At 42.9% G+C, this 71,603-nt stretch overlaps 4 protein-coding genes across 4 annotated transcripts; 3 read left to right on the top strand and 1 right to left on the bottom strand.

The window, feature by feature from the left end:
• Positions 1-342: 342 nt before the first annotated feature.
• On the bottom strand, positions 343-15,243 carry LOC6546611 (polycomb group protein Psc). Its single transcript, XM_001975791.3, has 5 exons — positions 14,289-15,243; positions 11,482-12,403; positions 8,676-8,766; positions 4,531-4,734; positions 343-4,390 (listed from the first exon to the last, which is right to left on the bottom strand). Exons 2-5 carry the CDS (start codon positions 12,341-12,343, stop codon positions 733-735), a joined length of 4,815 nt encoding a protein of 1,604 aa, XP_001975827.2. The 5' UTR covers positions 12,344-12,403; positions 14,289-15,243; the 3' UTR covers positions 343-732.
• Positions 15,244-28,214: 12,971 nt separating this feature from the next.
• Positions 28,215-28,910, top strand: LOC6546610. Its single transcript, XM_001975790.1, has 4 exons — positions 28,215-28,262; positions 28,316-28,471; positions 28,527-28,694; positions 28,755-28,910. The coding sequence occupies exons 1-4, from the start codon at positions 28,215-28,217 to the stop codon at positions 28,908-28,910; spliced, it is 528 nt and encodes a 175-aa protein (XP_001975826.1).
• A 2,152-nt stretch (positions 28,911-31,062) lies between these two features.
• On the top strand, positions 31,063-31,756 carry LOC26527016. The gene is made up of 4 exons (XM_015157412.1): positions 31,063-31,110; positions 31,164-31,326; positions 31,375-31,541; positions 31,601-31,756. The coding sequence occupies exons 1-4, from the start codon at positions 31,063-31,065 to the stop codon at positions 31,754-31,756; spliced, it is 534 nt and encodes a 177-aa protein (XP_015012898.1).
• Positions 31,757-33,289: 1,533 nt separating this feature from the next.
• LOC6549591 (protein suppressor 2 of zeste) lies at positions 33,290-44,013 on the top strand. Its single transcript, XM_026980554.1, has 6 exons — positions 33,290-33,602; positions 36,171-36,391; positions 36,689-36,944; positions 37,029-37,269; positions 37,847-41,348; positions 42,663-44,013. Exons 2-5 carry the CDS (start codon positions 36,220-36,222, stop codon positions 41,339-41,341), a joined length of 4,164 nt encoding a protein of 1,387 aa, XP_026836355.1. The 5' UTR covers positions 33,290-33,602; positions 36,171-36,219; the 3' UTR covers positions 41,342-41,348; positions 42,663-44,013.
• The last annotated feature ends 27,590 nt before the right edge of the window (positions 44,014-71,603 follow it).

Genomic DNA, 71,603 nt, shown 5'->3' on the forward strand with positions numbered 1-71,603 from the left:
ATTTTTCATTTTAAAGACATTTCGACATTTTTTTTGCTTTTCCCCGTCGCCAGACATTCAGTGGGAATTGGCAGATTAGAAACGCTCGAAACGCAGCGGTCGGTCTGCGGGGAAGGTCGACCTCTGACCTTGGCCAGTTGATTAACATTGGGATTGGACCAGTCCATTGTCCGACCCCGTATCTCCATCTCCCTGTATGTGTGTGTGTGTGTGTGTGTGTGTGTGAGCCAAAGTCATTGGGACTTAGGAAGCGGCAGCAAAAGACGTCAACGTTTTTGACATAAATTAGATTTCTATTTTTCCGCATGATTTTACATAGAAAAGATTATATGAATGCTATCTTACGGCTGCTATTTACACTTAGGATTAGCTTCGCTTACGGCAATGAATAAATATAATAATTCGTGTATCTGCATATATATCGATTCTGAATCGCTGTCTTATTCTCCGTTTATCTTAATACAACTCCCTTAGGTCTAGAAATATATATACTTTTTATATTTACAGAGCGGCTGGATTGTGTAACATATATATATTATTTTGGGTGAGAAGAATCCACCCCCAGGTGCAGGGGTTGGATTCCGTGCCACCGTAATTAGGGCGAGGAATTGGTTCTGGTCGTGGACTCGGCCAAAGCGCCAACGAACGAACGGGTAACGTAAATGAATAACTAAAACAAGGTCTTTAAAAATTAATTAGAGCTACAAGCTGGGTCGGGACGACTCCTTCCCTTCACTTGCTTTTGGTGGCAGGTGGCAAGGAGGCGGCGGAGACTGTTGCTCCATTGTTGCCGGTGGCCGCCGTCTGTTGCCGTGCATTTGCTCCTCCGCTGCTGTTGTTTGCCTTGGTTTGGGGTGCCGTGGCCGCTGCCGTAAGCTTTCCGGCGGGCAGCGGTGAGGTTTTGGGGCTGGCTGCCGGCGGAGTGGCTCCTGGACTGGGCAATGTGACGGTGGGCAGCATGGGTTTAAGCTCTCCTTCGGCCGGACCACCTCCACCTGCAGCAGTGGCGGTCTTTAACTTTTGCAGGTAATCGTTGAAAACCTCGTTTCCGGCGCGCTGCATCCGCGTCAACTGCTCCATGAAATACGCCTGCTGGTAGTTGTACATCGCTGGTGTCATGTGACCCATTTGGGCCAGGTTGTACATCATACTCGACTGGTTGGCGGCGGCCGCCGCCTGGGCAGCCTGCGCCGCTTGCGCCGCATGCACCCGCCGCAGGTTCTCCTTGAGGAAGTGGTTCAGGTCCAATTGTCCCGAGGCGACTGCCGCAGCACTGGCGCTGGAGGCGATGCTCAGCGGCGCATTCTGGCTGTGCATGACGGGATGGGGCATCATTTTACCGACTGCCGACAAGGATGGAGGCGGTGGCGTCGGATTCTTGGACACCTTCTTGACCTGCTGTTGGTTCTTCTGTGGTGGACTGGGTTTCTGCTGCGCCTGCTGCTGCTGTCCACCATTGGCCAGCTTTTGTTGGCCGGTCTGATGGGCAGTAGCGCCGCCGGCATTAGGTGACTTCTTGCTGGGCGGCACCTTCTTGCCAGCGGCTGGATTTAGCAGTGGGTTGAAACCGACGAAGGGCGTCAGAGTGGGCAGCTTCGGTGCCAACTCAGGCATGCCGTTCTGGCGGGGCAGAATGGGTCGGAACTTCTTGGCCGCTGGATCTCCATTCTGGACGCCCGCCACCGAATTCGCAACTCCGGCAGCGCTGCCCTTGGGCGATTTGTTTTCACTGGCAGTTGGCGAATGACTGCCCATCTGGGCGGCGGTTCGCTTCTCCGGACTGGGTGTCTTCTTATCCGCCTGCGTGGGCGTGAGTACGGGCTTCAAAGGAGTTACCTTGGCGGCATTGGCAGGAGGTGATGTTTTTGGTGGCGTAATTACACGAGGAGCACTTGGAGGCGGCGGAGTGGCCACTTTGGGTAATTGTGGCGGCGTCATACGCGACACCAAATGCTGCGGCGAAGGAATAGCTTTCGATGGTGGCGGTGGTGGCAACTTTGCGGCCAGAGGTCCCGGGCCGGCAGCAGGTGGTGATTGCCGTTTTTGAGCCTCCTTGGCAGCCTGGACCTGATCCTGTGGCTGATCGGGCAGCTTAACAATCTCAATGTAATTGTTGACCGGACTTTTGTGCTTGGGATGCTGGCCATTGCTGGGTGACGACGAGTCGCCGTTGTCCCGCGAGATGGTGATCGAAAGCGAGGAGGGGATGTTGATGTTGCACGAGTTCAGCAGGGACTTGACCTTCACCTGCTGCTTTTCGGGTGCATCTTCATTGGGCATATAGATATTGTTGTTCGCCATTCCATTGCTCCCGGATTGCGAAGCTGGAGATGAGCCGCCATGAGCTGGGTTCGTATTCTGATCCGACTTGGTGGGCGGTGATGGAAACAGTCCGCCAAGAGATCCACCATTTCCGCCACCCAACATATTCTGCAGGTAGCTCCCCCCAGAGCCTCCGTTTCCACTCCCAGCATTTGCCGCTGGCTTGGGCGTGTACTTATAGGTGGGCATTGTTGGTATATTGTAGCTGGGCACATACTGCGGCGAGCTGGGCGAGTAAATGGGCGAATTGGGCGTGTACATGGGCGTGCGGCAGCCAGGTGGCGCCTCCTTGCCCTTGCACTTGCTGGAATTGAACAGCGCCAGATTGAGATAGTTGTTAGAGCTGTTACCCTTGTTGGGCGCTGACATGGGCATGTTGCCTCCCTGCTTTCCAAGGTTTTTGTTAGCCTGGGATGGGGTGGTTGCAGGCAACGGTGGTGGACCCATCTTGGTGTCTCCCTTGGGGCCATACAGATGCGGCTTTTGGGCAGAGTTACTGCTGTTCTCCACCGATCCGCCACCAATCGACTTGATTTCGGTACCAGCGTCTTTGAGCAATCGATTGACATCGTTTGGAATATTGGCAAAGGGATTTGGACGCGATGCTTTGGGTAAAATAGGCTGGTAGCGTTTGGCGATGGGTGTTCGGTTACCAGGAGCTGACATCTGCACGCCGGCATGTTGATGCATTGGCGATGGAGGCGGCGCAAGTTGGGCGGAGGACTGGAGTTTTCGGGGTGCCAACATTGGCGGCTTGGCCGGAGGTGGCATCAGCGGTTTTTCTATCTTGGGAGACGCTGAGCCTGGAGAATTGCCATTGGTGGCGGGCAGGCGTATCTTAAAGTCCACCGTTGGAAGGGGCGGCGATAGTTTCGGCTTCTTGGACACCGCCTTAACTGGTTCCTTGCTCTTCCTCTTCGAAGACGCAATGGATTTGGGGGGCATGCAGCTGGGCGGCTTCATAAGCATGCTGTCGTCCAAGTTAACCTTCGATTTGGGCGAAGGCGACTGTTGCACTGACGGCGAAGGCGGGGTGATGGCTCTCTTGTTCAGCGTCCTCTCCGGTGATTCCACTTTCACCTTGATGGGCTTCAGAGCAAACGACTTGAGGAACTCCGACTTGGGATCCTCCGAGAAGGCTCCGCTGGTTACTCTTGGACTCAGGGTGCTCACCCCACTGGGACTCATGATGCGTTCTGTGCGAATGGTCAACGGAGGCACCGTCAGCGGACTGGGACTCTTGCGCTTGCGCTCTCCACTGGAAGAGGAACTGGCGCTGCTTGACGATTTGGGACTTCCGTCCTTGTCCTTCTTCTTCGATCTTGACTCCTTTTCGGGCTTGAGGGGTTTCACAATCTCTCTGCGCTCAGGATCGGACATATTGATAATCGTGACACTGTTCTGCTTGGAGAGATCGATCTTCAGCTTGATATTGGGCTCCGAGGGAGACGAAACGGGAGTGGAGGGAGAACTCTTTGAGGACGATTTGGAGCTCATTTGTGGAGAGTGACTCTTTTCCCGCTTGTCCAGCATATTTCGATTGATCACCAGCTTCAGTGTTTCCGTCGTGGGTGCGCTTGCCACATCGTTGACCACCTCTTTTACGACTTCTCCATTGCTCTCCTGCTCCTCCACTTTAATGGAGGCTTTAACTGCTTGGTCCACTGGCAGGGCCACAGATTCCACCGGCGTAGAAGAGGCTTCCACAGCCAGCTTTTGCTCGAGATGCTCCTGCTTTTGCTCCTGCTTGTCCAGTGTCAGTGGCAGCACTCGACGAGGAGCCGGCTTCACCAGCGGCTGTGGCGACTCATAAACACGGTAGTAAAACCGCATGGGTGCATCCCGCTTCCACGTGTAGATATAGGCAATGTCCATTAGCGTGTAGTAGTCCAGCAGCACGATTGTCTTGACTTTGTACATAATATCGATACTAAAACGCTGGGCATCAATCTCAAATTTGTCGTAGACGAACTTCTTCAAGTGGCTAACGCGGCACATGGCCGGGCACTGAAGGTACCGCGGACGCAATGTGTCCACCAACTCAGACTCGGACTCGGTCTTCAGTTCCCTAGGGAAGCAAGTAAAGGGCAGAAAGAGAAGAGTATCGGATTAATATAGTGCCAAGCTATGCAGACTTAGTTAGTTAGTTGGTGCAGAGTTAGTTTTCAAACATTTAAAGTGCGTTTTATATAACCATATGGTACATACCCCAATTCGGCGTACTCAAGCGACAGCGACATGTCATCCGAGGGACTGAAGATCAGATGCTCGGTGTCATCGCCGCGCTGCTCCGGCGTGGCCAAGGCTGCCTCCTCGGGACGATCCTTGTAGAAGGCCCTTTTGCGCATCAGCTCCCGCTCGTAAAGGCCCGGCACGAGCTTGTACACTATCGCCTGGAGCGTGGTGTCCGATCTGGAAGAGAAGCAGACGAGCGGCGGATTAGGTTTTGCTATAAACGAGTACAACTAAGGGTTGGGGTTGGGGTTGGGTAGCTGCGTGCATGCCCAGTGAAATGGAACGCAGACAAAGGCGAGCGGGAAATGGGAAAAGTCACCGTGGCTGAGGACACACAGAAGCCAAAGAGTCGGGACAGGACTTGCAACTTCCTTGGCGCGGAAATGAGGCACACAAAGCGCACGAGGGAAAGAGACGGGGAGCAGAGCAGTCTGTACAAATTAGGCGGCAGATGCAATTTTCTATTGCTTCAATGGCACGCAACAAACACAAAAAGCGAACAAAAAAAAAAAATAATAAATAAGGGAAGTGAAGTGAAGGGACGGGACTATGTATTCCTTGGCATGCGCTGGTGACGACGGTAGATGGTCGATGTAGTGATAGTGGTGGTGCTGTGGTGGTGGTTTCCCCCAGATACTCACACCACTTACACACACACACACACACACACACACTGAGCAACTGAGACAGGAACCGAGCAACTCTGGCCCTAAGACGTCTTTAAAAACATCTACGGCCCCGGGCAGCCAGGCGCTCACTTCAATCATTTCAACCAAAATAACGCAAGACGCAGACCGAAAAAGGTCTTGAATAGAACCGAGGAAGATGAAAGAATATAGGCACTGGCGGGGGATGGCGAGGGGAAGTTGGATGAAGACCAAAGCATCGGAGACTCGGGATCTGGAAATGGCACGACGGCTCCCATTTACATAACCCAGGGCCATAAATTTATCGATCATTGCCGAGTGGCAAGGGTTTATCTCTAATCGATCTATTCAAGCGTATTCTCTCACAAGCATATTAATTTAACTATCAAATGGGAGATGCGCGATAAGGAGGGGATCCTAATTCAAGTAACTTTTTGTTTCGAAAACGTAATTATCTAGTTATGTGCCCACATGTATTGTGTGCTAGTTATATATACATAACATTATTTATGATTTAATATCATTTAATGATACTATTTGATCTCAAAACATGTTACACTAATGCTCATATCCATTTCAGGTATTAAATGAATTTATTTCTAATCAGGAACGTTTCTATGAGTAAAGATAAAGATTCTCTATGAAGATCTTCAGACCACGCTTCCGTTTATTGTTTAAAAACACTGTTTATAACAATCCGATTATTCTAAGTAGACGTTCGTTGCTTCTCTCGTGGCTGCCACTTTTGGATGCCAGTTGCAAGGATGGCAGGAGGAAAAGGAGTACTGTATAAGAAAACGAATCCAACAGGAGCCAGACTGTTTGGCATTCGCTCTTTCTCCCTCGCGCGCCTGTCACTCTGCGCAGTTGTTGTTGTAGCTGCTATTATCATGGTAGTTCCTGTTTTTTTTTCTCTTTTTTTTGCCTTTTGTTGTTGTCAGCTGCTGGCTGCCAGTCGTCGTCGTTGCTTTTGGCCGACGGCAAATTCGAGCCATCGCCAGGCAAGACACGCCCGTTAATTATCTCGGCCGCACTTGGATTTGTTTTCGGTTTTCTTGGAACTGCGTGTCGCTGCAGTTTCGTGTTGTTCCTTTCTCCTGCCTTTTCCAGGGTATTTATCAGTTGATTTGGGGGCCGTAGAGCAATAAGAACATGGCCGGCCGGCCCCTGGCACACATACAAAAGAGCTGTTGAAACTTTCAGCTTCTTCAGCTTTTCGCTCAGTTTAGTGGACTTCATTTCATTCCATTTCATTTCATTTTGTTTTCCTTTTATTTAGTTTCTCTTTTTTTCGCAGCGCTTTTATTTTGTGTTTACCTTTGTAAAGACAAACTGAGCCCAGTTTTCTTTTGTGATCCCGCTGCTGTGCCCTCATCTCCTTCTACATCTCCTTGCCATTCGGCGGGTTAAACAATAAACTTTTGCAATAAATTTAATTGGAGACTCGAGACTTCCACTACAATACTACTACAAATTCATGGAAAACATGGCCAGCGGCGCACAAAGGGCACTTGTTTATAGAACTCACCGAAATCCCCGCTATATCTTCACAACTATATCTACACGGTGAGAAAGGGGGGCCACCACTGGGCAGATCGTTTGAAAAGGCCAACAGGTAATCGAACTTTGTTGATTCTTACAATTCTCGGCATGCGATTGTTTATCTAACTTCTATTTAAAGAGCTCCGAACATTAAAGGCCACTTTGGCAGCAGAAATATACATCAAATTGAATGCAACTTAAAAAAAAAAACAGTACAATATATTGATTTAGCCAGGACACAAGGCGTAATAAAATAAAACGCTTTCATTCAAAATGTTTCGCTTTGGGAAAGTTGTTCCTCAACTTTACCTGAGTTATTATGCAAGTTCGTGGCTATATACAAGGCTCATTATTTTATCTCCGTGTAACCGGCTCCAATCCATAGGGCACCACTTCACACCATTTGGCCAGCAGTGGCAGCAATGCCAGAAGTGGCAGCAGTGGCAGCAGCAGCCGAAAAAGGTTCATTCATTCATTCACCTGCTCTTCATTTACTCAGCCCTCTGCCCACGATATCGCCGCTCTTTGAATTTGTATTCATTATCTCTTTGTGTGTGCCAGCGATTACAACGTGCCACTTGAACTGTGGATGGGGCAGAGTGGGGCAAAGGGGGCACAGGGGGGCGAGGGGAACGCCAGCGGGTGGTTTTCTATACAGACTCCCATTAAAGTTGTCCGTGGGCCCAAGGCTTAAATAGTAGATATATTCGCTGGTTCAGCTTTCGGGTCGGAACATGAAACGTGTTTTTCATTACGCCCAGCGAAATGGAATGGAATGAATTGAAACGTGCCAGACGAGACAGTTGGAGAGATTCCCGAAAATGCTTGGGCTGCGTCAAATAAAGTTAACCACAGGCGAAAAGTTTACTGCAAAAAGGTGGAAAAGCAGCGCACGGGCAGGCATTTTCTTGGCCCAATCAGCCACCAGCATACAGCATCGTGTGGCACTTGGGCCAAAGGTTTTTGATCAAGTTTTCCCTCGCTCGCAATTTGGCAGAGGGGAAAACCACTGATACCCACCAAAAATGCCAAAAGTTAGGCGGTCCAAGAAGAAACATTTAAGAAGAAACTACTTTGGTCCAGGAGTTCCTTTCCCCCTGGGGAAAATCAATCTCACAGCGAACTAAAGCAAAATTGCTATAAGCTACTGCGAATTTCCACAGGCCGTGACGCTTGTGGGCGGGAAAGTCGGCGGAAAAGCGGGTAAAATGAAAGGAGCTAATCTTGTACTGATTTTCTGATTATATTAGTCCGCAGACATCATCTCACACACAATGCTTTTGGCAGCGACGAGACACCTTCTCAATAAAGACGTCATTCACAATTGGCCCTTTGACACCGCACAAAAGTGGGATTAAGTGGAATTTAGGACCAGCTTAATTCCTCTTTTATTTGCCAAGGAAGTGAAATTACATCGAAGTGTAGCTGCATATTATGCGCAGCTAACTGAGTACTTTCAGGTATAATTTATCACCATTTTTGTCAACTGCTTATGAAAAGCAGTTATAAAGCAGGCAAACTGATTAATGAAAGCAGCAAACACCCATTTCGTCCTTTGACATCATCTATGCAACGCATAAAATATTGAGCAGACCCATTTCGCTGAGAACTTGAATAATTTACTTATCCCGCTTTTATCAGCCATCGCTGCTGTCCCCATTAAAGATCCATCTGGGCCTGTCAGAATGGTTGGCTGGAGCAGCTACCACTTACTTTCAGCCAGACAGCGACGAATCGCAATCTCAAGCACCTTTCCCCCCTGCAGCCCACGACCTTGCATTATGTATCTATCATCTAATCGCCTGTTGTCAAAGACAGACGATTGCGAGGAGCATCCATTCAGATACAGCTATGTACCAACAGCTACAGCCACATAGCTACATCCAAATACAACTTAGATACTTCTCTAAAGAGCCCTTGCATACTCACTTGATGTTCGGCTTGGCGTTGTTGATGACCATCTCGCAGCGCGGGCAGAATCGCTCCTTTCGCAGGTGATTAATGAGGCAACTGTGGCAGACTGAAAAGAGTGCGGAAAAGACGAGTATAAATTAGAGGGCTTTGGAACGCGAAATAGGCAAATAACGATGCACACGGCATGCGAAATAAGTAAACTCAACAGATTTCGATGATTCGATTGATGTAAAACCATTCCTGTTATCCACACACCCACCCAGCCAGCCAGCCACCCCACAAGATGGAACGGAAACGCAATCAAACCCAAAAGAAGGGGCGAAAAAAAAGCAGAGACCGTCGAAAGACTAAGGACGAAGCACGAAGGACGAAGCAAGGGGCAGAGCATTAAACATGGAAACACAACCTTCGAGGCAAAGTGAGTGCCGTGCTGCAAAAAAGTTGTTTTGACTTTAATGTCAATGGCAGTGTCTGCGTAGCACCCCCGCCACATCCCTGGCCACTTTTCCTCACTTTTCCCCCGCATATCCTGCCCGCTCCAACTGTCACCCAGCAGCAGACCATGGCGATGCCCGGTGGGTGGGGTCTGCATGCAGCAGCAGGCGAAGGACGACTGTCCACTGGGGGTCGCAGCACCGTCAGTCAGTCCAAGCTGGCCCGCCGCCGCCGCCTGTTACGCTTGTCCGTCAGTTTTGGTCCAATGCCGAAATAATAATAATGAAAAAACACGCACACACCGAGCGAAATACAAGGAAAAATTCGCACTGAGCACGAAGAAACAAAAAAAACAAAAGCAGGCGGTTTAGTGGGGCGGCTGTTGGGCGCTTTTGGGGCGGTGGCGTGTGCAGGCCAGGAAAAAAAAAAAAAAAAATGGTTTTACTGCCCGCCAAATGGCCTCGAATGGGGAGAGCAACAGCAGCCAGCATTCTGCAAGAGTTGCAGCAGCATCGGCGCACTGAGAGAAATGCCAAGGCCTAACCAACTGCAAACACACTTCGAGATACAACTTTGTCTCGTTAAAAATTCTTTTTATACAGTTTGCAATGATTTGATGAACTATATATTTAGCTAAATATATCAAACTTGTGTACAAGTTACTGTTTACGATAATTAGTTTCATTTTCTGAGTCTAGTATCTGTTTTATAAACTATCGTTTTGAACACTATCTTCCCTTTCATATATTATAAGTAAGTTTGCTTTTCGCTGCCAATTTCTCGCAGTGCCTGCTGCGCAGGCAGCTGTTGCTACTACAGTCCGGTTTTCGGTTTGGTTTGCTCTGCTTGCTCTGCGTTGCCTTTGCTTTTGGTTTCGGCGATGGTTTGCTGTTGCTCTGGCCTGGGTCCCAGTGCCCAGTCCGGTCAGCAGTAAACAGTCCACTCTGTCCAGTGTCCACTGTCCACCGTCCGCCGTCCGGCATTCCCACTCCACCTCGGTTTGTTTTGGTTCGGTTCGGTTCGTTTGACAGTTAGATGGGACTCCCGGGTGCTCTACATACGTAAGCATGTATATCTGTGCGTCCCTGCCGGCCAACAGATTTAAATGAGCCTGACCAAATGTATCCCGTGTCCATTATCAACACATTGGTTGCCAGATTTACGGACGGCCAACAGAGTTCGGCAGCAAAAAAAAATAGTAGAGAGCAGAAAGAAGCGGCTGAATGGAAAATTAACCTTACGCTGCAAAAAGGGGAAACTTTTAATATCTAAACGAACAGCAAAACCGAATGGCCGTTGATGTATGGCCGCATTCGCTAGTTGTATGCCGTTTAGACCCCCGCCTGAATGCTAATGTTGTGTTAATATCTGTGTCGCTGATAACGCATCCGGGATTTTTATAGCAGCGGAGCTAGGGATCATCTCTCGCCCACCGCCTCAACAGTTTCTCAATCAATCGAGCTAAGTACTTTCGAGGCCGGGACCATTAATGTGCCCACAAAACTTATCGCCCGGCAACATCTGCGTGTCGTCTGTGTCCGCCCCACCTCCTCCTCCTACTTTCCCCTCTGCTGCCACACCATCCAGCTCCTGGTGAAATGCTCCGCGCCCTGGCGAAATCCTCCGCCCCCCGAAGCGAACATAACTCATCGCGTCTAGGCAATTTCGCAGAACATCTAGACATTTGAGTATGGGTATTGGAAATGGAATTTGGCGGGGATGGTGGCCTAGTCGGCAGTTGGCATTATAATTAAGGCACAGCGATTACTAGCTGCAACTTTTACCTATCCCTGGACATCGGGCGATGGTTTTGTGGGATAACATCTAAATGCCCCAAAAATTCTAATTACCCTGAGCCACCGAATAAACCGCACAAAATCGCTTTACATATTCCTGTAGCACTCGTTTTCAATATCTTGATGAAAAAAGTTGTGTTTTAATTTATGTAAACTTGTTGTAGGGTACTTTGTAAAATTTCTTTCAACAGAAAGCAATTATTTTCGTATTAGATGGTGACCATTTAAAGTGAGTCCAAACGCATTTAACCATTTATAAATTGCATTTAACTTATTCATTCATTCATTTGCAATAGTTTACATCGAGCAGAATTGTAAAAGTTCCTAAAAATTAATCTGTACAAGTTCGTAAAGTTTCCGTTTGAAACTGCCCTCTAGTGAAATGAATTCGAGGCTAAGAATAACGAACGCATTCCTTCCATTAACGGGGTAGTTTGAATTAGAATCATTAGGAGTTCAAAATAAAGTGCAAAACATCTGTATCTGTATCTGTAGCTCGTGGCCACTCAAAGGTTATTGACTTGTGCAAGTCCGCAATACAATTTGATAGAACACAATTTGATGAACTTCATTGGCGGAAGGATACTTACAGGAGTGCAGACACTCGACGATGGTGGTGGCATTGATCAGATATCCCTGGCACAGGTGACAGATGATGTGCGGATTGACGGCCGTTAGGAGGACGGGGTGTGGCCTTGAAGTTGTGGCCAAATCGGAAGTCGTTGTCGCCGTTGAAGACGCCCCCGTTTGGTCATCCTCCGTCTTCTCCTCCTCGACGGAGGCGCCACCATTGCTGCTGGCGTCCTCTGAAGTGGCTCTCCTTGTCGTCGACCACGAGGATGATGATGAAGAGGAGGAGGACGAGGATGAGGACGAGGATGAGGAGGATGACGATGAGGAGGAGGCCTCAATGGATTCGACAGCTGGAGGCGTAGTTTCCTTCTTGATGCCGTTCTCTAATATTGTTTTTGCCACTTTGCCGGTGGCAAGTGGTGTTGCTGCCGCTGTTGCTGCATTTGCAGTAGTTGCTAATGTGTTTTCACTTTTTACTTTAATGCTGCAGGCAGCAAAAAGTTGCTGCTTCAGTTGCTGTTGCTTTTGCATTTTATCAGCATTAGTTGTTGCCTCTGCTGCTGCGGCTGCTGCTGCTGCTGCTGCTACTGGTGTTGTTGTTGTTGTCGTCGCTGCTGTTGCTGTTGTTGTTTTCTGGGACTGATACAAAGCCAGCTTTTTGCTTGAATTGTTGCCACTGCTATTTGCATTGCTGACAACGCTTTTGGCCGCCTTACTCGTTGTCGTTGTTGTTGCTGTTGTTTTCGCCAACGTTGACAACTGCGACTTTTGTTGTGTGTGAGCCATTGTTGTTGTTGCTGTTGCTTCTGGTGTTGCCTCTGCTGTTTGTTTTGTTGTTGCTGCTGCCGGCTGTATTGCTTTCGACTCTGGCGTCATCATAGTAATAATACACTCTCGCCGCTAAAAAAAATCGCTTTTGTTTTTCGCACAAGCGTCAATCTGCAATATAGATAATGCCAGAAGTTGGATTAAATGCGAGTTAAGGAGCGCATGGAAAATGGAAAATGGAAAATTCAAAATCGACTTGAGACGAGAGCGTGCTGAAGATTATAAATAAATCAGCGGCTGAGCCGCAGAAAGCAATAAGCTGAAGCTATATCTGTAGCTTCGTTGGTGGGGCAAAGCTTAAAGCTCCACTCGCCCCACGCTGTTTACGAAAGAATAATGGAGCAAGGGAAATATACATTTTCTGGGAAAACTCGCAGAGTTAATGAACTCGGTGGGATCGTATTTTTCCTCACAGCAATCTACTCTTTTGCATCATTCTTCGTGAATCAGCTTTAATATAGTTGGAATGGTGATAAAGTTTCTACAATCATCGCTATAAGAAACAAATCTGTTTAGAAAATATTATATATTATTTTTTTTGTATATTTTTTTAATACGCTAACTCAATATAAACGATGAAAACTAAAGAACTTTTGCGTTCGCATATTTTCCTTAAAGTAAATCAACATATTAATTGAACTTAGAGATCATTCAACTTGTGGAGTATAGTGAATGCTTTGACAGATTTTTGTCTTTTAATTAAGTACGTATAGAAGGTTTCATGCGCTAGATGACGCTTAAGCCCAAAGAAATCAAAATGCATTTAACTCAGACATGATGTCCCGAATTAAAGCTTGTGGGACTTGAGCAGTAGACAGAAAGGAGTCGCAATCTGGCAGCTATTATTTGCAATCAGTCGATGGATGTGGGGCCCTCGATAATGGATGTTGTAGTTGCCATGGGAATGCCTACGTCGAATATATTGAAATGCACTGCACTCGGGGGAGCAAAAGGGGGGTGGTGAACTGAGTTGCAAGGGGGTGCTTTGTTTTATTACGGATGGCAGAGTGGAGGGTGGAGGGGGGTAGGAGGGTGAAGAGTGCCGAGTGGAGTTTTAACCAGATGCCAAGTACATCGAAAGTGGGGGCGTCGAACAAAATGTGTATTTCAAACAACTTCAAGTTGTTTTTGCATCAACGCGCCAGTAAAAAGTCAAGGTACATACGGTAAACTTTTCGGAACAACTTTTTCAACTCCGGGGGCAGCACACAGAATATGGTAAAGTATATTTTGTGTACTGAATATGGCAATGGAATATGAATGACTGTATATGCGAGAGGGCGAAGAGAAATTGCCAGCAGGCCTCTTTAAATCCTTTTTACATCACTTTTAAGTGCTATGCGAAAAGAGAGAACCCTTCTGTTCACCCTTTCCCTTCTTATTTTTTTCGAACCCATTCCATTGCCGTGTTTAAAGTCTCAGGGATTCTCGCGCGCGCAAAAAATGTGAGTGAGTACCAACATGAAAAGGATAATAAAAAAAAAGTAGCGGAATTTCTCATTTGTGTGTGGTGTGCGTGTGTTGATGTGCTCGCATATGTTTGTATGGATGTGTGTGTGGGGGTAGGGATGCGAAGGGAAGTTGAAAGAAGGGAAACGCGAGACTGTGACAGTGAACAAATGCAAAAACAACAAGCCAGCGAAAATTCGGAGAATGCAGAACCGAGACTGCGGCTTTATCTCCGATTTCACAAGCACGCACACACATACACTCGCATATTACTTTCATTCAAAGAAATAAGTACATAAGCATAAAACAAAAACGTTGCTAAATGAAATAGCAGTAAAAAAAAAATCAGTCACACACACTCGAATTCTCATGCTCCCCTTTTTCAATTGCCGTGTGTCCAATCGAAATTCTCACACAAAGAGAAAGGGAGTGGGGGTCATAAAGGAGAAGAGAAAACAGAAAGAGGGACTGCGTGGGGGGTGGGGGGTTTGGGGAGAGCGCAACAGCTGCCGGTCGAGAGCAGTGTTGTTTAACGCCAATCATTTACCTTTGTATCCAATCTTTAATCCACTAATAATCCAGCCAGTTAATTGGCATCGCGGTGGTCGCCTTGTAAACATATATAATCCAATGGCAAGAGGAATAATCCAAGTAAATAATCCACAGTTGAGTTTTGAGTCAGCGTTTCTGCTTCTCTTTCTTCACTATGCTCCACTTCACTTTTATTTTATTTTATTTTCTTTCTACTTCGCCTGCACAGGCAAACCACACCAACACGCGCTGGCACTTTCGGCTGCTCTGCTTTCGTGGGCACCTTTATTGTGTATTATGCTTTGCTCTATGTTTTCTGCCCACACACACACACACACACACATAAACGCGCGCGTCGTACATAAGCCAGCAGACGTAATTGTAGTTGTGCTTGTTGTCGTTGCTGCTACGGCATTTGTCACACAAAGGAAATTGCCTTCAGATTTCTTATTTATTATAAATATTATTTTGTAACTGAAGCTTTGAGCTCTGATTGTAATATAAACACATGTTTCTTGTTTCGTTATTTATAGTGGTCGCTTCACTCTGTTTGGATAGCGATAAAGCAAAAATATCGGAGCAACCGACCGCGCACGTCCGTTCGCTTCGAGAACTTTTGTTCGACTAACGACCACGCTGCTTTTCGTTTATGTACTGCTGCGTTGGCCGCTATTTACACTCTCTCTCTCTCGTATACACACACGTATATACCAGGCCAAAGCAGGTAGCCAACTGCTCTGGGCGAGTATCTTTGTTTTCTTTTTCGTCGCTCACACACTGATCGGCCGTCTCGCTCTAGCCGTCCTCTCACTGGACAACTCGTTAGCTATCTCTCTCGCACGCTCACTCGGCTCTTTTGTTGTTCTCGTTGCGGGGCGTCGTCGCTCTCACTCGGTCTCTCTCGTTCGCTCTGAAATCTTTCCGCACAGCGTCGACGAACCGCTCTCAATGAATGTTGGTGTTGGACTGAAGCAAACGCTCTTCGCTGACTCTGTTTTTCGGTCGCCACATCGTCGGCCGCTGCCGCTGCCTGCGTCGACGCCGACAGCGACGTTGTCATTTAGCTCTTTTTCTTTTGCTTTGCCAGCCGTTTCTTTGTTCGTGGCTGTATGTACAAACGGAAAATGGTAGAGGGAGGGGGTTAGAGAACAAAGGGCTGCACATAAATGGCAGAGGTTTTATGACTCTTACGGGTTCTTATCCATCTGCAAACACTTTGGAATACATAAGACTATGTGCAATCAAGGTAGAATGAGTGGCTATGTAATCGCAACTTGCAATTTCCGTCAGCAGAAATCGCATATTTGCACGTAGGCGTACGTCTATAGCTGCACCCCTCTCGCTCTCACGCTTTTTATTGCCTCCAAATTGGAAATGCTTTTTGCTTCTTTTCCCTTTGCCTTTTCCTTTTTGCCCCCCACTGAAGCGGCGGCAACAGCAACAACCACAATGAGAGCGCGAAAGAGCTCTCCAATCAGTGGCAGCCAACAACAATAAAAGCAGCAACTTCGTTTCCGTCTTGGCGAATTAACCGTTAGACTGCTCTACGATCTAACGGATAATTTGCGAGCGCAGGAACCGTACCATGACGATTCTTTCCATGCAAAATAACATTGCCGTGGGAGTAAAGAGTTCATTATGCATATTTTTTTTTATAATGATCCTATCCTCCAAATCGTAGTATTCTCACCAAATATTATTCGTAAGTCTTCAAAGCCATGCAGATAAAAAGTCCATAGGGCTTTGCTTTTAATTTCATTGCAAGAAAACTTACGTCAATCTTTGATTGTTTTTAAAAGGCAACTATTTGTTGTTAACTTTTCATTCTATTATTATAATTGTATCCCCTATTCTATCCATATTTATAAATGCACACATATGTATGTACATATATCGCGACACCAGGAGCTTTAAGGCGATTTTAAATATGTATATTAAAAATATATACTGAGAGAGCCAATATTCATTCACTTTTTTCATTCATTTTTTTTTTTTTTTATCTCAAACGCAACCACTGCTTCAACTAGTCTTATAGTATTTAAAAAGTTTTTTTACATTTGAAGAATTACTCTGCAGTAATATACGGCAAGCAAATCAACTAGATTTATCATTATAAATATAACTTGTATAAGTAACAACGGGTTTTTGGTGATATATGATATACATACACAAGTAAAAAGTAGGACAACAATTGAAAGGACATTTATATTACGTAAAGATTTTAAGAACTTGGGTTTTAAACCAACGAATATTTCGGTTAATATTAAAGAGTACGTACCTTGTTTTTATATTTGAATATTATGGTATATTTAAAACCTTTCAGATGACAGAATTGGTTTGAATCAACCAACTTTGACTGTATCATAATAGTATTATAATTTGTAAAAGCATTTGTTACAGTAGTGATAGATAAAGAAACCCAATAAATTATTATTTTAATTTCATCTTATTTGTGTATTTTATTATTGTTGGTTAGTAGCGTGTTAAACACGGATTTCGTTGATTTATTTTCGGTAGCCTTAGTTACTTCAGATCTGAACATATTGCAACATAATTGTTTTCTAAACTTGTATAAACATACAAGTATATATAAATTGCTAAAATCCATTTAGATTTACTACTTTTTGCACCATATGGACTTAAGTGGTGAAACAATCGCAAAATATGTACATACATATTGTAATCACTCTAGTAATCACACTGTTATCACCGCTGAAAGAAAATATTCCGACGGTGAAATCTGCTTAAATTTTTTAACATCAATGCATAATATAAATTTAATTTATTATATAGATAATTCTACTTAAATATAGTATTTTACCAGCGTTTCCGAAACCTCACAAGGCTTTTGATACAATATTACTCGTTTATAATGAAAATAGTATTTATTTTGCTTAATATTACTAAATGTTTATAAGGGGCCTAAAAAATACCTCAAGCGTTATTTCTTATACGTTTACAGAATATTTTGTTCTACAGAATAAAGGTTTCACTGAACTCCTTTTTATTGGCTATATCGATTAAACATTATATAGAAAAAAGAAAAAGTGTTCTTTTCAGGAGCTTTACTCATTTTGTATGAGTCATTATCAAAACGATAAACTTCCAATCTTATGAATCAGACAAATATTATTATTATATGAGTAATGCTTTTAGAGGATGAAATGCGTTTGCAAAGATCGAAAAAGGAAAGACTATACCTAAATATGCGATTATAAAGATATTATAAATAAATATAAATATTAGCGAATTATTAAATACAACACCTACATGAGATGAGTTAAAATTACAAACTAATTCAGAACAATTGTTCATGTTCGATCTGCGCGTAATCTCTATATGAAAGCTCTGGTTTTCCTCGAAATATTATACAGTTTTTCGTTATGGAGTATGTTTACCCACATTGCAGTTCCTTTTAAGGATAATTAGGAAGTAAATTACTATTTGTGCTAGCTAAAAGCATGGAATATCCATACTAGGATCGATATGACATAATTAAAAGGTACTTTTTCCTCCAACAGTGGTCGTTAAATCCAATTAGGCGATCCTTTAGTACCTCCCTTTGACCATTCGCATTGGGGAGGATAAAGCACTCGGACTCCCCGTTGATTTTTATTACGTGTATTGAATATCCCGCGTTTTTGCCCAATTTCTCCGATTCCATCCGCATTAGGAGTATGGAGTATCAATTCCACTCGCCAGCAACTGCCCGTCTCTCTGGGCAATTAGAACCACTCGAACTGACGCTAATCCCTGGGTGAAATCTTCCAGCGTGTGCCGGACATCGAGCCACTGTGGGTATAAACATATCCGAGCACTGGGGATACCCGGAGCAGATTGGCCTCCCATGCGGACGCCATCTTAAGTCGGCCGTCATCAGCGGCTGATTGAGCTCATCCTGTCCGCTGGACACTGGTCTGTGCCACTCCAGCAGGCAGGGACGTAAATTATTGATTGGCTTTAATGCCCGGCAATAGATTGCCCCAACTGGTTTTAACAGCTTAATTGAGACCCCATGAAGCAATAAATGCGATAAAGCGACGGACTTGCACTCGGATTCCGACTTGGAGTCTCGAAGTCATAGTCGTGGCAGCTAGGGAAAGAGAAACTACAGTCCAGCTCGCAAGTGGCGAACTGCTCGTAATCTGCAAGAGAAAGGTTATGCAAATCACATTTACAAACCTCTGTTATTAAGCCACTGGGTGATAAGCAAATACCCTTTTCAAAGGAATCAAACTCTTAGCTGACCATCAACGATAATTTATTGTAATAATAAAATATCTGCGTTTAAAACAGGTAATGATAGTAACGTATGTTCCAAAGAAGATTAAGTTTTATAAATATTTCTGCACATCTCCGATACGATTTATCCATATATTAACATTAATAAAATGTCTGAAATTTCGATAATTATGAAATTATGTAGAGATATAATTTAATATAATCCGTAAGGATGGACCCAATAAAACATGTAGATATACGCAGTTTGATATCCTTCAAATGTTAAATTCTTCTCCAGAAGGGTAATTACATCTCTGAACACAATTATCACCATACATAATTACGTAATATAAACAGTTAAATTGTGAAAATACGGATTCCAGCTTAAAAACCAAGATAGCAAATAAAAACCTGTTTATGGCACTCTTTCGCCTTAGAAGGGACTTAGCTCCTAAGATCCATTAGCTTGGACCTATCGAGGCATCACTGTAGTCTTGAGCCGCTCAGTGAAAAGACGATGGAGCCAAGCCAAAGTCGTGTCCGCAGCGGCAACAACAACAACTTAAACGTAGCGAATGCAAGAGAGACTCCAACAACAATCGGAATGGGGCAACAACAGTAACTCCGGTAGCAGCATCCCAAGTGAATGGGGGGCATTTAAGTTTAATTTGTGTGCCGCCGACGTCGCCACTCGTTCGTTTCCCTCTCTCTCACTCGCGCTCTCTCCCTCTCTCCGCTTTAGGTCCTCCTTCCCTCCTCTTTCTTAAACGAAGCGCACATAGCAGAAATCCCAATCCCCACAAGCATTTGAGATTCGTATTCGTTGTTGTTGTCGTGCATTCAGGGCGCATGCCGAAAGCAAAAGCAACAACTCGTACTCATGTATGTATGTAGAATGTACATACATGCATCCAAATATACATGCGCCTGTATGTGCCAGTTGAGTTTTCCCAATACGCACGGCTCTGACGTCACGAGCATCAACAGCAGGAGCAACAGCAACAGCATCGTCATAATCACCATGTTCATCATCGCATCGCAATCGCCACAAAAGCAATAGCAACGCAACAGCAGATGTTTATGTGCCAACGGTAGAGTGCGCGAGTGTGTGTGTCGGAGAGTATGTGTGTGAAAAGGTGCAACTGTGTGTGCTAGCAAACAGCAAATAGTGCGGAACAGGGTTGTCAGCTCACTTAAGGCTTATGTTGAAAACTGGGTTATCAACTGAGGGAAAACATTTATATATTTTATTGAAAATATTAAAAATTAACTTACATTGATTTTACAATTATATGTCAGCAAGGTTTTGTTTATCTGAAATATTTGCTATTTTATAGCTAACAATAATTCGAGCCCCTCGACAACCCTGGAATCTGTTATTGCCTCGCTCTGCTTTTATCTACGCGCACACAGGCCAACAGTCGAGTCAGAATTTCTGCTGCTTTCGTCGCAGCGAGCATAATAATGAGTTTTCTCGCCTCCGCTTTGCCACCACTTTCCACGCACACCGAGTTTTCCCGGTCGGAAAACGGGGGATGGGATAGGATGAGATGGGATGGGATGTCATGGTATGGCATGGGTGTAATAAGCAGAAGGGAAGAAGGAATTGGGACAGCATAATGCGAAATAATGTTGAAAATTATTAAGCGAGCTTGCCAGAGATGCCAGATAGAAATACGAACGGCCAAACGGAACAAGCCACATCCAGTACATGCACACACCACTTACATACATATATACAACATATTTACATACGTATAATAGCAAACTGGTTGCCAGCGAGGGCACGAAGATGAGTGGAATGGAGAAGGGCAAAATAACGCCGGCAGAGCGAAGCCATATGCGAACGAGAGAGAGGCGAAGAGAGAGGGAGCCAAGCCAAGCATAAGGCAAAAGGCGAAAAGCAAGCAAAGCAAAACTCCGAAATAAATGTAAGTATGTACGAGGGCCGCTGGCGCCTGCGAAGAGTGGATGAGGGAGAGAGCGCAAGAGCGGAGAGGGAGAGGGAGAGCAGCAACGAATGCGGGCAGCAAAGCGGAAACGAGCACAAAGCGGAACGGCCGATACATAAGACACAAACATTCGAGAAAACTGGGAGGCCAAAAGGTTGGGTAACGCCGGCAGCGACGCCGACTGCGACGCCGCCAGCGGCAGCGACGTTCCCATGCTGAGCGCAGCGTGAAAACAAAAGGTAGCCGCCGCTTGTTTTGTTGTTGTCGGCCGTCCCGGCTCTCAATTAATCAAAAATATTTAGGTTCATATTTAATTATTTGATTAACTGCCACCGAGTTCCATTCATTTCAGCTGTCCTCTTACCTTTACATTTTTCGTTACAGAAGTCGTAGCATACAGTTTGCACTCCCACAGGTCGATTTTAGAGTTCAAAGTGATGTAATGACTATCCATCTGATAAAATGGTTGAATTTCTATTGAAATATGTGTGTTATATTATATACCTTCCATATATGCTTCATCATTTGATAAAAAGTAGTTGAGTAGATTTAGGCTTGCTTGTAATAATTCATAAAAAATTTGAAATTTAATTACAAAACTATTTAATTCGATTTTGGGATACGATATATTTGAAACCTATTTTTAAAAGCTTGTATAATAATAACCGAAAACAGCGAAATATGTACTTACATTGTCAGTGGTAAAATAATTTAAAACAAGATAGTTTCCGTTTCAAAACTGTATTTGTAAATTGTTTTAGTCTGTGCGGTTTAAAAGAACTCCTGCTAAAACACTAAGTTAGAAACCTAACCAAGTGAATGAATTTATCAGAGAGTTTTTAAAAACATGTTATATTTACATATTATTGCCGATCGCTTCTATTGAAAACAGCTGTCTCTATAACTAACTAAGAAATGAACTCCTCTTCAGTAAAGAAATATGCTTCAAAATATGCTAGGAACAAATTAATTTAATTACTTTTCCAAACGTGAAGAAGCTCTACTGTATTTACCCTGCCCCGACCATAAGCTCCCACTCCATGCCTCACCATTTATAAGTCGCAAAAGTTGAACGGAAAAAGTTACCTAAAAACTTGAACAAGCCGAGCCAAAGTTCACTCCAAGTCGTGCAACTTTTTTATGTTCACGCCGATTTTATGCGATGTCTTTGCCCCAAAAGGAAACGGCTTGAGGGGGCAAATAGGGGGTTGGGAGGTGGGGCCTTTTCGGGGATACGACGCAACACGTAAGGGAAATCCGGCAGCAGATCAATGAGAACGGGTCCCGGTCTCAAAAGTTCGAAGATGGCAGGCTGGCTGGCAGGCCAATGTAGAATCAGCCCATTTCACAGTTGAAAGCGGATTTGGACGCACTTAAAGATGCAAAATCAATTTGCCGGATTTGACAGCGGCATGTTAACCTTCTCGGGAACTTAAATCGAAATCTTGACGAGAAATAAGAGCACGGTGCTGAGCTTCCCGGCCAAAGGCTTATTGAATTACAGGTAATACTTCCTGCGATGGATTCACATGTTCATGCGGGTTGCAACATCAAAGTGAGTGTATAGTGTATCGGAATAAACAAATCGAAGCGATGCTTACTTCAGTCGGATTTCGAAAAACTTGGGGGGTAGCATTTAAAAGATATCCGGTTTAAAACTAACATCGTTTGTCATTCGCTTGTTTGTATTTTCGATTTTTCCATATTCATGGTTTTTGTTTACCATCCATTAACTGTTTCTGTTTGTTATTTCTGCCAATTTTTGCTTACTGAAAAGTATTCAAGTTGCCCGGAGCAAAATTTCAATAATACTTGTAAACATAAACACATTGAAAGTAAAATAGTTTCGCGATTTCAGTTTATTTTTTCAAAAACGTCCCGTTTTTGTTCATTGTTTGAAAAATACACCTAGAAAATCTTGTTACGTATGATTTTATAAAAACCTCTGATAGATAGAAAACAACTTCATTCAGGCAAAGAAAATAAACCCGAGTTGTATAATCAAACTCTGTGACAACTGCAGATTTTCGTTCTAAACCAGATCCGAAAGACATGGAAAATAAGAGGATTATTTCAATTACATGCTTTGAATATTTGCCTTGGGGTTACACATTGAATGTCAGGGCGTTTTGGGAAAGAGGGTGGTTTCGAACACTAATGCCAATTTTTTAAACCATTCAAGACCGTGCGCAAACTTTTCAAAATGAACCCTTTGAGTCAATGATGAATGAATGCATAATTTTCTATGTTTGAATAATAACTCAATACACTTTTTTCTAACTTCAGTGGATAATAAGCTTATATGGCGTTATGAGATATAATTTGCATGTATTAAGCTATCGCGACTAGGATAAACTTATGTTATAACTGTTACTTGTGGATTGAAAGGTATAGGTTTTTTTAGGTTTTTTCTAAAGATAGAAGCGTTTCCGACCCTTTAAAGAAAATATATTTTTGGTTGAGCTCTTTAGCAGAATCGATCTAGTCATGTCCGTCTGTCTGTCCGTCTATCTGTCCGTCTATCTGTCCGTCTATCTGTCCGTCTATCTGTCCGTCTATCTGTCCGTCTATATGTCCATCTGTCTGTCCGCCCGGCCGTCTGTCTGTCTGTCCGTCCATCTGTAAACTTGAAATGCTAAAAGTTGAGATTAAGTTACGCCCAAACCGTGCAAGTTTGATTCGAAAGATTGCAATGCCCATTAACAGCGGCTGTCAAGCTCCCACTATTTAAAGCTAATATTAAATTTTTTAATTGAAATCTATTTATCTTGTCATTATAATACACAAATGTGTCACATTGCAAATAGGAAGTTGTTTAGCTGTTTATCTACATTCCAAAAATTCGGAACGTTCATTAATAAATGATGAGCAATTGAGCGGAGTTAATGTGCACTCCAATTATAAGAACAAAAACGTTTTTTAATATTTGGTATTGCAGTAAAACGGAGCTACATTTTTGATTACAATTTCATTAAGGTGTAGAGTTAAATGATATCAATTTACCGTTTATAAAAGGTTTCTATACTTAGAATTACATATTTTATACATTTTATAAAATGTTCGCATCCGTCTTCTTATGCTACATAACAATCAATAATTTATTATGATTATATTGAAACAAGAACAATATAAACAATATAAAAGTAAGTACAAATTTACAACTGACAACTGGTAGTTTTCCAAGATTCTCATATTTTGTAAATTTGTTGGCAAGAAAAATAAAAAAAAAATAAAAAAAAATTTCTCAGCCTTAACTTTCTAGCTTTTACATTTCCTGAGATCACAGCGTTCATACGGACGGACAAACAGAAACGGGCAGATCGATTCGGCTAGTGATCCTGTTCTAGAATATACATAGAATAGAATGTACATACATACATTCTTGACTCGGAAAGGCTTCCTTCTAATCGAATGTAGTATACCCTTTTGTTCTATGAGTACGGGCTTAAATATGCAAGAAAACGTTTTGTAAAAGTCCAAATAAACATACAATCTTCAGCCGTTGCGACTTAATGGTGTTCAGTTGTTTTTAAACTATCAGCTAACTCCAGTTTTTATTCGTAAGGAATGGTTTTATGTGCGCCATTATATGAAAACAAGTCCGTGAGCCGCACCCACTTTGTAAACTTATCATTAGCTGGCGAAAAGCCACTTTAGACTGAAGCTGAATGCTGATCAAGGCAGAACCGAGTCACTGGGCATTTTATATTGAAAGTTTGGGCCATAATTATGCAAATTTCCGGCGACGCGGGTATTGGCAAAAAGCCCGACAGAAGGCCTGTTCTTCGGGCAATTTAAATCCACTTTAATTGGAATTTTAAAGTTAACAGCGTCAGAGATTAAGCTGCAGCAACAAACAACAATTTAAGCCCTTAAATTGCAAATTTTGCAATATCCCCGGGGAAAGCGAAGGGCCCAGTCAAAAAAAGGGTGGAGAAGGCGGCCTGTCTCTCTTTTTCGTCCTGCCACGTCCTTGCCGGCATATTTCAATTTCCACCCGCCAAACCCTCTTTAAAATTCTTCCAAACATCGCTGGCATAAACTAATTAGTGACATAATTTCAAAAGTCGCGACTGGTTCTCGAGCCCGGTCCACCAAGTTGAGGGGTGTGACAAATCCCGCAGGTTGTCAAAGGCGAACCAAATTATATTACACAATGATTATGAAAAATTGCTTTGTCATTACACGGATCTACACGTTCAGTCTGATAATGGTTGGAACAAGCCCCATTTTTTTAGTTAAATTAGAACTAATAAGCACTTTAAGTAAGTCATTTGTTCTTTAAAAAATTTGCAGGATTTCAGGGTGCTTCTATTCAATTTTAGGATGCTCCGAAAAAAGGTTTAAGCCTCACAATTACCGAGACTGTTTTTCAAATTAAGATTGGCAGATGTCGGATGGCGGAGAAAATAAAATAAACGTTTATTTCTGATGGTTGGTTGGTCAACTGTTAAAGCTTTCCGTTTAAGTAGTTAGCCATCTGGCATTCGTCAAATGAAAAAAAAGGTTTATATATGTTATTATGAAAGGTCAAAAAAACTTGCGCTATATATATTATATTGAATTTGTAAACAAGATAAAAAAAACACAGTTTAATTCGTTTTTTTGTTGATTCGTTACAAAGAATAATACTAACAGGGAATAATGGTAGAATTAGAAACATCTTTATTGAAATATTTAGTTTGAAGTTGCAAGGATCCATTAAAAGGACTTTGACTTGTAATTTTGATAACAAAACTCGGTGAAGGCTTCAAGTTTTTTCGAATATCCTATGGAGGTTTTAGATTTAGCTGTGAGGTGAACAGATCCATATAAGTCTAAAATTGAAAAGGGGGAAATAACATAAAGTCGCATAAAGCACTTATTAGAGAGTGAAATATAGATACATATAAAAAGTGATTGCAAAGGCCATTAAAAGACCGTAATAATAGAAAATGAGAAATTCCAACCGAACTTTGAATGGTTACGTAAGCTCCATTTGCCCCAAAGCGGCTTATCCACTTGGAAAATATTTGGAATAGCTCAATTCGATATAACAAATAGATGGCCGATTGTCATAAGATTATCGCATTTCTGGCTCTCGCCGATTAATTAATCATTCGCCGGGTATCTCGTTGCTCTCTTTGTTGTTGCTGGCGTGTCTCAATAAAACATCGTGTGATAAATCGAAACAAATTATAATTGGACAAAAGCGGATAGCGCTCGCACACACACACACACAAGCGGGCCACAGACACACGTGAACGAAACGAATCGAAACGGAAAAGGAGAACAAGAAAAAAACAACGACAAGAGCTGAATGCTAAACTACACCCACGCACACACAAGTGTAGCCGTAAAATGAGCCTCAGCAGTTTCCCAATCAAAATGTAAATATTTCCCGACAGTTGCTCGCTCGCCGTGTGGATGCCGTGAGGGGATGCGGGGGGCTGGGCGAGGGGGTTGGCCGGCCTGCAATCCGAAAGTAAATATTGTTCGTGTGCGCCTCTGTGTGAGTGATTGTGTGTGTGTGTGTGTGTGTGTGTGGAAGCGCACTTTTGGCCAGGCAAATGCAAAAAACAGAAGAAGCAAGAGCAAAAGCAACGCCATGTTTGCGCACGACGCGACGCCTCTGCCGACGTCGGCAGAAAATATGCCAATACCAAATCCATGCCCCCCGCCCCACAAGCAACACCAACACCCTTACCATACCCCCCGCCCAACCGCTTGCACCCAGCTACGAGTCACGCAAGGCGAAATGAGGAAAACAAGTGCCCGGTTGGAAATGGCAGAGGAAAGTTGACAATTTTTTTTATACTACCTAGGCTTGGCATCTGTCTGTTCAAAAGCAAATTATTCTTCTTTTCTTTATTTTGCTTTCAAGCAAGTTAAGTACAATATATATTTGTACTGGATAAATAAGCTTCGTATGATAAAAAACATTATTATTAAATTAAATTTTTGATTTATAATAAATTCTTTAAAACGCAGTTGCGGCGCCCTGCAGAGAAACATACGAAAAATACTAATGCTTGATAATAAGAATAACTTAGTTCCGTTCCAATAATTGATAATAACTACTTAGTGTAGTTCCATAAAAGATTCATATGATTGATTGATTTAATTCATTTTCAGTAACAACGTAGAAACGCCTAGCGAACTCCACTATCTCACCACCGAATTGGACACGGGGCACTTCGTGCTTGTCTGTGCTTGTGCTATGCTGCGGCTGTGCTGTGCTGTGTGCTGTGTGGCGTCGTAAATGGAACGATGAACGGGCGGCAAGAGCCAGGGCAGAGCAACAAAAACAGCAAACACACCGAACAGTGTGTGTGATGTTTGCGTGTGTTTGTGTGTGTGTGCGAGGTGGTAAATGTGTGAGGAGCGACGTCTGTTGTTGCTGCCTTTCGGTATCTTGCACTCAGCGGCCAGACTCGGGATTCGAAATGGGAATAGGCACAAGCGCTATACTATACCCCGCATTATCGTGTACCGTACCGCAAGTGCTCATTACGAATGCACGGCGAGAGGAGAATGAAAAGAAGCAGAGGCAAAGAGCTGTGCGCGTTTTTTCGAGGGTTAATACGAAAAATATATATTTCAGTTCGCTTCACAGATTTGCTAGCTGCTAGCAATTCAAATCTTTCATCTTTCATACCCTTAACGGAACCCCCCTTTTTTCGGCTTCAGTTTCGTTTGCTCTCGTTCTCTCTCTCTCCCGCTCGCATAAATTATGCTCCCTTTTTTTTTGTTTTGTTTTTTTCATAAATGTCACTTTGAGCATACATTTGCCGACTAATTGCGGCAGGGTGGGTCGCCAAGTGGGCGGGCAAAAAGTAATTGCCATAGAGCTGCGTAATAAGTACACCTGTCAAAATTATTTCCTTCGCAACATGGGTTATGTGAGGTGATTCTGCACGCTGTGGATAGGCAATAGGTCGCATTTTCCTGGATGGCACTCTCTTTGCACGGGTTAGCTCGGAAAAATCACAGTTTTTCGAGCGTGGCAATAGAGTAGTTCGAAAGAAATAAACAGAAACAGAATCGCACAAGTTCAAATTTCCGTCCAAAAAGAAACCTAAATATTATCAGATAACTACGTAAATGAAAATCAATTGCTGTACAAATATTAACGCCATAAAAATATTCGAAATTAAAATACAGAAACGCTTTAATATCCGTGATAGCTCCACACAAACTTATTTCAAAGTTAAAATGATCTCAATGTTAAATACATTGGTAAATTCAGCTTTTTTGCAGAACTATGTTGTTGAGTGTTGAGACAAAAGTATTAAATATATATCTACGCCCTATACGGACATTTTCTGCTTCATTTCACGTAGATCTCGTTAAGTAAATTCGATGTTGATTGGTGAGCTATGTAGAAGAATGCAATACAGATATAAAAGCATGTTTATAGACGTTTCTATAGCTATAAATAACAAGATATTTGCAGGTTCCCAATTTGTTTAAGCATACATTCCAATATTCACCACTGAAAACCGTTAACGTTCAGTAAGCCCATACATACCAATACGTACCTCATATGAATGTACATACATACATACATATATGAAGCAATTAAAGGCATTACATCATCTTATATCTCAAAATATAAATCTACACCATTTAATCGGTAACTAGTTTTCAATGGTTAATTGTTTTTTTAATTGCCAAATAGTAGTGCAATTTGTTTTTGGGACTTTTCGCTTCGGTTGATACTTTAAAACTTATATTTAAAGTTTCGTTCAGTTCTCGTTATACCTCCGCGCTGTAAAGTGCATGGAATCATGCATTTCTCCGTTGGGTTCCTAGTGATTATGTACCTGATCGAAGGGGTAAAACTTCATTAAAACTGTTCGAAATTATAACTGCAGATTGTGCATTGCAGGTCCATTCTCTAGTTGAATTTACGAACTTCGAGTGTGAGCTATTGGATAGAAGCTTTTGCGGAGTGGAGTACTGTCGCATTAAATCCGTGAACCGGACGTACAAATACCTTTCCCTTAAAGTCAATCTATTCAAAACCCCCGTGACCGATGTTAAGGTATGCTGTGAAATACATACTTCTTAACTTGTTAACATTTCTAATTGCGACCTAGGTGAATACGGCCTTTTACCAACGCCTGAATGGCTATAAGCCCTTTCTCTACAATGTAACTGTAGATGCCTGCAAATTTCTTAAAAACCAAAACTCGAATCCCATTTTTAAGTTCGTTTATGGTGTTTTCAAAGACGCCTCCAATTTAAACCATTCCTGCCCCTACGACGTACGTAAAGCGAAAAACCTCTGGATAGCGCTACCGATTTAGATATACTTCCCTTTTCAGCATGACTTACTTGTGGAAAAGTTAACAACAGAGACATATAATCATTACGTAACCAAAGTTCTTCCTGTTCCTGAAGGGAAATATATGGTAAAAATGAACTGGATCGCTTATAATATTAGCAGAGCTATCATTCGATTATATATTACACTCACGTAAAACCCAAAATCCCAATGTAAATACACAGTTAAAGAAATAAATTCAAAAATAACGTCACAAGTTCTAACTTAAGTCCGGTTCCAAAAATACCAAGATCTTATCGGCAAATTATGTAAATGGAATTAAATTGCTATGCTAATGTCACAATACATCGCATTTTCCTGGATCACACTCACTTTTCTCGAGTTTGTTCTGTAAAATCAAAAGTTTTTTGTTTAACATTTAAATACCAAAAATTAACTTCGAAATCCGAAATTGTATGTATTGTATTGTATGTAGAGCAACTTTTTATAAAGAAAGTTATACAACGCCTTTTTGACACAAAAAAGAATATATGTATGTACTCGTATGATATTCATTATTTCTGTTTTTTCGTTGTGGATTTCATACAGACTATCTCACTAGCATTTTTATGAACTTGAAGCAGTACGCTTCACTCAATTATCACATATCATATACTCTGATATCAGGACTGAATGAAAACCCATTCGGTATTTATTTCCGATTGTAAATTACTTTCTAAGCTCCCGCAAGGTCAACGAATCACCCAAAACCCCCTTTTTTGGCCCCATGCAAGCGTAAATATAATTAGGCTCGGGCCACCCGATGCCCACCCACCGAATTTCAGTGTATTTGCGTTTGTGTTTGTGCTAACCGCACGTGCAAAACCACTGAGCAGTTGCAACATTAATTATTCATTTTGCCAGAGGATTCTAAGGGATTCCCCGCAGCAACATCGTGTGCGACTGCCTTTCTACGTGGCTAGGTGCAAGTGCAGTTCACATTTTTGGGACAGCATACACAATCACTTTGCACACCACATGGCAGTGGGGTGCTTAACTGAGTTTACCAAAATTATGATGCAGTAGAGGGGTCAAGCAGTGTCAAACGGACTTAAAAAAGGTCGGAAACGACTAATTTATTTCGAACGCAGAACTCATAGCTGTTGACCTCTTTAAATTTGTCTGTATGTGTAGTGTAAGCTTATAGAATAACGATTTTAGTTTATTATATTTATGTTTTTAAACTGATTCCTAATCAACAGGCTATGTTTTCCTCGCGCAATTAAATAATTTGTAGCTTTTGCAAAACTGTGTCGTTGAGTGTTAAGACTAAAAGTATTAGGTATATATCTACCTACTATACGGACATACTCTGTTTCATTTCACGTAAATCTCGTTAAGTAAATTCTATAATGAGTGGTGAGCTATGATGAATGCAATGCAGATAAACATGGCTTTATAGAGACGTTGCTATAGCTATAAATAACACGATATTTGCAAGTTCCCAATTTGTTGAAGCGTACAATCCAATATTCACCACTTTAAACAGGTTCATAGCGGCTTGTGGCAGATGTATCTACATTTTCAGCAATTACCCGTTAACGTTGAGTAAGTCCATACATACCGTTACGTTCCTCCTACATATGTACATACATATATGAAGTAATTAAAGGGTTATCTTCTTATATCTGAACATATAAATCTACTCCATTTAATCGGTAGCCTGTTTTCAATGGTTAGTATGATAGTATGATAGCATTCAGCTGAAACTTTAAAGCATTATTCCGTTGGGTTCCTAATGATTGTGTACCTGATCAGGGGGGCAAAACTTCATTAAAAACTGTTCAAAAATTATATTGGTAGGTCCATTCTGTAGTTGAATTTACGAACGTCAAGTGTGGGTCATTGGATATAAACTTTTCGGACTTTAAGTACTGTCGGCTGAAATCCGTGAATCAGACGTATTTTAAAGTGATATTTTATTCAAATTATAATAATTTAATCATAGCTACTTATTAGCATAATCTACCAATATATATATAAAATATATAATGTCGGGTATTTTAATGCGATATCTTAACAAATTAACTGAAATTTGTACATATGTGCATATATGTATACTATATGTACATATGCACCCGATTTGGAAAGGTGGATAGCTGAAAGGCTGAGATTTCTCAGTTTTATAAAAACGCTGGACACAAAACAGTTTGTGTTACGTTTAATTGCTCTTTTAGGTAATTGCTAAATAATGGTGTAATTTGTTTTGGGCTGTTATGCTTGATAGCATTCAGTTGACACTTTAAAGCTTAATTTTGAAGTTTCGATCAGTTCTTGTATTACCTCCGCGCTGTAAAGTGCATAGAATCATGCATTTTTCCGTTGGGTTCCTAGTGATTATGTACCTGATCGAAGGGGTGAAACTTCATTAAAACTGTTCGAAATTATAACTGCAGATTGTGCATTGCAGGTCCATTCTCTAGTTGAATTTACGAACTTCGAGTGTGAGCTATTGGATAGAAGCTTTTGCGGAGTGGAGTACTGTCGCATTAAATCCATGAACCGGACGTACAAATACCTTTCCCTTAAAGTCAATCTATTCAAAACCCCCGTGACCGATGTTAAGGTATGCTGTGAAATACATACTTCTTAACTCGTTAACATTTCTAATTGCGACCTAGGTGAATACGGTCTTTACCAACGCCTGAATGGCTATAAGCCCTTTCTCTACAATGTAACTGTAGATGCCTGCAAATTTCTTACAAATCAGAACTCTCATCCCATTTTTAAGTTCATTTACGTTTTTTTTAAACACGTCTTCAATATGAACCATTCCTGCCCCTACGACGTACGTAAAACAAACAACTCCTGTATTTCTCTACTGATTTAGATATATTTCCTTTTCAGCATGACATAATAATGGAAAAGGTAACAGCTGAGAATATTAATCATCATATGACCAAAATTCTTCCTTTTCCCAAAGGAAAATATATGTTTAAAATGCACTGGATTGCTTATAATATTAACAGAGCTATCATTCGAGTATATATTACACTCACGTAAAACCCAAAATCCCAATGTAAATACACAGTGAGAGAAATAAATTCAAATAGAACCACACAAGTTCTAACTTAAATCCGGTTCCAAAAATACCAAGCTCTTATCGGCTAATTACAAAAATGGAAATAAATTGATGTGCAAATATCGGATTCATATAAATATTCGAAATTTACAGACCGGAACGCTTGGTAATAATCGGTAATGTCTACACTGATTCGTATTTAAGAGTAATTAATTCAAATTATAATAATTTTATTATGACAAACATTTTGACAAGATTGATAAGATATTAAGAGAAGCGAAGAAACTGAAATAGACACAAAAAAACTATTGCTATGTTAATGGATGTTAATAAATCTACTAAATAATTGTTTCTTATAAATATGCATGTATTTATGAAAGCGTTGTTTTAGGACTTAGTGAATATGAAGCTCGAACTTTAGTCTTAGTTTATAATTCTAATCAGTTCTCGTTAAAGATGAATGAAGAACTACAGTTTTTCGTTGACAAGTTTTTGATAAAAAGTGTAAAACTATAAATATTCTGTTAGATGAAAAAAGAAAGAGCTCTTATAAGGCTTTCCTCTACAATAGACATTAGATGCGTGTAAGTTCAGGTAAGTTCTCCCCATCACTTCCTTTACTTGAGTAACGAGTATCTGATAGTCGAGTGGCCGTCGGTTTTTAAAATTGATTCGATTTGATACGACCACCACATGCAAACGTGGACAAACCCCACTTTTTTTTGAAAGGATCTAGTTTGCCGTCTTACTGTACACTGTGATAATTGCTGATAGAGTTTTTATGTAAATAGAGGATGCGTGGAAAATGGAGCGTCATTTACGGAATTGCCATCATCATTTATCTTTGTCACTTGATCAAGCGCAATAATTTTTTGTATCCCCTTTTTGCTCTAGGCTACTTAATGTGGAACGTGCGAAAAATTATTCAAGGACAATGCCAAGATCCTTTGAAATGCAAATTTTTGTATTCTGTTTTACCGTTTGATTCCCTTTTTTGCATCGGAAATCAAGTGGCGGCAAATGATGCGAGAGACCGCACTTTGCATATGGCCAAAAACAGGTTCGTCGCGGATTTCAACAAAATGAAATGCGAACAGCAGATCAACAAAAAAAGGAGAAAAAAATCTGCGAAAACGGGCATTTTTGTGTTAATTATAAACGCCAAGGCCAATACACGGGCACACTGCACGCACATACATACGAATATGTGCGTTAATCTCTCTCATTTGACAGTTGGATTCAATTAGAAACGACGCCACCCACACAGTCACAGCGTAAGCTCAATTTGTGCGAGTGCGACGCAGATAGCCTGCTGTTGCCGAGCGCCCCTCACTTGTCATCTCGCTCGCGCAGCGATGCGGTAGGCCAGTGGTTGTTGTTGTTCTCTCGTGTTTCACTCGTGCGGCTCTCTCGTGAATCTCTCGTTTCGCTTCTCTCTTGCTCTTTCGCGTAAACGTAAAAACCGAGCGATTTTGGGCAGCGACAGCGCCAGCAGGTCTAATCAGAATCAGTCTGTGGAAACTTTTCGTGCCGTGCACTTTGTGAAACGGAACGGAGAATATATTTTTGTCGTGGCGCGAGCTCAAGCGACTACGAGAGGGAGAGAGCGCGAGAGTGTGCGACTGAGAGGCAGCGAAAATCTGTGCGTGTACGAGAAATCGATAACAGCAGCTGAAGTGACAGAAGAATAAGAAGAAGACGTAAAGGCTGTGGAGTAATCGAAAGCGCGTGTGTGTCGGTGTCGGCGAATGGATTGAGTTTAATAGAAAATCCAAATAGAAAATGCTACAGAGGAAAACTCTTCAAGTAACAGCGCAATTGCTTTGAGTACGTATGCGGGAAATAAAAACCAAAAAGGAAAGGGAACATGAAATTTTCCCTCTCACATGTATGGGTGAAAATTTTGTAAACACAAATACCCTGGTGTGCGTGCGTGTTATTCTCGCCGCGTATTGGAATTTTCGTCGTGCGGCGAAAACGTCGACTGTCGGCGAAAATGCGCCCGCGCAAAAGTAGAAAGTTTGTTGGTCGTCTCTCTCGCCACGGCGAATAGATACAATTTCTGTGTGTGTCGTGCGCTCTCGCTTAACGGCGAATTGAGCGCGCAAGTGGCAGTCGGGATTTCTCGAATTGGATTTCAGTTGAACTCTGGACGCGGCCGCGGAAAAATCGTATTCCCAGTCTTGTTGCGATTTTACGTCGATTTTCGTCCATGTTTTCGATATTTTTTTGTGAGTTCATTTTTCGGACAGCCAGCTTGTTGCGTGTGTGTGTGAGCGATGTTGAGATAGAGAGTGGGAGAGAAATGGCCAGTGTGTGTGTGTGTGTAACCACCCTGCGGGCGCTCGTGCCGGTCTAACTGTTATTGTTGTTATTGCATTGCCGACACTTTCAAGCTGTGACCATGTGTGTGTTGGTGTGCGAGTGCGCGCCTTTTACGAAATTGCGGCGTATAAACAGAAAGCGGGCTAAGGAAAATCAAGAAAAGCGCTTGCCAGCGACGTCATCAATTTAACAGCGTCATCAAACATTGGACTGTCATTTTCCAGCTGAGTGGGCGTAGGCACATGAACGCCAACCACCCACTTTTCTGCCCAACTCTTGTTCAAGCCTCTCGGCCTTTTGTTTTTGCTTCTGTTTTTGTTTTGTTTGCTTTTTTGTTTTGCTAGCACAGCCTCCGTTCTTCTGCCTCCCCCTCCCCCTCTCCCCTGCACTGCACCCTCCTCTTTGCGTGCCATTTTCGCGTGAGCGGCAAACGAAAATAATCAAAAGGCAACGACGGAGACAAAAAATGGGCGAAGCGATGCGACTTTCGGTTGCGCTATGCGATGGGCGGCTTTGCTGGGGTGGCTGTGGATTAAAAAGTGCTTCAATTTGAAGAATACTTAGTTGAGTAATGAATAATGCAGTGCCGAATTCGGTCACAATTTAACAATCTCCAACATGCCGTACTAACTGAATCGAGGCGAATAAAGATGGCCCATTTACACGCAATTTTGTTTTTCATTATGCAAATGCGGGAATCTCTAATGCAAATTAGGAAAAGGCATTCAGCTAAAACAAATTGCTTTGCGCACAATTATTTATCATACTGCTGATAATTAGATTGCTTTGCTGTACTTTCTAAATACTAACAGTTTTATCATATTAAAATGCCTTGAACAATTAACGTACGACTTGAGAAAGTATTCATCTTGTAGTACAGGTCTTGTTGATCCATTTAAACTTTGTCTTTTATTATTTATGTTGGTAGTACTATCGATGTTAAATGTATGTTAGAAATGTATACATTTCAACTAAATATGGTAAAGAGTTATACACTTTTATGGAACTTTTCGAAAGGACGCACATTTCCAATATAATGTATTATATCTAACCCAAGGTGTTCCACAATAGACCCAAGAGTATCTTGGTTGCCAGTTTCCTAGGAGGTATCCAAACAACCTGCTGATCCACTATGCCCTGAACTTTGCCCTGAACTCTCGGCTGCCTGCCAGCAACTCGCAATCATCGTCAGGGCATCGCCATAATGATGAAAATTCAGTTTCCACTGGTGTGCAGGGCACAAAAGCGTAATTTTCGTAGTTTTATTGGGTTGGCATAGCCAAGGGGGGAAGGGGGGAATGGGGAGATCTGAAGCGATGGGGCAGAAAAGGGGGCGGCAAACTAAAACTAGCTTCAAGTACGCCGTCGAGTGCACATCGCTTTCTGTGCGCTTCTCTCGGCTCTTCTCGGCTTCTCTCGGTAGGTGCCCTCTGTGGCACGAAGGGCGTACGAAAGACCAAAGACCCCACCTCCCGGAGACCAGCGACCCCCCAACCACCCCTTCACATGCCCTGCTTTCCACCCGCCCACAAAGTTGCTACTTTTGTGTTCGGTTTTGTTTTTGTTTTTTGTTTTCCTATTTTTTATTTTTTATTCATATTTTTGTGAGCTGCAAGCACATTGTTCCGATTCATGGATATGGATGGCTGCCTTACTAGTCTAAAGTTTTCTGTATTGTGCGAGTGTGCTGACGTTGCCGTATCTTTTGGGACAAGATACAGATACACGGTTGATATATCTGGCTCTGTGGCTTTTTTGTTGACGAGCGACAACCACAAATGTCGACAACAATGATGATGACGATGGCGATGACGATGATGGTGATGGTGATGGTGATTTTGATGTTGATGGGATTGTGTGCTGGCTGTTGGTTCTCACAGTTGTGTGTCTTTTTGCTACTTTTTGCTTGGCCATTGTTACCCCTTTCCTCCCTTGGTGCCCTCGTCATAATTATAGAAAGACCCCAACAGTTGATTAGCCATCATCAGTTGTCACACTTGTGTCACTTGTTGAGCACATGCCAAACATGGATATGCCAGGTCCTAACCCCGATCCTTGTACCCCTTCCAGGACCCCATTGAAAGAGGCTGCAACAAAGAGTAAGGATTGAGGCAGGAAGATGCACCTGCAAAACACGCACAACGCAGTGAAACCCAACGCCGCTATGGAGCCCACATCCTCAGCATTCCCAGCATCCCGGGATGTCCTGCAGTTCCATGATCTGATAACGTGCCGACTTTGTCGCGGCTACATGATCGAACCAACCACAGTGGATTACTGCTATCACACCTGTAAGTGTTCTTAGTTTCCATAGACTACCCTTAGTATAAATATAGAAGCAAAACTTTCCTTAACTGCATGTACCTTCATCTAATTTGATAGATACTTTGCCATACAATGTACTTTGTAATTCACTACTATAAATTTCATCTTTCAAACATTAGATTGATATTAAATGTTTGCTTTGCTGACTTACTTTATATTATTACATGTACATTTAAGTTTGGTCGTTCATGGCGTCAAGTATCTGAGCAGATCTTTTGCATCTCTGGTAGTTCTTAAACCTAAATACCATAATTTCTCAACAGATTGCCGGAGTTGCATACTGAAGCACCTGCTGCGAGCGGTTTACTGTCCGGATTGTAAAGCCAGCGGAGGCAAGGAAATCAATGAATTGAATCTAAAATCGGATGACACGTTGCGATCGCTGATTTATAAGCTGGTGCCGGGACTCTATCAAAGGGAGTGCAAGGAGCTGGCAGATTTCAAGGAGCAGCACGAGGATTTGGTGGATGAGCCAACGACTGACGAACACGAGTTCTTCACCACCACGGAACTCATAAGGTAAGTTTCAGCCATTGAAAAGAATGCTTACAATTGTAAAACTAATCAACATGTTGCCCTACTTTTCATCTGTATATCCATTAGCTTATCCCTGGAATACCATCCCGCCATGCTGCATCAGTGTGGTCCTGGCGAGGTGCCTCCCACTATTTACCTGCAATGTGCCGCCGGATTACCTGTGGAGCTACTGAAGAGGTTCCTCTGCTCCAAGTACAACATAGAGCCGGACAACAGCTTGGTGGAAGTGGAGGTGACCTACAAGGATGAGGTACTGCCTGCCACTTTCACGCTGATGGACGTGGCCTACTCTTACAACTGGAGTCGGGTAAGTGATGTTTTACTCAAACTGATGCCCTCACAAAGAGAAAAATGCGGCTAGGATACCATCTTTAGATAGTGCATCTTCAAATTGATAAAGGGTTACAAATTTAAGTTAAGTCCGCCTAAGGGATTCAACTGCAATCAGGGGACAATGCCTTTGTAAAAACTTTAAATAGGGTTTGAATACTCAAGCACATTTTTCAGTACTCACTTAGTACATTGAAACTTATTTTTCAGATGGTTACATTTTTTGAGGCAGTAAAACAGTAAGGGGAGAAAACGGGGTTGAAAATTCTGACTTGATCTGCGGTCATCCAACTGCCAAATAGTACCTTAAAAACATATCCATCTTATCATTATCGGTCAGTTTTAAGTGTTAAATACGCCCACTTTTCCTCAGTTTGTGGGGGCGATGTATTGTCCCTTTTTGCGGTTTATCCCAATAATCCAATAGATGTGCGGAAGGGGAAACCCAATCCAATTGTGCCGGCAGTTTAGCGTACAATGTCCACTTTCAATTTTCCACCCTTGTCAACCTGCCCTTTTCCATCTATTTCTCCCCTCTCCGAATCCGAATTTAGGAATCGCCCATGGCCTTCTGCTACCGGATTCTGCTTTACGACAACGAGCAAGCAAAAAACGATGAGAATAACCTATCCAGGATTAACCAGGACATTGAACCGGAGCGTTCGGTACCTCGCACCAAGTCGGCCAAATCGGTGACCTTTGCCGAGGACCTGGAATCGGAAATGGACTCCGGCTCTCCGCGCTCCAAGGTACGCTGCAAGACTCCGCCAAAAGTTTCGCCCTCGTCGAAAACCAAACGATTGACGACAAGTAAACGGGAAGCGGAACCTGAGTGTCCGGTGAGCAACTTCAAAAGTCTGCGAAGCAACGACATGCGGTACAGTGATTACGCCGTGTCCAAAGTTAAAAGCGAACCGGAACAGGAGCAGTTCCTTGCGCCAAGAGAACGGGAACAACAGCCTCTGGAGGCCAACACCAATATAGTGGTCAGCATTCCACCCTCGCAGCTCGGAAAATCCTACGTAGATGCCGAGAACTTTGAGCTGAAGACAGCAAATCGAAAGGGCGTGGGCCATTTGCCCAAACTGAAGATCGAGTTGAACAGCATGAAGAGCAAGCTGAGTATGCCATTGTCGGCGGGTCCGCGACTGGAGGATACCTCCTGCTCCTCAACATCCTCAGCTCAACAGCTCGATCTGGAGACCTATGCCAAGAACATTGGCCTAAAGCCCATTGATCAGCCCTTACCGCACAGTGCATCCAATCCCGATAGCAAATACAGTCCCAACGCCTCGCCCATGTCCTCGTGCTCCAGTTCGACCAATGGATCCAGCGGCAGTCTGGGCACCGCCGATGCCAGCACATCGACCAGCACGTCCAGTTCCCATCGCAAGCGCAAGAAGAAGCACTCCAAGGAGCCAAAGGACGCGAATGGCAAGCGAAAGAAGTTGCATGCGGAGATCAGCTCGCAAACCGATGGTAAAATGAAGGTGAAGATAACGGCCAAGCCCAACCATAAGTTGGATTTCAAGCGGTCCCATTCGCTGGCCAGCGGGGAGTTGGATCTGCAGAAGCTGAAACTGGACAGCACCAGCACTTCGGAGGCACTGAATCGCACGCTGGGCGAGGAGGCCAGGAGCATCAACAGCCTGGTGGTGGGTGGGGCACCCACACCACCGCCCACGCCCACCGCCGAGCCAGAACCGCAGCAGCAGCACCAGCAGCAACAGCAGTTTGTGGTGCTGCCAAAAATGAAAGAGCTTACCTTGCCCACATCGCCACCTCTGCCGCCCAGTTTATTCAAAGCCTATACACCCAGCACAACGCCAACCACACCACTTGCTGTGCCCGGAAAATCCAAGCAACAGCAGCAGCAACAGCAGCAGCAAATGGCACAGCAAATGCCACAGCAACCTCAAGCTGTACTACAGCAAAGCCTGGCTAAAGGCAATCCCGCCAAGCCGCCGCTGAGCAGCAACAACAATCGCAAGCCGAGCAGCGGACACTTTGCGGTGCCACAGGCGCCAACCCACCGGAATATGTACCACATGCAACGCTACCAGTCCACACCCAGCTCGATTGCCAGTGCGGCGAACAAGATGCCAAAGCGATCCTTGTCCCTGGACGAGTCGCATCCGGCCAAGCAGGCGAGATTGAGCCAGAGCCAGGCGATGGCCAGCAGTTATGCGGCCAAGCTGCATATGCAGACTAGCAACCAGGCCAGAAGTCAGGCGGCCGCCTTTCTGCCCAATCCCCAGATGCGTTCCTATGGCCTCAGCGAGCTGGGCGGCAAGCCAACGCTGCCACTGTTGTGCCCGGCCAGCAGTTCGGGCCAAGTGACCATTACGGCAAGGCCCAGAGTCACGCCGTCGGTGTATTCCTTCTCGGAGCCAAATAGCCATGTGCCTGCCCTGGAAATAGTACGATTGCCGGTGAATAAGCAGAGTGCTGGCGGCAAGGGTCTAACGATGCCACCGCTCAGCCCGCCGGCATCGTCCAGTGCCCGGCTGATGGGGCCACCAGCGGCTCTGCCCAAACAGGCGGGCGGCGGACATGGTGCGGCGGCCAAGCGGAGCTGCCAAATGCCGACAATGCCGACAATGCCAATGCCGATGACCACGATTCCGACGATTGTCAAATCGCCGCCGCTGTCAGTTGCGCTCGGTGGCCAGAGGAACGGCAAGGGTAACTCGTCGCACTCAAATGCTTATCGCACATCACCGCCTGCATTAATAAATCTGCGCAACACAGCCGCTCCACAGCACTCGTTTCCATCAAAGTCGAGCCCAAAGGTGGACGCCAATTCAAAGAAATCCCCGCCAGCAGCCGGCTGCCAGGGCAAAACCAATGGCACTGCCCCATTGGACAAGTCCAAAACGAGTTTGCGCGAGTTTCGGCCAGCGGTGCAAGCGGCTGTAACAGCAACGGCCACCACAACGGCCACCAGTGCAGCGGGAGCGGGAGCAGGAGCAGCGGGAGCAGGAGCTGGAGCAGGAACAGCATTAGCCAAGGATGCCGATATACTTGATTTATCGGCTAACCCGGGCAGGAGCAGCAGTGACGCCAAGTTGGCGCCCAGCTCACCGCCCGCTGGCAACAACCACAACAATAATAATAATAACAATAATAATAATAACAACAACAATAATAATAATAATAATAATAGTAACAATAACAACAACAACACGACAAGCAACAGCTTGGAGGCAGCCTTAAACAAAATCAAGCAGAATATATCGGCGAACAGCAATGGTGGACCATCGAGCACCACCTCTGGCGGTAACTCGAATGGCACCACCAACGGCGATGATCTACAGAATCTGCATATGCTCTCGGAATCGGCAACGGCCAGGGAGAAGATCTCCATAAAGGCCGCCAGCAGTGGGAGCAGCAGTGGTGGCAGCTCCAGTGGCACAGCCACCGCCAAACCCAAGAACGCCAATGCACTGGTGAGGCCACAGAATGCCTCGGTTAGGAGCATACCCAATCCATCGGCTTTGGCTTTCCGCAATCAGCCAACAGCTGCCAGTGCGGCAGCCAGCATCAGCAAACCATTGACGGTTCGCGCCGAGGAAAAGCTGAAGGTTTCCACCAGCACTCCGGGCTCACTGAGTCCCAACACCACGGGCTGCACTGGCAGCAGCAGCGGAAGCGGAAGCAGCAGCAGCAGCAGTAGCAGCAGCAGCTCAACCGGCAGCACTGGATGCAGTGCAGCCACCTCGCCGCGGGCAATGACCAAGAAGCCCACGACCATCGATCAAGTGGCGGCCAATTTGAACATTCGCGCCGAGGCCAAGGCCGCCGCTCTAGCCGAGGAGGCTCCACCCGTCCTCAGTTCCAATGCGGCCAAATCTCCGGAGTTGGCCAAAACGACGACATCCGTTGCGTCGCGGCCGGAGCCCAAGGAGGCGCCCATCACTGTTTCGGCGGCCAGCACGCTGCTGACCATCCCATCCGTGGTGGCCAGTGTGTCCGCGTCCGCAGTCCCGGAATCCATGGCCAAGCCACCCGTACAGATTGCCAATGCTCCGGTGGCGAGTTCCGCTTAGTCACAAGGTGAGTTTTTGGATATTTTATTGAATTTTAGTAGTGTCATCAACATTCCATTAATAACCAATCTTCTGTTGGTGAAAAGCTTTAGTTAAACCTTAGTTAACTAACATACATAACTCGAACTTTTCGTTTTTGGAATTTCCTCAACACTTAATCTTCATATCATTGTATTCTTGGATTGTACATATTATGTTCTTAGTTTCTTAATGGGTTTTCTGTAATGTAATCTGTTCGATGATCAGTAGGTGGGTGCCTAATTCTTGCGATCTACTAGGCTGCGTTTACTCCGTTGATTGCCTTTCTGTTTAGCGATACATTGTGACCTTTTCAACTCTACGCTACATTAAGAAAACAAACTCTTCTGTAGGAGCCAGTTGTCTTGAACCCGTGAACATGGCTTGTTCTGCTGTGCTTTCCACTTAAATACCTTTATGAGTTGGCCATATAATTTTTCTTTTTGGCGCATTTCCCACACTCAATGGAATTGAGACTCAAATTATACAAATTACATTTCGTGTTTTGCGTTTTCTTTGCCTCGATTTTCTGGCCGATGTTGTTTGTGTTGCTCCTTCTCTGCTTTGGCTTTTCTCAAGTAGTCATTATACACAAATAATGTATCTTCTTCCACGTACTCTCGCACTCTCTCTCTCTCTGTCTCTGTCTCTCTCGCTCTCTCTTTCTCTTCCCCACCAGCCACCCATCTCCATCTCGCTCTGTTTGTCGTTCGTCACTCGACAGCGGTCTTGGTCGGTCATTCAGACGACGCTTTGCTTTTATTTTAGACGTTACTACACTGAGTTTTGACTTTTTCGCTGTGTTTTTTCTATACCCGTTTGTCGTAGAGCACTAAAGGTATTTTGAACTCGTGTAAACGTTTTGAGTTTGACAGAAATGACTCTCTGTCCGTATCTCTGTCCGTCCGTTTGAGCGCATCTGGATTTTATAAACTATTCCGCCTCTAAGTTTTTTAAAGCAGAAGTTACGAAAACTGTCGCTTTCACAAATCTCAAATGACCTATACATCTTTTTTGGTTTAAATATGTGTGAATTACCTCTAACTAGCCACATTGCATTTGTACCAAAGCCTTAGATCGCAGACACTGAGTATCTTGTAGTCGTATCATTCGACTTTGACTAACATTCTTGTTTTAGTTTTCGTTTTTTGTTTTGGTTTCAGTTTTTTTTGTTCTGTTTTGGTTGGCCTTTTAATGAACATCGGCCGAGTAGAGTCATTACATCATTTTGTATTTTCACCCATAGAAAGGCAGGCGAATAGCATTTTCATTCGTTCTCTTGCTCATTTCGTGTCTTTTGCAGCGTTTCTTTGGCTGTGCGGAACGCAAATGTATCTTGTGGCGCCGCTGGAGAATCTGCGAAATACCGACAACAACTGAGGTGATGAAAAAGCGTATAAACAACTCCCCGTAGCACACGTTTTCCAACCTCGCTCCCGAAGAAGAAGTGCAATTTAATCAACCAGTAGAATGGATCGTAAGCCTTAGAACTAAACCGAACAACCCTAAGCAATATCTACACATCGGAATGTATCTGTTGGATGCGAAAACCGCATCATTTGCATACACATATGCAAACATTTGCAATCGAATTAGTACGCGACTAAATAAATAATCCAAGCAAATTTCAAAAATGCCAGCAACAAAATTCATTAATAAATAACCCAGCTGCGAGACAGAGAGAGAGAGAGAGAGAGAGACGAGAAGAGAGAAGCGAGGAGGAGAATAATAATCAAAATCGCTTGGCGTTCGCTGGCATTTTCGAAAGCAGGCAAAACAGCAACAACAAAATTAATTATAAAATATCAACAGCAAATATGTGTTAAGCCGCGATAAGGTCACACGAACACAAACACATGCCTTTCATAGATAGATCTTCGTTTGGCCTTTTGCTTTTTGGGGAAAGTCCAAACGAAACCAAGAAAAACAAAAACAGAATCTACTAATAAATAGCGAAATTATTTTCAAATACGCGGTAGTAAAACGGTTTTTGAGTAAAAACCAAGCAGAGGAAGAAAAAAACCACAAACTGATACGAAAACGGAAATCGCATCAGGAATATTTGATTACACACACAGCACACTCAGTGCCGAAAGTGCTTGGCCCACACCCTTCGGAAAAACTGCCACGAAGTGTGAAAATTCGGTGGTGGTGGTGGTGGTGTTGGGCTAGCTGCTAGATTTTTCGAAAGAACACACTCGCGTATAGCGAAAGATACAGCCCGATACACACTCACGTTCCTCCATCGGGGCGATAAAATTTTAACGATTTTGCGCCGCTTTGGGCGAGCGTGTCAGGCATAAAGATACAAAACAATACTTGGGCATATACAATAAACAAACGCAAACAAAGCGGAATAATGAAAATAACAAACTCGCACTGGCACAGTGCGTATATTTCTATACATATACCCAAATAAATATAAATTTATATATACATATATATATCTTGTAGATACTCTGTCGCATTAGTTGTTTAAGCGAGTTACGTTTAATTGCAGCACGAATTTTGTACATAAATTGAAAAATCGAAGCCAGGCAAAAACAAAATGCCAACCCAACAAACCAGCGCACCCAGCACTTGGAAATGAATTTTAATTTTTTAGAGCTTCGACCAAATGAAATATTTAGTAATATATACACAAACACACGCACACACGCATTATGCAAATATTGATGAACTTCTACTTATATTTACGATATTCGTACACTCGAAAAAGGCTTTAGATTCTCCGTACATTAATTCTCTACTTGCTCTTAGCTGATATTTTATTTGTTTTGTTATCTTGTATATGGTCTGTACATATTTTAAGCAAAGCAGGAATTATAAAGTTTATAAGGGGAGCAAAGAAACCCTGAATCATATGAGTTTCTTAGCGGAATAGCTGGATTTTTAGAATAAGTACACGCATGGTGGCAGATCCACCCCATTGTTTATCCGTATCTTTTTGTTGCAACCCCTGTGTGTTGGCGGCATCCCTCATGATCGGCGAAAAATTAACATAATTTCCAGGCAATCAAACAAATTGAAGGCCTCGGATCGACCTCCAGCTATTCCAATAACAACTTTGGCTCGACTCCTGATTGTTGTATATTTATTTATTATTCCTATTATTGAAATATATACACGATACATGTATATCTAGTTGTATATGCGAGACTTTGATCGAAGGGCTCGACTTATTTAAGCGCATATTGTACTGTTCGAACACCTTAACTAAATAAACCTATGAATACTTAAATATAACGCATATATATGTTTAGAAATCTGATTGTATGCACCACTGTATGTAATACTGTTAGAAAACCCTCGAAATGTAATCCAAAAACCAAACACACACACACACACACACACACCCCTCACACACTAAGTTAAATTAGCTGATTTTCGAAAACAATAAAAACATGAAAAATGGAACACAGTGTATAACAAATGCGAGTGTGGCTTTATATATTTTTATGGGCTGTGGATAAATCAGGGCGCTTGTCGTCGTCGTCGGCAGAAGGTGTCGCCCCGTTGCAAGGAAGTCGACTCAAATTACAGAGCCATCGTTCCATAGTTCCAACGTGGCATTGTGGCATCCACCCCGTCCTCCCCGCATCTTCGGCCTTGGGGTCCACAAATCACCGATGGCTTGCCAACCCCGCTTGGCCCGCAGTTTACTTGTTGGCATTGCGGATTTCAACGCTTTTCATGGCCCATAAAGGAGTGGGTGGCGGTGGGCGACCACTTGCCGGAAACATATGGCAGCACGCTAAACCAAAGCCCTTTGTCGCCGCTACTGTGGGCTGCACTGCAAACAATCGGGGCTGGCCGAGTAATGAGCTGAAAAACTTGACATATCAAACGGGGTTTCCAAACTCACTGACAGTGGATTTGCATCTGTGCTGCACTGAAACGTATTTACATATATTCTTTTACAGCAGATAGCTAATTTTGTTTTAAGCTTATCAATCGCTTGGTACTTAATCGTAAAAAATACTTAAAACTACTTGATCGTAAAAAATACTTAAGAAACTACTTGATCGTAAAAAATACTTAAAAACAACTTGATCGTAAAAAATACTTAAAAACTATTTGAGTTATAAAAAATACTTAAAAAACTATTTGAGTCGTAAAAAATACTTCAAAAATTACTTGATCGTAAAAAATATTTAAAAACAACTTGATCGTAAAAAATACTTAAAAACTACTTGACCGTAAAAAATACTTAAAAAAACTATTTAAGTCGTAAAAAATACTCAAAAAACTACTTGACTCGTAAAAAATACTCAAAAAACTACTTGACTCGTAAAAGTAATAAGTTAACCAAGAATTTGTGTACGATGGCAATTCGCACTTTTGCCAATTTTTGCAAAATTCAGCTTGCTACACAATCAAGTGATCAGTTTTTCGCGAGTGTGCCCACTGACTCCCCCGCAAAGCCGCAGAGTCCTGCCGCAGTTGCTGCCACACAACGGGACACGTGCCAGCGCACCACCCCCCCAACCACCCCCTCCCCTCGCCCATCGCCCATCCGCTCCAGCCCAGCGGCGTAACCTTCTGCAAGGGCGACTGCCGCCGAAGCCAAGGACTCACGAGGACGTGCACAAGGACGAAGGCGAGCCGAAGGAGGAAGCCTCACTAAGCGGCAGCTCATGAGTTTCTTCTGTATTCCCTGTGTGTGTTGGTGTGTGTGCGTGTGAGGTGCTCCAGCCAACGGCAGCAGCGAATTCGAATCAGCGATGGCAGCGTGATAAGGATAAGCTTGATAAAAGTTCATAAGCGATGTATCTCAAACCACAAAAGATACATTTCTGTCCATTAGTTCGGTTTTGGGCATTAGGAAAGTTTTGAAATGTATTGCAATTAACCAGAGTACTTAGGAAGCTTTGCATTTGAAAACAAAATAACTCAATAATAAATATTAGAGTCTTTGAATGCCCGCTGCATTTTCCCTTTACAAAATGGAGTTCCAGAGCCTTTGGAGTTCTTTTCCTGCACTCACGAAGTTTGCGGTTTGCCGACACGCTGTCATCGCTTCCCCAGCAACTTGTTGTTTTATTTGCTTGTCGGACTTTTATTAAAACTGAACGCCACTTAATCAGCAGCAAAATGTCGCACTTTACTGCGCACCTACCCCTCCCCCTCCCCCTCCCCATGCCCCGTCGGGAAAAGCTGTGGGCAGGGGGGGTGGAGCGGGACTTTTGACTTTTCGCCGTCGTTTGCGAAAACAGACTTATCAGCTTTACAATGTATGTGTGGCTGCCTGCGTCGCCTGAAAGCTTTCCGAGTCACCCCGTACCGCTCCATCCGGCCAGCCCCTTGGCATGTGCCGCCCCCTTAACCACCCACCACCCAGAAACCCCCTCCACCCCGCCAAAGCCACTACTGCCCGACACAATCCCGCTGATAAATGGCATTTAGGTATTAGTTGCTGTTGCTGTTGCTGTTGCTTTTGCTGCGACTGTTTCGGCGGGAACGTGCCGGCTTTGCGATTCGCGATTGGTAAATTGGGTAATTGAAAACACTTACCGCTATGATTTATTATCTGTTTGATGTAACTGATTCGCTGACACACAGTAATAATTAATATATTAATGCCGGCTCACCTGGCTGGCCAGCTTAATTAATGGCTAACTTAATTGTAATTGTTGCGGCTGGTGCTTTCTCTTTTTATAAAGAGGAACCGCTATGCCTTTATATTATATTTTTAGTAAGAGCTTTAAAAATAAACATCGAAACATTTTTCAATTTCTTGAGTGCATTTTAGGTCTTTTTCAAGCAAGCTAGCCTTTTTTCTTTTGGATTTACGTAACAAACATGATTATAACTTGGATATAAACCTAAGAACCTGTAATATCACAATGCCTTAAAAGAACGAACAAGAAATTGCCTTAGTTAACAAAAACTGACTCAAATGTTTTCAAAGTGAATGGATTTGGGTTTAATCCATATAACACCAAATTTTGTAATGCAAATTCATAGCTACACAGTATTTTTCTCAAGTGCACTGGCATTTGAAACAAATTAATCAAATGCCTATCGCCAGTGACACACAATCAACCCGATAAGTACCGGAAAATGTAAATACCTAAATACCCAAAGTTGTTGACGAATTCGCGGCAGGCGGGCTAATGCCCAAAACTATTCCATTGTTTTCAAATGGGTATTGTCGACTTTTGAGTTCTGGCACCTCTTGAGGTAAACGTGGCTTAACTTGAGTTTGCTATCAAATTTCGCAAATATTTGCGCTGCTGCCGCGCATACAAATATGCTAATTAATCACGTGTTTTTTACTCCACTTACTTAGCTTACGTAACTGATAGTATCAGCGTGCAGTGGAGCGTTTTCGCAGCCCGCGCCGTCAATTTGTCGCCCACAGTTATTAATGCTAATGGATTGCACTCCTTATATGCATATGCAATTAGTGGCGGGGTGGGTAGGGCCATATAATCGATCAATAACTTGTTGCTAAATGGCATATTTTGAATATCTAATTCAAATTCTAATGCCAAACTGAATTCTAAAGCTTCTGTTAATGAAAACTCTTTCTGAATGCCGTATTCCAATGCGTAATGTGGATTTCAAGAACAATGGAGATAGTTTTCCATATCAGTGATATGAATTTATTATATATAACGATTAAAGATCTCTTTTTGTTTCTACTGCACTTTAGATTGGTAGCTGTAGCGCTAGTAAGCCTTTTCAGATATCAAACGTAGTGCAAATCTACAAAATATATAATATATGTTTAGCTTCATTTGATCCTTTGGTTTCAGTTTTCAAGAACCAACTATCTAAGTCTTACCCTATTTCTTGTGTAATGCGTAGAAGTTTTAGCACTATTTGTGGGCATTGCGCCAATCTCGTTAGCCGTAAATCACTCCCAATTAGGAGCGTATTAGTTTTGGGCTGTCCACAAAAGCCGGATTGTCCGAATCTAATCTACGGCTGGCAATTTTCGACTTTCGAGCGAGATCGTTGGCGGCGATAAGTTGCCGAAAATAAAAGGAGAAACGGAACGGAACGGAACGCAAGCCTCAACTTTGATCTCCGATCCCCGAAGAAGGTATTATGCGTCGTGTATACCCATTAAAATTAATGAAGAGCCGGGCCAGATGCAGGGCCCCGTGCGAGAGGGACAGCGATATGTGCATATAAGGCTGGGGAGCAACAAAATGAGCGTTAACCAAGCGAGTCCTCGGCACGTTTTGGAATTTACACGAGGCCAGGAGTTACGTGGCTGTGGCGACTCCAAAGGGGGGGTGGGGCCGATTTCCTTCCACCAAGCTGCGTGCGGGGAGGGGAGGGGCAGGGGCAGGGGCAGGGGGTGGGCAGCTCAGACGTTATGCGAAACACGCAAAACGAATTTGATTTCGCTGCATCAGTTCAGTTTGCCGTGAAGCTAACCAAGCATACGACCACCAACCCCTCCCCCCGATCCGAGCCGATCCCCCCTGGCCTACCATGGCAATTTGCCATTTTGAACTCATCGAAAGCGCAGCGCAGAGGGTTGGGAAATAGGGGCTTCCAGCGGCGGGGGGTTAGGAGGGGTGGCGAAGGGGTGTAGAGGGTTGGCGTTTTGGGAAAACAGGGGGTACAATGCCGAGAGCGAGGAGGCCGAACCGCAGTTTTGCGGCTTCATTGGATGCCAAAGGCGGCGGCTACTTGGATGCGTGGGACGGGGGTCAACGGGGTTGGAACGTGGCATTTTCGGCTCTCGAAATTTTTCACAGTCTCGCCGACTTTTGAGCCATGAACCATCCGAAAAAGGGGAGTTTTGCTTTTTGTTTTTGATGTGCCGTTTGCACTCAGCAAATCCCTACGTTTATAAAGATTTTCTCAATATATTGAGTTATTGTTCAGAAAGTAATGATGAAAACGGTTTTATCAAAGGATTCCGTCCTTCACAGTTGATATACTTTATAGAATTCCGTAATTTCGGAGCATTTGTAAGTGTTGAGTAGCTCATAACTTTGCAACCAAGGTAACATTTATGTGGCTTTCAATTAATCCAACTTTGAACAGATCCACTTATGACTTTTATTCATTCTAATAAATATCAGTGTTTGTACTACCACAAAACTACATTATTTTAACATTCTTGTGGTTAAGTTTTGCTATTCAGAAGCACAAATGTTAGGTAAATGTTAGTATAAGCATATCATATGTAGATTTAAGGTTTTCAGAGGTCGCTCGCACAGTTAGTTAGCTATTAATTAGTTAGTTCTTTAGTTCGTTAGTTAGTTGCTTCTTCCAAGACAAACAGAGGTGATGTATTGCAATCATAAAGCTCTTCCGGCTCTGGAGCCCAGTGCTCCGTATTCCGTATTCACTTTGCAACTCGCAATCCTTCTGTCATCGCATCTCCTGTGGCGTTGATGACGGCTGACGAGATGAGGTAAACGGAAGGTGTTTCAATCAGGGCTCCTTGTTTGTTGTGGATGGATGGCGATGATGATGTGTGCGTGTGTACCTGTATCTGTGTATCGTGTATCTGCGAGCTTGTGTGGGAGCTTGCACCTGTCTGCCAACGATTGCGCTACTCTTTGGCCACATTCGCTGAACTTTTGCCTTCCGTGCGGAACTTCGGCTTTTTTGCCGACGGTTGCTGGCTGGGTTCTGGTTTTTGGCCGGCATAGGATGCCCTGGTGCAGGGCGTAACTCGTATAGAGGTTATATTGCCGCTGCAGGGCGATTCGAGTTAATCGAATAATAGGCGCACACACACACACACTCACACACACGCACTGCGAGCCACAGATACAACGCATACATACGAGTGTATGTTTACGTACACACGTATCTGTGGCCCCACGGAGGTCGGAGTCATGACCAATTGGCGTGTTTTCCAAAAAGCGGGAATGGAAGATGATACGAGTCGCTCGGTTGCCCTCTGGTTCCTCTGGTTCCCCTGATTCTTCCGATTCCTCTGATTCCTCTGATTCCCCTGGTTTATTGCGCCTTTTGCTCGACGGCATCGGTCGAAAATGATGTGCACTCATTTGTGAAGTGCGCGGCGTTTCTCTGATTCTCCGATTCTCCGATTCTCGAACACTCCGTTTCTCGGTAGCTTTGCGGTGCGTGAGAAAAGATATGTGCGGTATCAGCTTGAGATACTTATGTATCTGTAGCTGTATATGTATCTGCAGCGATCAAGTGGCGGTGCTACTTGAAAGCAGCGCTCCGAGTTCCTCAAATTCACTTCTAATTGATTCAAAATTGCTTTCAATTGCAGCAAGCTCCCCTCGATCGGACGTCAATTGCATTTCAATTTATGTCGAACAAATGCCTGTGCATTAATTGCATTTAAATTTCTCAGTCGGATTGTTACAACTGCATATTTAATTCCCCCATAGCTATCGAGTCAATCTCTTGATTGAGACCTCATGTTGTCTTGGCAATCAAATATGCAATGCCTACAAGGCTCTCGTTTGATTTTTGCTCCGTATATCTACATTTTCCTACGAAGGACACTTTGGAAACTACTGTCTGATGAAAAGCTGCCATTTAGCCATGTGTATACCCAAAAGTCGAATAAATGTTTCATCTTTTTCGGTTAGACATTAATTAAAACCTGGCATATGGACAAAATGGAGATGGTTTTAAACGTTGTTTTTCACCTCATCAGGTTCAGTCATTTGGTCGGAAGTTGAAGTTATAAGGAGATTATTGTTGAAGTTAAACATCATTTAAATCAGCACTTGGTATTTTACAAACATGATTTGTCATGCAATTCCAAATGTGTTATCATGAGGTAATAAAACATGTATTTATTTATTATTCATTTATAAATCATTTGCTGATTATGACCGCTTAGCGGCATTTTATGATATTTCATTTTATTTTTTGTAGAAATCTTTGCAAAATATAATGTGGACTGTAAGTGGACTAGATGATATATCGAAAGAGAATATTCATGTGGAATGATACTGTTTCGCATCAATTTCGAAGTATTTGTGCCTGCTTTCGGCAGACATTTTAATGCGAAATTCCATTCCATGAATATTATTCACAATGTGGTTTATGATTCAGTGTCGCGCCTCCATTTTGCATTTTCCCATCCCTTTTTTTTGAAGCGAGGTCGCAACCCTCCGTTGATGAGCTATAAATTAAGTTTTGAAATATTCAACGCAGAGATGCGGTTTTCTTATTCTGTATTTTCCCAGTGTTAGCTTTGTAGTTACTATATAGAAATATTCCTTTTTCTTTTCCTCCTTTTTATTTCTCGAGCAACATTTATTTTGCACTTCGGCCACAAAGCAGAATACGCAAAAAGTTTCGGTTTCGGTCGAAATTCCAGAGCGTCTCGGACAAGCGATAAATTCGTATGAACAAATTGAAAGCGATGTGCTGTTGTATTGTATTGCTTTTTTGCTTTGTTTTTGTTTTTGTGATTGTAGTTTTTTAGTGCGCTGGTCTTTTGTTGCTCGTTGCCGGCGTATTTCATTTCATGACTGACTGGCTGACAGCAATTTTAAATTGCAGTGCGCGCCAAAAATGGAGCAGCGTCTCGTCTTTCGTTAGTTTTGTTGCTATTGCTGCTGTCTCTTGCTTATGCTTCAGCTCTTTTTTTGTTGTAGTATTTTTGTTTGGGTTTTCACAGCTCAAGGTTTTCGGCTTGGGCCAAAACAGTTGCTAACTCACTCACACCCGCGCGCAGACATTTTATTTCACAGCTCTCTGCAGTCGACGTCGCTGTCTGCGCCATTTGTCATGTGTCGCTTTTGTTGCTTTTTCCCCCCTCTGCTTGTAGTTGCTATCGTTTATACTGCCCACCCACTCCGCCCCATGCCGCCCCTTATCCAGCCCCCTCCCAACTAGATTCTCGGCTCCCATTCATCAACCGTTGCCTTGCCTATTTCTTTCGCTGTGCTCAGCAGTTGCTCAGTTCTTTGGCCGCAAAATGACGTTTACACGATGGGTTTACGGTTCAAGAATCAGAAATGCATCGGTGTTCCTCCCTGAACTTGTACCACTAATAAACGATTTTATATTATACGAATTATGCATATGGAAACATAGATCTAAAGCATATCAATCCCAAATGAAAAAAGTTTTAGTTTTTTCGCTTCGAATTTCTGTAATTTATTAAATTGCTTTATTAACAGACATACCCTGAGTTTTGAACATCTAGTTCGCTAACTTAAAAACACTTTCATAAGCGATTTGCCCTCAAAGTTGGTCTTAATTATATTAAATAATGATAGGCTGTAAAAGGCACGACAAATCGTATTTCCAAAATAGTGAATTCATACCGTAAATAATTCTTAAAAGGTGTAAAAAGGTATTAATATATTTCCATAAAGCTGAAATTGTCTACAACTCTGGCATGGTAGACGTGGGCAAAAACATTTATGATTGCTTTTCAGTTTTTACTTCGTTTCTGCTTCAAAGCAAAAGTGTTTGTTTCACCTTTTTATTCATATGATGACATATGTATGAGCTGTACACGTAATCAGTTTATATGTATGTATATTGTTATTGACTAACTCGAACTACGCGTAGTTTCATTTAGGGACGCATAAACGTGGCAATGCTGGCAGTAAAACTGTTTCTCTCTCCGCTGCTGCCATCCCCCGCTCACCGCCACCACCCCCTTGTCAACTTTCTTGGCCCCATTGCTCTCTTTCTTTGGCTGCTGCTCCCCCTCTCACTCTCTCTCTCTCGCTGTCTACCCCAAGAGAGCCCGCTCTCCTTGGCAATTTTCTAGCGTTTCAACTCTCATCGCCAGCAGTTCGTTGGCTGTTTGAGTTGTTGTTGGATGGGTAGGTGGTGGGCGGCGGTGGGGTGAATGGTGAGTGGGAGAGTGGGAGAGCAACCCGAGTACTGTATAGGTGTGTATGTGTGGTGTGTGCGACTGAGTGTTCGTGTGCCTGTTTGCTGGTGTGTGTAATCAGCCAACGGCTTCGCTTTATTTGGCATTTCATTTATTTTTTCATTCGCCGCCTCTCCTCACCTCGCCTTTGTTATTGTTATTGTTGGCAACTTTTTGCGCAGCGAAATTCCATTTTAAATTTCATGGAAAATCGTTTTAATTATATTCGTAAAGTTTCCTTTTCCACGCCACCTTTTTTTCTCTCCCAACTCGATGGGCTAACTTTGCCGCGAGCTTTTCATTATTCAGCATTTGAAGAGCATTTCATAAATTCAAATTAACCGCAAGTGTTAATGCAATTAGTGTCTGGGTTCGCTGTTTAATTACCCGCTCCTCGATGGCCCTTTGCAAATGTGGCTCAAACGACTTTCTCAGTCAGTCAAGTGGCAGCTAAATAATATACGCACAAAACATGTGTGGTCTTTAAACAATCATCTATTGCCACTATGAACAAAATGTATACTTTAATAGGTAATTGTTTGTTTAATAATTTATTTTATACAAAACATTCTGTGATAACATTTTAGCCACTCTATTAAAAAAAGGTAAAAACCACTATTCTTATGTACAGATATCAATTCCAAACATGTTTTAAATTTTGTATGATTTATGGAAATATACTGTGAAACTTCGTTTTCTTTTTAGATACAAAGAATTTTTCAACTTTTATTGAACAAATTTTTTCAGCTCTCCACAATGCCTAGTTTAATTGCAAGCCATATTTCTGCTAAACTGTTTGGAAATATTATTATGCGAAACAATATTACATCAACGCTATTTTTTTGAGACTTTTCTTTTGCCATCGTTTAATATTATGTTGTAGAGATTATGACGTTATACGTTACGTAAATCATTTTAATAAAAGTTCGTAATTTAGAAACTTAAGTAGCCGCAGTATTTGGATTTCATGATTAGTGTTTTTCCCTGAACTTAGATTTGGGTTCAAATCATACAATTGCGCAGTGCCCAGCTTTCTCAATATTATTTAAAAATTTTTAAAATCACGGCAGCTATCCTCCTCGCCACGGATAAATGGCAATTTAATCCGAAAAGTTGGTCTGCATCATACGACATTGATGCGATATAAACTCAAATTGATGTGATTACAATTGGCGAGAAGGTACGCAATGAGTTTGGTGCCGCTCTGCTGCAGACTGATGCGAAAATGGCGTCACAAGCCGCATCCGCTTAGCCCGGCGTTCCCCTACTCGACAGCCATTTGATGATGCCACGTGCACGTAGGATCCCCGACCCAAAGCGACCCATAATGTTGCATAGACCCCTGGAGCGACGTGCGCCAATTTGATTGGCATTCAAAGGAGCGTCGGGCATCAGGTGCAGCAGTCAGGTGCCGCAGCTCCAGCTATCCAGCTGCATCTGTATTTCTATCTGCCACAATCCAGCATCCACTATCCGAGTATCCGAGCATTCGAGCAGCCAGGCATCCAGGAAGTTCAATTATGCATGCGATTTACTCGCCCTGCGCTACGCTGAAATTGATTTTTGAAATCTGTAAAAGTATTTTATGAGCTTTGTTCTTGGCTGCCACATAGTATATCGCATATTAAATGCACACACACAACTGCCGTTAGTGTGCACATGTGGCAAGTTGGCTAACTTTAAGCTTTGCGGCAACTTTTCTTATTTCAAATGTAACTTGTGTTGCAGACAGCTTGTTGAGGTCGCTGGATTGTGAAGAGGGAAACCGGAACTTCTTCAAGGCATATTTATACGGGCTTTGGTCAAGACGGAATCTTTTGACGTGGCCATCACATTTGCACATTTATGTACCCACATCATATCGCAAATCAAAAGGAATAGCAATATGTTGGGCAGTGGAATATTAATACCTTTCCAACTGAATGCCTTTAAAGTCTTTTTTATTCTTTAACCCTCAAAGATGTAGTCGAATATATTTTAATGTGGAGAAACTTGGGCTTCTGTTCACCAGATACTTTGCTTTATGTTAATCATATAGGGAGTAGAAATGTAGTTTATACTATATAAAGTGTAGTATATACCATTCTAAGTATAAGAATCTTTTCCTTTGGCAATTGAAAGGGGAAAAAATGGATATATCTGCTGAATTGCGCTGTTTACTGACATTGGCAATCAAATATGAAATGTACCTCTGCAAAAGGGTATCGGGTGATTACATAGACTTCAATTCCAGCACAATCTTTCCATATTTAGTGAGACGCGGCAATTTTCTTTAATGACGGCCTGTGAAATCGCGCCTTTTAGGTGAAGACGCACATGAAAACCAGCTGCGGCCATTTTGAGACGTTTTTTATTGGTCATAACTCCTGGGTTATGACAAATATAGAAACCGAAAGCATTCAATTTGGCGACAGCCAGAATATCCATTAATAAAAGCCCCAAGTCAGCGAATTGATATTCAGCTCAACGAGATGAGCGGAAAAAGGCCTTCGAAACTGAAATTACTGGGTTCGCCTTATAAGTTCAGATGAATAAGCCAGGCACCGCTTTTGATTGAGTGTTTGCTCTGCTCATTACATTCATTAGGTTTAATGAATTGATATTCAGGCAACTCGAAGGCCGTCAGAGGCCTACGACTTATCTGAAAAGTGGATGTGCGTATAATAATCACATAACATGTTTAATTACAGTGTCAATTTCCTAGGCGCGGCATTTAGCAAATGGATTTCCAATTAACATTGTGTGGAAACATGTTTTCTCCTATTCCGTGTTGTCGAATTAAAGAACAAGCATATGTCAGCTATTCATCGCCTTTATTTTCAGTGGAAAACCTTGAATATCTTGTGTGAAAGCACAAGCTAATAATGCTATCACGTGGTAATTGTGAATATTTTATCACAATTGTTATGGCTCATTTCACACAAGCAATTTTCACACCTTTCATACGAATCTCTATATCAATTCCCCAGAAATGCCGTTCGGTCAAAGCCAACAGAACCATAAAACCCATAAAAGCTGACACTTTGCATAATAATTCCATGGCTAATGTGAATTCAATACTCGTTGTTCGTTCAAGGAGCACATTTCACAATTTGCTGTCCCCAAAGCGACGAGTTTAATTCCCCAACACCTTTTTGCCGACAATTGCCATCATTTGCTTAGTTATGCATGGTACCCATTTTCACTCGTAAAGCTCTGGTAATCGGCACGTTTTATCACCAACCACCACACACACACACACACCTGACCGCCCACCGCCCAACCGCCCAACCGCCCACTATTTCCACACATACTCGTACACACATTGGAAAACTTTGAATGTCCCCGGATAATATCATCAAATTTCAATAGAGCAAGTTCTCCCCACGACCTTTGCCACATAAAATGGCGTCGGCAAATGACGCTGGTCTGTGGCTCGTTTCTCTTACCAAAATCCACACTTTCCGAGGCCTTGCAACAAAGCTGTTGTTGTTGCTGTTGTTGCTGCCGCTGCTTGGCTGCTGTGTTAATGCTTTCGGGAGATAAAATGCCATAAAAACGCCACCGCCCGCCGTTTATTTGTTTCGAGTGGAGTGGAATGGAATGGAATAGAGTGCAGTGGAGTGGAGTGGAGTGGTTCCGCAGGTAGAACCCGCACACACATCTATATATATACATACATACTCTACTATATTCATGGAAAAGATTCTGAAACCCCGACAAAGTCATCAGACGTTAAGTAGAACGAACGCATGCAAGCGGTCGCCAGAAGAGGCGAGTTGCACAGCAGTCGCTCTCCCTCGCCCATTCATTCATTCATTCATTCACTTATGTATTCATTTTAACGACGACAGGTAAACGCGGACGGACACACACTTGTGGGTGGGCTCAGTGTGCGAAGAAAACATAAAAAACGAGGGAAAAACGAGGAAAAAAACTAAGGCCCAGAGATAAAAAGAAGCAAATTAAAACCCCCACAAAAAGCGTACGAAAAGATTTCAAGCAAGAGGGAAGATTGGATCTTTTGGACCTTGGGGACCAACACTTGGAATACTCGTGCGGTAATGTCAATTTGACATATACATACATATGCACAAAACTCTTTTCAAGACTATATCAGATTGTGTTCTATTCACTTTTCTATTTCACTATGCTTAAGCTAGGATATTGAAGTTCCAGTTGAGTTGAAGTTTACTTACCTCAACAGTTCTCTAGCTTTCTTTAGTTCACTATAGTTTAAAGGCATATTTCTTGTTCTATTCGGTGGATACTACTACTACTGACTTTGTAATACATTCGAATTCGATAAAGATATGAGACTTGTTTGCAAAGCAGCAGTTTAACGGACAACGACACGGAAATTTGAAGTTCAGAGGCCTATATTGATAATGGAGACCAACCATTTACTGAAAGGAAGACATCATCCTTTCATAATCACTGTTTGCCTGAACAATCTGGAAAGTGAATCAATGTAACGGACAAAGATACGGACAGACTAAGCGGAACTGTAAAGCCGTCTTTAGTTCGCAATGAAACTGTACTCAAAATAAAAGGAAAATACTAAGTTCTGGGGCTTATATAGATAATGGAGACTAACCATTCACTGACAAGTAGACAACATCAATGTAACGGACAAAGATACGGACAGACTAGGCGGAACTGTACGGACAAAGCCTTCTTTAGCTCGCAATGAAGCAGTACGCAAAATGACAACTATGCCTCGAGCTAAAATTTAAAACGTTTTTGTGGAAAATATTCATAAATACAGACAAACTGGATGCTACGAATATATCAACGTGCCAATTAGTGCTGAGTAAGAATAACTCTGTTAACTAGGTATGTGCAAGCTTGTGTTCCCTTTAGAAAGGGCCCCAATTGTGTTGGCTCCACCTCGGATTCAGATTCTTTGCGACATGTTGCTAGTTAGCGACTTAACGCTCAGCTCCCCGTTTTCCTCCAGCGTTTTCCCTAGACTTCAGCTGCTGCTTTAGCTTTTTGCGACTTTCGGCAGGGCACTAAAGATAAGAAAGTTTTACGTAGCTGCTGTTTTTTCGTATAATTCGCACAGTTGTTGGCTCGTTTTTATTTAGACCTGAAGCAATGTCGTGCAATAAAAACAAAGCCGTAGAAAAACTTATTTACTCCCCGCAAAATTTGTGCGCGCGCGTCGGTTGAATTTCGCACATACAATTGGGGTCAAATTAATAGCACTATCAAATGAATGTATTTTATATATCGATGCGAAATGCGGCTAGAAACTGTTTTTTTAAATATAACCAAATATATTATATTTATATACCTGTCTTTCTGAATTTTCCGCTCAAATTAGTATTGCATTACAGTAAGAAGGGCATTTCATAGCTGATTTGTGGCTTTTAACTGACTTTCAGCTGGCTAGATGGTGTCTGTCAAATTCATTAAGTATTAATGGTGTATGTAACCACATTCAAAGGTAATTCATTACCATAAACCTTTTCGCAATTCAGCTGACCGCAACTGTGGGCACTTATTTACATAGCCATATACTCCAGCCAGATGCTCATTTGTATGCTTTTAGTTTTAGTGGCTGCCTTAGTTTCGTTTTGTGTTCGCTTTTTGTACTTTGGCGTTTTCATTGTTCGGCCACCTCCACTGCTGCCCCCTTTTGGCCATCCCCCTGCTTTTGGCCCCATCCGTGCCAAGTTATTTAGCAGCTTTTTCTCGGCCGAGGGTCTCGCATCTTGGATCTCGGCTCTTTGCTCTGGGCACTGGGATCTGGGATGTGGGGTCTGGGATCATGGGGTTTTTGCCGACAGTCCGGTGGAGAAAATTTCAACTTTGTTCCGAGCCGAGCGCGTTAAATGCCATGAGATGGCACAAATTTTCCAAAAGCAATTTCTGCGCGTCTTGAATCTAAAGAATCTGCCATAGCTACGCAGAAACACACGTACTTTGACCATATTTCAAAGGCCGGTCTTTGAACAGGTTGAAGTGGAAAGTAGTTGGATGGGAACTTACAGCTCTAAGCACTATGAGCACATTTTCATCATTTAGCTGGCTCGCCTTAGAATAGGCAAATATGTGCGCAAATGCCTGCCACGCCGCATCCACTTGCAGCTGCCAATAAAAGCGCCACAAATAAAAATCACTTTGCAACTCATTAAGCTCGTTTTGGGTGCCCAAAAAGGCAGACTGAAGTTGACTTTGCTGAAAATCAACTATGTTTGCCTGATATTCGAGCGCAAAGCAAACTCTATTTTGGGGCTTGGAGTGCTTTTGCTTTTGCTGTGCTCAGTAAATGGTTTCCGATTTCGGAATGTGTAGCCCCGGGCTTGGCTCTCAATATTGACCAAAAATAAAACAGCCAGACTTCAGAGTAGCCACACAAAATTACTAGCAAACAAAAACAACTAGTTGCTAAAACGCTGGAACTTCTGAAGCAAGTGGGATAATAATATAATGTTTGCTTATGCAAACTGAAGGGCAAAAAATACTAAAAGTCCTTGAAACAAGTCCTTACATCGATCAAGTGTACGATTTCCTTCTCAAAAGCAAAGCAAGTGAAGAGGATATCTGAATATCTGAATATCTGAAGCTGCACAACAATGGCGACTTGCAACTGAAGCTCTGGCTATCTGGAATCGGTTTCTTCAAATTCAATTTGCTTTGTCCTTTTCCGGGGAAATGTCCTCGACTCGGTTGGTTTTTCTTTTTGTGTGCGATTGTTGTACAGCGATTCGGGGGTTGTTCGATTGCGATGGCATGGTATATTGGAGGGTTTGTTTTGGGGTTGCTAAACGGCGGCTAACGATGTGCCAATCTAATCCACTGAGATATGACCGAAAGCGGGTATTTAATGCGGCACATTGCCTATTGCTCGGTTGTTAAAATGGTTCATTAGCGATTTAAGCGATGGCATCAAGTGCAAAAGTTAGCACTCTCCTCTTTTATCTTGACCAACTCGTTTAGACCAAAAGCTGTAGGTTTCTAGCTGGCTACACCTTGCATACTTCTTCGCAGAACCTTTTCTCTTTGTGTACACACTAGAAATGCACTAAATCCATCTCCTCTTTCCGAGGCTTCCGTTCAAGTGCCGTGATTTTTAGTCAGCCGAAAAAAAGAATTGCCAGGGAAAAGAAATAAATGGCAAATAAATTCAATATGCCTGTTGGCTGACGTTTTTTTATGCATGCGACTCCCTGCCGACATGTGTGTGTGTGTGTGTGTGGGGAGTATCTGTGTGCGCATTAGAGATCCAGTAGCTGAGATACATAAATCAAGGCCATAAATGGCAACAGCGCCAGCAGCCGGTTGATTGGAGGCAGAGACATCGGTGCATTGTGCTGTCCGGTCGAAAGAAATCCCAGGGAGCGGGCTTCATTTGCAATAACTTTGGACTTAGCCAGGCTTTTTTTTTTTTGCCAATTTTCTTTTTTGACTTTTTGGCTCACTTCGCGGACGGACGACTCCCCACCGTCAGCAGGCCGCAATGTGTGTAAATCAATCTTTATTAAGTGCAAGCTCGCCGGCAGTGAGAAGCTGAAAAGGAAAACCTGTTTATAGTGCAACTTTGAGGCAAGTTTTTGTGCTGTGTTGTGCCCGCAATTGTCGCTCATACGCCGCGTGTGCCGTCGCAATTGGCAACTGGCTTTCGGCACCGAATCTCGAATCTTGCCGCTTGCGGCTTGCAGCTCGCTGCTCTTGCCGCTCGTTGGTATCGCGATTGAAATCGCAATTAAGTTTTATTTTGTGGCGAGCATTTTTTAATTAGCAACGACGCGACGACTGCCCCATTTGCAACGGCTGCCTACGCGAAAAGCGGCCCAAAGTCGCCAGAAGTGGCCAGAAGTGGTCCGGTAGTGGCCAGAAGTCGGCAGACTTCCACATCGCCAATTGCTAATGACGCTGATTGCCGGCCCTCTCTTTCTTTGGCACTCGCCCCGTCTCTTTTCGCCGCTGTCGCCCTGCTCGCCCTGGTCGCTCGATTTTAGCCCGGTCCAGACACATATCGCCGCATGTATCTGCGTATCTTGTGTATCTGTATCTGCGCTAAGTGGGCGCTACAGCTGCAGGGAATGCACTGCACGAATGAACCCCCCCGCACCGCCCTTTTGATGCACATACATACATACTCGTATGTACATATACGCGAGCACGGAAATTTATTCGCTTCCCGATTTTTAACACCCATGGGGCCACACCGGTCACAGAAAGCCAAAATAAATAAATAAATAAAACAGAGCTCATTGAAATTCCTGTGTCGCAGAAAACGGCGCCACTGCACCCAAATCGATCGTTTCGCCCAGGCTTCACTGCGGTTTCTCCACTCTCCACTCTCCACTCTCGATTCTCGATTCTCGGTTCTCGGTCCTCGATTCTCGGCGCTGGGATGGCCCAAAAGCCAAGAGCCAAAAGCACCAGCACGTGAGGTTAAGGAGGTTTGCCCATGAGCCAACTAAATTGAATTGCGGTTTGCCTGCCACCCGTAATGGGCACGTTTGATTGGAAGTTGCAACTGCAACGGGCCCACTTTACTCGCCAACTGCCCGCCGCTGCGGGAAAATGTCCTGTAATTTGCAATCAGTTAATGGTCGGTCCTCTTTGGCTTTTCTGCATTACGCTTTCCTCTTTGTTTGTTAGTGTTTTTATTGAATTCTGGGATATTGAGAATTCCTTAATATCGCAGTCTGACTGTGGTTTCAGTAATAAATAACAAGATGCACACAGATAAGTTAAGGGCAATCGAACAATAACTGGCCAGATATCACAAAATAAATGTAATCTTCGAACAGTTGTCTTCATATGCAGGACTCTACTCCCGATAAATTCAAAATATAAAATAATATAAATAGAACTGCCCAGATATCGCATAATAAATGTAATCTTTGAAGAGTTTTCTTCAAACTCAGTACTGTATTTTTGACAATTTCAAAATATAATAATATAATATAAATTACATATAATATATAAATGGCGATCTTGCACTACAACTTGCTCAGCGATAAGGTTTATGGACTACACTTGGTCAGCATTCTTTTCAGTTTTTTCCAAAATATGAAGCAAAACACTTTTGATTATTTTGTAGGCAAGATTGATCTGGATTCTAGATTCTACGAAGGCTTAACAAACAACCCACTTTAGAAATTGTGTTCTTCGGTTTGCAAATCTAGTGAGTGAATGATCGATAATCATAGCTGCTATCATAGTGCGACTAAAAATTAAGTCGCACGACTACATAGAGATTAACTACAGGCTGATAAGAAATGAGCTATATAAAAGGTAAACAAGTACTTTGATATGAAAATCGGTTGGCCGATTGGAAATGGTCAAGGAAACCGAAAGTGCTATTTTTACGCTGCTTTTCAGATGACTCAACTACAAGTGCTCATTATGATGCTCTCTAGAATTTAGCAAAAGTCAAGTTCACGTGATGTCTGTTCTAATGTGGTGGATGTATGCATTTTCCAGTCATTACGTTTTAATCACTTCACATTTTCACAGCATTTTCCGCAAATGTTGTGCGTCTCTCGTCGCCCCAGGGATTTGATTTTCTTCTCGTTTCGTTTCGTTTTCGTTTCGTTTTTTTTGGTTGCATTCAAAACATGAAACAAATTTGCATTTGACTTTTATTGACATATTCGCGTTTTTATTGATCGTTTTAATTTGCATTTCGATTTCAATTTCGCATTTGTTGTGGCTGTTGTACTTGCAAATAAAGCGAAGGCCTTTTGCATTTATTGCGCCGCCTTGTTGTTATTTCTGTATTCGTGTATCTGCATTTTATTTTATTTTTTTTGCATTTGCATTTTATTTTTGCGCCGCCATAAACTGGTTGCTGCCACCTCACGCTGGGTGCAACAAAAGCACACATTTGCCGTATTTATAAAATTTTATTGCATTAATTATTTAATTTATGACTTTCTTCTCGCTTTACGACTTGTGCATTTTTTTATGGACCGTTCGGCCCGCTCCGCTCCACAAATGCAATTCGCATTATTGCGTATTATTGATTGCCGCCTGATAATTTCCACAATCGGCAGTCTGTTGACACTCTGATTAGGTAATGTTTGCCATACTCAAACACTCGATTTCAATACGAATACCATTTCGCATTTGTATTGATTCGCTTCGGCGGCAAGGCCGCAAATAAAAATGAAAAGAGTCCATTTCCTCGGCAACTGAAAAACTTGGCAAGCGTCGTCGATTATGTAGATACATAAATAGAGATACTTTGGCCGGCATAGTGCCGTCGAAATCGTTTTCGAATTGGCCGGCTTCCGCTGCCGCAGTGGAATTGCAATTTAATTGTGTGAAATTCGAGGGAAATTCGTACGATTCTGATTGTGCTTCCTCGGAATTTTCGTGATTTTCCTCCACTCGCATCGCCAGTCATGAATATTCCGAAGGTCGAAGGAAATCATAAGGAAAAGTAAGGAACGTTCAAAAAAGTTTTGTATATCTTCAACGAATTTCCAACTTTTATATGATGTAAACATTTTTTAGATTACATATCAAGTATGATATACAATTGATTGTGAGATTTCACATTGTGTTTATAGGTATTTCCAATTTCCTGATGGCATAAAAGTCTAAAAGTTTGATGTAACATTTAGCATCTCCACCTATTTGTCAAGATCATTACGAATTCAACGCACTTCTGGCCATATTATGTTGCGGTCCTCAAATAATCCTATTTTGAGGTACCCTCGAAAATATTTCCCAATTATTATTAATAGAATACAACCCATGCAGTGGCTTGTTTGTTTTGCGCAAAATTGCCGAGAAGCCCGTTGTTTGTGAGGGGGATAACAAAAGGGCGAAGTCACCGCCGTTGGGGCAGACAAAGTACCCACTTGACAAATAAACTTGATTTCCTTTTTTGGCGACAGTGGCAATCCGGTTGGAAAAGCGCCCAAAAACCGTCGAGTTACCCGAGTGCCCAACGGGAAAGTACAAAATAAACGAATAATAATAATGCTGAGCGATAAGAGAGAGGTCGACTGCCAGCGGAAGGACAATAGCAATCAATCCGATGGCAGGGCACTTACCGGACGAAACGAAAAGTTAATAACACTGCCATTAAAGTTATGCCGCGGCCCAAGAGCCCGTTATTATGCCATGACTTAAAGCAATGTGGCCAAAAAGGCGGCGGATAACCACGCTAACCCAACTTTTCTTGGCCAGTGACCGCTCAAGCGAATAGAAAACCCATTCTCATACTCATTCTGAGCGAGAGGGCCCAGTGAGTGACAAAAGGAAACCTTTTGTGGTTAATTGCACCACCGCCGACTACAACAGCAGCGAAACACGAAAGAATAACCGAATGGGAAATGGGAACTGGGTAATGGGCAGTGGAGGGTTAAGGGTTAAGGGGCAGTGGCGGGCTAAGGGGCAACGCCAAATGTCAACTGCCAGGGTGCCCCGTCCTTTGTGTATTTCCCTGGCAACCTGCTGTGTCGATAGAAAAACAGCAGCAGCGGTGGCGCAACCATTCACGGGTTTCCGGATTATACGGACTGCGGAAAATGAACCGGACTAAGCCGGGCCAGCACCAATCCCACTTCGTTAGTAGATGTGTCTGAAAAAAAGAAACGTTAAATCATCATTTAAATCTGAATGCCTCGACCTCACTCAAAACCACTAAGTTGTTGGGGATTAGGATGGCCTAATGTTGCGAAAATGTAAAACAATTGCTCTCCTTTTATTTGAAAATTATTACCAAATGACAGTCTTCACTTAGTCGTGAGATTACAGGTAAAAATAGCATTTCTTAGTTGTAATAAAGCTGCAGTTCTTACTTAATTAAGCACATAAGCCACCTATTTTATGCGTATTACATGTAATGGACAACTAATTGTTTTAAACCAAGTTTCCCAGCTGAAACGGGTTAATAAAGTGTTCTGAGCATCAATGTTGTTATTTCAAAAACATGCATTCTGCTGATAATTGATTATTCAAAAAATACACACTCAATACTATTATATTTTAGCTAAACATCCTGTAGCACTGTTCATAAAATTCACCCATAATATAGAAATGGGCGATTACGGCTTAGAAGCCGACAACAATATATTTTCCCCTTGCCAATTGGGCAGCCCGCCAGCTAATTAGGATCTGTGTGTAAAACGTTTTTAATATTTCCCCAGCATTTTGTTAGGCATTTTTATTTTGTTGTTGCTGCTGGAACAGGGGGAATGCGGGCATAAATAAATGATTTCCATTTAAAGCGGACGACTGAACGGGGCGAGATTTAAAATAAATTATATCTGGCGAATTCCCAGGGGCGCTTTACGGCTCACGAGTGACGTGTTTTCCATGTGGGCAGCCCATTCCGATTTTCATGCCGTGTTGAGTGTTTTATGTCTGTGTGTGTGTGCTGTGTGTGTGTGTGTGCTGTGTGTGTTGGTGTGTGCCTGCTCAGCCCACTTTTGGAGCACCCACCCACACACAACGACCTCGTCACACTCGACACGCCAATTCCATATGTTGCATACACAGTCCTTCCCCGCGCACTTCCCTCACCCCTTAACCCATCGACCGCCCGACTATCTATCCATCCACCCATCCATTTATCCATCCATCCATCCGTCCATCCATCCATACATCCATCCACCCGCCTCGCAGCCTAGATCTAGATGAAGGGGTGTGGGGCAGGAGGACGACCGCATTGCATGAATTTAGCGTAACCCCGAAGCATTTCGACTATCCAGGACCCTCTCTCCATCTCTCTCGCTATCTCTCTCTCTCTCTCTCTCTCTGTTGCTCTCCATAGCTATGGCACTTTGGTGGACTGTCTCCATATAAACGTTCATATTGTACCATATATGTGAATATCGGGGGGTAGTAGCGGCGTCAATTCAGATAATTGAACATGTTTCCGCTGTTCGTCGTGGCTTCGGCCTCGTCCTTCGATTCTGTGTCTGAAGTCCTCGTCCTCGGACCCCTTTTGGCATTTTTCAAAAGTGCCCTTTTCCACAATCCCCACTACACCCAGCTCGGGCTCGGCTGCCTTTATTTCTCGTATAGGTTGTATTTGTAGGTATAGGTAGGTATAGGACTACGAAAACGAGTGAGCTGAGCGGCATGAATATGAATGCCAGTCAAGCCCTTGGCAGACTCGAACACGCTCACAAATACAAAGCATCCGTTCCACGTACGAAGGCTGGAAAGGCAGGGCAACTCCATTTTGTAAGCGGCGGCTTAGGGTGACCAGAGCTGTCAAAGTGTTGGAAAGTTGTTTTCCAAAAGGCATGGGTGGGGTAATTCAATGAATATGTAAATCATCTTTTGAATAATTTTTACGCAAATTTTGTGAATTCTAAATGATTGAAATTGAGACGGGACAGGTTTCAAGACCCAATTATACCGCCGAGCCTGTCCAAATAAACCTTTTGAATTCGCTGTATTGCTTAAAATTAACTTCATTTATCCTTTTCTAGCATCGTGTGTCCGCTTCTAATACTGCAGAGGGGAACTAAAGGTTATGTTGCACAAGCCTGGTCACACTGACAGGCACAGCCCTTAGTAAATGGGCTGTTACCTGTTATGCCTGTCAATGAAAAGGGGCAGGACACACGTAAAGCTCGAGCAACTCCGCAAGTCATGCATTTTACGACGGTACCTATTCAGGGTCTTTACTTATTTAGGACTGGAGCTAATAGAGAAAGACATACCATACCCTCTGCCCTTAGGATTTCCCCAACTCACGCTCCCCCTCAGCTGGGTCCATTTTATCCCTGAGCTAAGCTTTCGGGAAATCCTCTGCAGTGTCATAAAGTTTACACTTTATGTGCGTTTGCCGTTTATCCTTTAATATTTTTAAAGCCCAGGGAGCCTTCCTAGCTCACACACACACACACACACACACACACAGGAGGGCAGAGAGCACGAGGGCTTTATAAAAATTAAATATTTGCCCATGAGAAAGGCGTGCGGGGGAGGGGTTTGGTTTGTTGGATGGAAGGAATATGAAACAACAACAACGGCAAGTGCGACAGAAAGTTAGAGCAGCAAAAACTTTTCCTTCTCTTTGATGCGCTGTCCTCGCAGTTGTCCTTGTTCCTGTTCCTTGCTCGCTCCCTTAGTGTGTGTGTGTGTGGATGTGTAAGTGTGCTTTGTGTTTGTGTGTGTTTGTGCTTGCTGTTTTTCCGAGGCTGGGCACACGAAACTTTTCGCTTTTCGACGCGTGCTTTGTGCCCGTTTGCTTGTCTTCGCTTCAGGCATTCTTTTGCTCCCATTCGCATTCACCCACACAAACACAGAAACACACAGCCACACACACACACACCCACTCGCACACCCACCCATTAAAACAGACCTACACCCACGTGGACAGCTCTCGTTTGGTTTTGACTTTTTGTGTTAAGGACATTATTGCATGCCCTGCTGGATGCACTTTGGGGGTGGTTCTTGCACCCCCTGTGCGACTGGGTCCGTTTTCAATTTCCTTTCCTTTCATTTCCATTTCCATTTAATACGTTCGACATTTGATTATATTACGATAGATATTTTTGGATTTCTTCGCCACTGACCGCCGAGGGGCGAATCCCCAGAGCTACAATTAGGCGAGTTAATGACTGCTTCGGAAAATAAACTTTTCCGCCCGTCGATCAATTTCCCAATGCTCTAGTGTGCCTTTCCAAGCGGTATTGTGGTCGCTCGAAGCATAAACATTTTAGGTTCTCTACAGTTCAATAGGAAACTATAGAATAAAAACAAGGGGCGCATAATCCGAAAAATTTAATCAAAAGTAGGATTCTCGACAAATAAACAACTTTGCAATTGAATGAGTGCTGGACATTACTTGCCCAGAGTTTTCTGCATAGTAACTATTTCTTGTTAATTCTTTAAGTTGAGATACTAAGATACTTTTTCCTATTTTTGAGATAACTCTAAGGTACTGTTATTGCCGGCTGTCTCGTTTTCCTTGGTTCATCGACACAGTCGTGCTAAAAATATATGAAGCATTAAATGAGAGTCTAAAATTAAATTATTTGTATTACAGTGCCTTCTGATTGCCGGAACCAACTGGGTATTAGCCGGTATTCTCTAGTGAAATCGCCTCCGGGATAACGAAGGTAAATGAGATGTTTGCATTGTCAGTGGTCGATGATCAATTGAATTTTCCGAACGGCCCTCTCACTTTCCTATCCTTCACTCCCATCCAAAACATCCTTGTTTTTCCGTTCTACCTCCGTTTCCCTTCGACTGCAACTGGCTGTTGATTTATTGCCATGTTCTGGACTCCGGACACCTTGGCATCGTGCGTGTTGCCTGAATTTCCCCACTTTTCCTTCCCCGTTGCGGTTTTAGTTGTGTTTATTTTTTTTTTTTTTTGCTGGCGAGTCCCGTTTGGCCGTTTGTCGAGACTTAACATATTAATCAAAGGCATGAAATCTTTATCAAGTTGTCAAGCGGCAGTGCGGAGTCTTTGCAACATGGTCTGTGGATGAAACCCGTTTGATCCTTAACACGCATCCCAAACCAACCCAACCCATCCCATCCCAACCCATCCCATCCCATTGCCTTGCATATCCCATTTGGCATTTCACGTTCTCATTTGCGATTTGCACAATCGGAAAAAGCTAAAATTGCACACGAAAATGCAAGAAGTGCAGGGAAGCAGAAGAAAGACGCGGCGGAAGAACAGTCTACAGATTTTGTCACCACAACTTGGAGGTACTGCGATCCGAATCGGCGGCATTAATATTCACATGTCGTTTTTGCACAGTAAAAAACGTAAGCCAGCAGCTATTCACTTTCGGATAATTTATGTTATACCTTAACTTTTTTTATTATCAGGCAATCTGATGGGTTTGCACTCGCTCGTAAATAATGGGTTATTTTCGGAACGAAATAAGTGATACTTCTGTTTTCCCGAACCAAATTCTGTATTAGACTGTCTGAATTTCCATTTTGAGAAAACTATAGTGCTTGAAAAATATTTCAAGCATTTGACTATTTAGAGATGGACCAGTTTCGAAATCGAAAACGATTAAAAGTTAAGACGTAAAACCTGAAAGTATCTGGAAAACATTACTCAAACAAGTTCCTAAATTCTTAAAAAAGTTCCATGATGAAGCCTTAATGATGTGAATGTTTCCAAAGATTCTAAGACGAGTTCGTATGATCTTAAAAAAAGCTTAACTATGAGATCGCAGTGATGTAGATGCTTCTCAGATTTGGTGGCTCAAAATTGCGATACCATTTCTCGCCGTGTGTTTCCTCGGCTCGGAGGCCTCAAACGAAGTGGCTGGAATTGGTTTGAAATTCAGGCTCTCTGGTCCGATGTTGGATGTCTAAACAGAGGCCGCCGTCTGTCTGTCTCTGTTTCTGTCTCTGTCGCAGTCTGTGCCGCAGCCCCCTCACCCCAATTCTCCGCCGAGATTCTCCACAATTCTTGCCCCTTCCCGGCTCTGCAGTCGCCTCCTCTTAACTGGCAACTGGCCGCATAAATTTGCTCAAAAGCTGACGCTAACTAAAGTCTCGACTTTTGCTTGGCTCCTCGGCCTCAAAACTGGTTCCATTTATGCAAGCTATTATTATGGCTTTTGTTGTAGTTGTTTTTTGTTGCTGCTTTTCGTATTGTGCCTAGTAGTGTTTGTTGTTGTTGCCGCTCTCGCATTGAATTTTGCGCCTCGATTTTTAGCTTTGGCCGCAGATACATTTTACTTATCGGCATCTAAATTCGAAGTCGCCGTTCGCAATTTCAAACCAGGTTCGAACTGGCAATTCTCGCGGGTATCTTTAAGATTTCGAGTGTTTGTGCGAGTGTGTGTTTGCCAGCTTGCCAGTTTGCCAGTTTGCCAGTTTGCCAGTTCGTTTGTTGGTTTGTTTGATTGTCTCCTCTCCTTGGCAAAAAGTATCAAATTTCGTTGGCAGACCGAGTGGGAGATCAAACAAAATGAACAAATAGCACGAAAATGGTTGGATTGAGCCAGATTGAGATACAAAGCTAAGGCGGCATTATATAAGATTAGTTGGCAAGCTGATAGTATAAGATCAACTAGATCTTGAAGTAATTTATTCACTTTGAGCGCAACCCAACGAGAGGGTCGCATTCCGGAGAGATCAACACAGATTACCAGACGCATTTCCAATTTGTTTATATCAATGTGTTTCGTTTCCATTCAACTTAATGAATTCCACTGATTAAATACTTCCTCTGCCCCAATCTCTCACTCACTCTCACAATATCGCGCCATATCTGCGCATAAACATTCGTTCGCCTTGAAAATGGGCTTGAAATGATTCCTTTGTTTATCATTACTTCAATGCGTCCAACTGCTTGGCCTGAAATAATTACGATTATGAACAAATATAAATGCACATAAGTGTGTGCGTCGTATTTGTTTGTAAATACACAACGCTGGCGAATGAAGGCCTTTGAAGATACAGATACTCGTGTTACTCGAACCGCTGATCAACTTTCTATGGCCGAACATGGTCGAAATTAATGAACTTTCGCGGCGCTCAGATTTGTTTGTTTGTGGATGAAAGTTGGCACGAGTCAAGGCCGAGAATTGATGGATCTATCAAGCGTTTTATGGCTCTTGATAATGATCTGTGTCATAAATAACAGACATTCAGTGAGCCGATGCCGATGGCGATAGAAATGAAAATGCTGCCTTATGTCCACGATCGTCCCGAATGAAACAGGTATTTCCACCATTTTGACCAGTGGAAGCCGTCTTAGTAGAAACTCATCTGAACGAACAGAAGAATAGTTAGAAAATGTTAAAAACATTATAAGGTATTTAAGATCTCTAGTTTTGCACTGTTAATTCTGGCATACTTACGCTAAACACATTGCAATCATGAATTCAACGAGCTGTAGTCCCTTTTTAGATAATATATCAATCTGACTGACAATACATAAACTTTTATATGAAAAGTTTGATCAGAACACCATTTCTGTGCAACATTTATTTTGGCTAAATACCTCCATAATTCGAAAGCCCGCAGCACTCGTGCAACAAAATGGAGAATGACAGGCAACGGGTACCCACTGAGTGGTTGGAGGATACCACATATGTATCACTCAGCGTGGCGCACAAATGACCCTCTCTCGCCGCATAAATAACAGTGCACCACCATTTCCAGGGAACAGGGAACAGGGAACTGCACCACGTTGTGGCAGCGATAAATTTGCTTTGAAAGTTTCCACCGAAAGTTTTTCCGGAAAGTTAATTGATTTATATTTTGACATTTTGCGCAAAAACGAGAGAGGAAACCCAAATGAGTGGGTGGCATGGAGAGTTGGCAACCTTCGTGACAAATGTCGGAAGTTCATTTTGCGTGGGCGGAATCACGGAGAAAAATTCAAAAAATTCATAAAACATTTTGAAAAAGTATCTTTTAGAAAAGTATATACTCGTATGCACTAATGGTTAAAACTAATGACAGCTTGAAAGTTTCTTTAAAACCGTTTTAGTCGACAGATTTTCTGTAGGCTTTCATTAAGCTTAGATCAATTTTAAGAATTGA

This window comes from Drosophila erecta, unplaced genomic scaffold, assembly GCF_003286155.1.
Source record: "Drosophila erecta strain 14021-0224.00,06,07 unplaced genomic scaffold, DereRS2 tig00000092-arrow-pilon, whole genome shotgun sequence".
NCBI lineage: Eukaryota > Metazoa > Arthropoda > Insecta > Diptera > Drosophilidae > Drosophila > Drosophila erecta.

What these genes read in the sequence shown, in the direction of transcription:
- LOC6546610 (XM_001975790.1), top strand. Translation starts at nt 28,215, where the DNA reads ATGCATTTCTCCGTTGGGTTCCTAGTGATTATGTACCTGATCGAAGGG. An exon ending in TTATGTACCTGATCGAAGGG is followed by an intron (nt 28,263 to 28,315) that starts GTAAAACTTCAT and finishes TGTGCATTGCAG; the next exon opens with GTCCATTCTCTAGTTGAATT. An exon ending in CCCCCGTGACCGATGTTAAG is followed by an intron (nt 28,472 to 28,526) that starts GTATGCTGTGAA and finishes ATTGCGACCTAG; the next exon opens with GTGAATACGGCCTTTTACCA.
- LOC6546611 (XM_001975791.3), bottom strand. Translation starts at nt 12,343, where the DNA reads ATGATGACGCCAGAGTCGAAAGCAATACAGCCGGCAGCAGCAACAACA. An exon ending in AACGCCAAGCCGAACATCAA is followed by an intron (nt 4,735 to 8,675) that starts GTGAGTATGCAA and finishes CTTCTCTTCCAG; the next exon opens with ATCGGACACCACGCTCCAGG. An exon ending in CTTGAGTACGCCGAATTGGG is followed by an intron (nt 4,391 to 4,530) that starts GTATGTACCATA and finishes TTGCTTCCCTAG; the next exon opens with GGAACTGAAGACCGAGTCCG.
- LOC26527016 (XM_015157412.1), top strand. Translation starts at nt 31,063, where the DNA reads ATGCATTTTTCCGTTGGGTTCCTAGTGATTATGTACCTGATCGAAGGG. An exon ending in TTATGTACCTGATCGAAGGG is followed by an intron (nt 31,111 to 31,163) that starts GTGAAACTTCAT and finishes TGTGCATTGCAG; the next exon opens with GTCCATTCTCTAGTTGAATT. An exon ending in GACCGATGTTAAGGTATGCT is followed by an intron (nt 31,327 to 31,374) that starts GTGAAATACATA and finishes ATTGCGACCTAG; the next exon opens with GTGAATACGGTCTTTACCAA.
- LOC6549591 (XM_026980554.1), top strand. Translation starts at nt 36,220, where the DNA reads ATGCACCTGCAAAACACGCACAACGCAGTGAAACCCAACGCCGCTATG. An exon ending in ACCACCACGGAACTCATAAG is followed by an intron (nt 36,945 to 37,028) that starts GTAAGTTTCAGC and finishes TATATCCATTAG; the next exon opens with CTTATCCCTGGAATACCATC. An exon ending in ACTCTTACAACTGGAGTCGG is followed by an intron (nt 37,270 to 37,846) that starts GTAAGTGATGTT and finishes ATCCGAATTTAG; the next exon opens with GAATCGCCCATGGCCTTCTG.